This window comes from Glycine max, chromosome 4, assembly GCF_000004515.6.
Source record: "Glycine max cultivar Williams 82 chromosome 4, Glycine_max_v4.0, whole genome shotgun sequence".
Taxonomy (NCBI): Eukaryota; Viridiplantae; Streptophyta; class Magnoliopsida; order Fabales; family Fabaceae; genus Glycine; species Glycine max.
In genome coordinates, this window is record NC_016091.4 from 38538246 (window position 1) to 38610334 (window position 72089).

General features: G+C 34.7%; 2 protein-coding genes across 4 annotated transcripts; one reads left to right on the forward strand and one right to left on the reverse strand.

Annotated features, from left to right (window-relative positions):
* Positions 1-43142: 43142 nt before the first annotated feature.
* LOC100783135 (transcription termination factor MTERF15, mitochondrial) lies at positions 43143-44447 on the reverse strand. Its single transcript, XM_041014658.1, has one exon. The coding sequence runs from the start codon at positions 44445-44447 to the stop codon at positions 43143-43145; it is 1305 nt and encodes a 434-aa protein (XP_040870592.1).
* Positions 44448-50086: 5639 nt separating this feature from the next.
* LOC100786330 (uncharacterized) lies at positions 50087-52307 on the forward strand. Of its 3 annotated transcripts, none has more exons than XR_413980.3 (2): positions 50087-50798; positions 52088-52307. XR_413980.3 is itself a non-coding variant. In XM_003522939.5 (2 exons), the coding sequence occupies exons 1-2, from the start codon at positions 50603-50605 to the stop codon at positions 51520-51522; spliced, it is 516 nt and encodes a 171-aa protein (XP_003522987.2). In that variant the 5' UTR covers positions 50087-50602; the 3' UTR covers positions 51523-51586. The 3 variants fall into 3 exon arrangements, 1 of the variants encoding a protein (XP_003522987.2); XR_413979.4 differs by lacking the exon at positions 52088-52307 and adding an exon at positions 51112-51586; XM_003522939.5 differs by lacking the exon at positions 52088-52307 and adding an exon at positions 51203-51586.
* Positions 52308-72089: the final 19782 nt, after the last annotated feature.

Genomic DNA, 72089 nt, shown 5'->3' on the forward strand with positions numbered 1-72089 from the left:
ACAAAGAATCAACACCGACCAGAAACTTTGATTGTCGAAAGGTATGTTGCTGAAGAGTGTATCGAGTTTTGCTCCCAGTATATTAAAGGTGGTAAAGCGGTGGGCCTTCCTGAAACTCGTCATGGTCAGACACCGGGGGTAAGGGTACACGAGGATTCAATGTTGTCACAATAACTCGGCATGAGGTCTCAGAAGTGCATCTATATGTATTAAACAACACAGCTGAGGTCATTCCATACATAGATGCTCACAAAAAAGAAATTGACCGAAATGAACCCAAAAATGAACATAATGAGGATTTTGCAAGAGCATAATAAAGCTTTCATTACCTGGTTCAGGGAAACAATATTTGCCGATGACGGTGCTTCGAAAACTTTAAGGTTGTTGGTTGTTGGTCCAAATCTTAATGTAGCAACTTGGAAAGGGTATGATATCAACAATTATTCCTTCTACACCAAGTCTGAAGATGACAAAAGCTCAATGCAGAACAGTGGTGTGAGTGTTGATGCCAATTCCGATCACTTTTCTAGTGCATCAGACAACAATCCGATTCGAGCAACCATGCCTTACTTTGGAGTTATTCAAGAAATCTGGGAGCTTGACTATACTGAATTTAGACCAGTTGTTTTTAAGTGTAAGTGGGTCAATGGCAATACCGGTGTCCGTCAAGATGAATTTGGATTTACCTTAGTAGACCTAAATAAGGTGGGTTATGTGAAAGAACCTTTCATTATGGCACAACAAGCAAGACAAGTGTTTTATGTCCAAGATCCTTACGATTCAAGATATTCAGTGGTTCTACAAGGCAGACAAAATGGTTTAAATGACTCACTCGATCATTGCACAATTGACATTTGTGAAACACCACCTTTTTCCACCAAAATGTCTTCTATTAATGACTCAGACTACGTCGATGACGTGCACGCAAATCGTAATGATCATGATGAAGGACTATGGGAAAACAATGTGGCTTAACTAAATTCTATGAAACTAATGTAAAATCCTCTTTCCTTTTATGTTGGCAAATTTATTATTGTTCATGTTTCCAATTTCATTTGAATATGGTCTATTGTATGTTGGTTCATTAACAACCATTAGTTAGTTCTTTTACTCTTTACCAACTTAGTATTTTTCTGTTATTCTGTTATAGCATGTAACAGTTAATTAGTTTTAAGTTGGTTGGGTTAGTTAGGCTTGAAATAGTGCTTCTATTTCTTCTTCTTGCATAGCTTAGATCATAAGAGAGTTTTGTACTTAGAAAAATTCTGCAGAGATTGAATAAAGTGGCTGCTGTGAGCACAATGCAGTTTTTCGTTCATCCTTTTTTTTGCATTTTGCTTATTCTTGTTCATACAAGAAACTCATTCTTTAGTGAAGTAAAATCTGATCTTGGCACAACATGGTCTTTGTTTGTGATTGTTGTTAACATTTTAGTTTTTTTTTTTACAGGGTCATGGGAACTCCACCAACATCCCCTCCGTAGTCAAATGTGCATTCAGAGGCGGCGTCTAGGAATACTAGATGATCAACACGTCTAAGGAGATTGACTTTTAGAAGGTTGGATCAGCCTAGACCAACTGCGAATGTTGAAGCTGCAACTGGATGAGGATCGGGCTCAAATAAAGAGATATTCCACAACTATTTAGGGGTCATAGCTAGAGAAAAAATTCCAATTGTACATAACAGTTGGAAGGATGTACTGGACTTCCTTAAAGGAGCTTGTATGGAATGACATTTTGGTAAGTTTCGTTATGCTGAAGTATATGGTTAAAAAGATTTAAATGTTTTAAATTATGCATATATTACTAAACAAATTGTCCTGTAGGCGAAATTTGATATCCCGGAAGCCCTTAATGCAAAGAAGAAACTTATGTCCCGTGTCGCCACTAGATGGAGGCAGTTTAAATCATCCCTCACCACAAAATTTGTGTATAGTAATTCTGATGGGGAACAAAAAGAAGATCCTTCACTCAAATATGGCCTAGATCCACAAACGTGGGAGGAATTTGCGGCAACCCGCAAAACCCCTAACTAGCAGGTTAGATGTTAATATTTTTTAAATTTAATACTCTCTTGTAATTATAAAGGCAATTAGATTTTATTCATGCGACAGCTATATGGTACTCCACAAGGAATCAGAAAGAAGATGCAAGAAATCCAAAAATTCAATGAGTGTCCGCATATACTTTCCTGTGGTGGATATAATTTGCTAGAAAAGAAGTCATTAGACGAGAAAATAAAGAAAAGAAAAGGCAAAATGACACAATCATGACCGAAGATCCACAACTAATTGAGGACCCCCCATCTCCCATTAAAAGACATGTCAAGTGGAAAATGGCACGCACTTAGTGATATAGGGAGATGACATCTCAGGCGGCATAAGTAATATCTGATAAAATTTTCGGTTGCTAGTTCAAATTTAATTACAATAATTTTAATTTTTGCTTAATTGGTTATTTGTGTTTGACTTAAAAGACTATTAATTTGATGTTGTCAACGATTATATGTAACTTGAACGATGTGAATTTTGTGCTTTGTGTAGGACTCATTGGAAGAACAAATGCCAAAAGGTTCGTTTGTCCCCCAAGTTCGTGACGACATACTTAAGACAACCATAGGGAGACCAGATCATGGAGGTCGTGTTCGTGTAGCTGGGTCTGGGGTGACAATTACTCAATACTATGGGAGGTCATCACGTGCCTCCACTGCATCATCCATATCCATCTCCCAAGAACAGATGGCTGAGATAATAGGAAGCATTAGGGAACAAGTCAGGAATGAGATTGAAGAAGAAAAGAGGCAAAGTATAGAGACATGGAAAAAGGAGTTGAAGGATGCCATTATTATTGAGATGTCGCAAAAGGGATCGCAGGTTGCACAAGCTACTCATGTGGATATAAATGTGTTAGGTGCACGCGTGAGCACTAAGGAGAGCAATGCTGAAATTTGTGTGAACCCATCTGGGGAAGAACAAGTTCCTGATGTATCGCCGACTATGGGGTTGTATGTTCAACATCAAGATTCTACCCAGCTAGCGGCGTTGGGAAAAATATATCATGGAGCCTCTACCATACATTGTGTGGCGTATGCAGATGATGTCGTAAGGGTTAGCATTGACAAAGTAATTGACGGTGAAGCTGAAGTCCTGTTTTCGACATCCGAAATTAAGTATGTCAGGCAGGCCCTTAACACATTCATTGCATGGCCAACACCTCTTGTAAAACTGGTATCACATGAGGTAGTATTCTAACATATTTTGCAACTAAATACGTTTTTACATGTATATACAAATCTTTTTAACATTTATGTAATTCATATTTGTTTGCATCATAAAGGATTCAGCCATTAGTCCAAAGAAAGTCGTTGAAGCTGTTAACGGGGTCAAAGATGTTGTTGTGCATGACCCCTTGCGTGAGTTGATTAAGTGCCTGGTAGACATTTATGACAACCCTGTTCAGTTTGTGTGGGATGGTGGTAAATTTGGGATTCCAAATGTAGACTCAACCTTGTTCTTAACATATGCTGATGTCAACAAAATAACAACAGGGGACAAATGGTTGAACATAGCCATACTTCAGTTGTGGACCATGTAAGTAAAATTCATTTGTGACTATTAAACCCATATTGCTTTGCCATATACCTGATGTTGAGTTATTTGACCAAATCTGCAAATTAGGTATATGGATGAGTGGAGTAATAGCTTGGGTCATGGATCGCTATATGGATTCCTTGAGCCTTAATCACAAATAACACACAGGGAGTGAGTTATCACATTCCTAAAAAGGTAGAGATAAACGAAAGCACACACACACATATATAAATATATAATATAAGTATAACAAGCTTAACTTAGCACAATTTACATCATTTTACTACTCATTGTGTAACATCACTTGTCCCAAGGATTTAATCACAAAATTACATTCTGCACCTTCACATTAATCACGTGTTCAGAACAACATATTTCAAGTACAACATAACATATCACACTCACACAATTCATTACCCACTATCATGTAACAAGTCACAATGATTATTACACATGTGTTAGGCAACAGATACACTAAGACTCAATCCTATATGCAATGTGGTACCACGCTAGTGGAAAACCTCGTCAGGCGCTTAGGAGTACATGACAAGATAAACCACACACTGGTAAGTTAGGTCCCTCTCACTAGGTAAAATCATAAGGACACCAGTCATGATCACGCTGTTTTGTGGGAATGCTCCAACCATGTGGGATTGACACAGGCTTAAAGGAGCACTCAAACCAGGTGTATTTACCCCCAAGGCCTAGACTCTGAAGAGTCCGTTAGGACCTCTCCCTCCTAATTCAGGTCCAACCCAGAAAACATTTTAACAGGCAAACTCTATCTATGAACTATACAAAGCACACAACTTCTCAATTGTTATCAAAATAATTTTAACTCGTCGGGTTCCTACAGTGGATCCCAACACAATACTCGTCATGCATTAACTTATCGCCCTTAAAGGGTCTTACAATTGTGTGATTGTACAATTTATAGCTCACAACTCAATGTGTACAATATCTCAATACACATGTATCTTGTGACATCCTCTACCCCATACATATATGTACTAATAATAAAAGGAATATAAATAAAAGTTTTAAAACATTTAAATAAAAACATTTCAAAAAGGATAAAAGGTTTACACTCGCTTTTCAAACATCATAGGAGAACTTGTCCAAATCAATAACAAAATTTTCTCGGCTCAAAACAAGGTCGTCCATACTAAATGAAATGAAGTCAAACTAATAGCCAAGAACATAAAACAACTATGTTGTTCATGGAACTCTAACATATGAAATAAAACCCCATGCCCCAATGTCACATCTATTAGAGCATTTCCCTGACAAGGGCTAAGCCTTTCCATCTCCAGTATGAAACTCATCATATGCTGGCTCACCTAAAACAAAATGGCATTCAACCCAAACACAAACACTCACCTGGAATGAGTTATCAAATTTGTATATAATAAAGCACTTGAGCATGTGAAACATATAAATATATAGAGCTGAATTTACATAAACAATATCACTTTCCCAAACCACACACAAGTATTCACACTTATTCAAGTTCACACACCCCCGAAAATAACACCAAAACCTTAATCGTTAACTCAATGAAAGTCAAACACAAACGTTATGCAATAGATACACTAGATTCAAGCCTACATGCAATATGGTACCATTTTTAGTGAAAAACCTCATCGGATGCCTAGGAGTACATGACAAGACATGCCTCACAATGGGTAAGTCAGGTCACTTTCACTAAGTGAAACCATAGGGAGACCAGTCAGGGTCACTCTGTTTTGCGAGAATGCTCCAACCATGTGGGATCAGCACAGGCTTAAAGGAACACTCAAGCCGAGTGTATTTACCCCCAAGGCTTAGACTCCAGGGAGTCCGTCAAGGTCTCTCCCTCATGATTCAGGTCCAACCCAGAAAATATTTTAGCACACAGACTCTACCTATGAACTATGTAATACACACAACTACTTAATTATTTTCAAAATATCAATTATTTTCAAAATCGTTGTAAGTCATTACACCTCAAGGGTCTTACAGTTGTGTGATTGCAGAGTTCATAGCTCACAACTCAATACATACAACATCTCAATACACATATATCTCACAATTCATCACATACTCAATTTATCACTTACACACAATCTCAATCACAATTTCATGATTCCATTATAACAAAATATCACACCCCATGAATCATATATACATCACACACTAGTAGCGTTTATATGGCACAAAACACATATATATTAAATCAAACTATATTATTTCCAATTAAAAGGAACCTCTACAACAATTAAATTGAAGTGTAATAGAGAAATCATTATTATTAAGCAATAATTTTATACTTTATTTGATTTATTATTTTTTTTTTATTATTATTTGAAATATATATATATATATATATATACACTTGTTTAGGTGAATGATACAACTTAGTGTGCGGCATTCCTCACAAAGTGACTTTAACATATACAGCCACACAAATTCAGGTTTTATTATATAAATAATGTTTTTGGTAAATTCTAAATTCATGTTTTACATTTGTGGTTCCAGTAGCATGTTTGACTAGTAGACTGATGGTTTCTACATTTAAATATAAAGCACCGCTATCCAATTTCCTTGCATTTGATAATACTTTCCAAAGCAATGACGACATTTTTTTTCTTTTCGGCCAAAATCAAACTTATAAAGCACCGCTACCCAATTTCCTTGCATTTGATAATTTGACTTATCACGTCCCCAATTTATATAGAGAAAACAGACGCGTAAATTTTCAGTTTTGTATACAGAGACAACGAATTTGCTGTTAAGAAATTTTACTCTATCAAGGAAATAAAATTACCTTAATTACTCAACACATTGCGTGAACGATTTCAATCATTTGGAAAAAGGCATAGTTCTTATACATGAAGATTCAACGCACTCAAATCATAATATTAATTTTAACAATTCATGCTAATTGCAAAAAAAAAAAAAAAAAAAACAATTCCTAGGGTTTACACTTAACACAAGAACATGTCAATTTTACAATAATTTCAAATCAAGACATCAATTGGTTCGTCAAACACAATCAATTTAGGATTAAAAGCATAACAACAAAATCGAATTTCATAAAACAGCTCAAAATAATCCAAAATTGATCCTTTAGGGATCCCTACACATGTTCATTCTAATCCCAAGCATGAGTAACTCACTCCTTAATGTAAGCATTCTCCATTAGTAATTGTGCCATTTCTGGTACTCTCTAGAGCTCTTCCTCCAATTGTTCTGTTAGGTTCTTGAGCGTCAAAGTAAAAGAAATAGAAAATATAGAAAATGTTTTGTAAAATTACTCTGGGTTAAAAGTTTCTTTTATAATGAGGAATCGGATGACCTAATTCTTATTCCTATTTTTCTAGTTTATTTTATTAATTATAAAAACACTCTTTTATTAATTAATTAATTATTTTTTTAAAAAAATTTACCAAAGAAAACGGGGTGTTACATATCTTACAATTCAACACATACTCAATTTATCACATACACTCAATCTCAATCAATATGTTATAATCTCAAAGTAACATGTTATCACACCTCAATTATTTTCAAAATTATTTTAACTCGTCTCGCCTCAAAGTGATTAAATTCGTCGGGTTTCCATAGTGGATTCCATCATAATACTCTTTGTGCATTAACTCGTCGCTTTTAAAGGATTCGTTGCTCTTAAAGGATCTTACAGTCATGTGATATTACAATTCATAGCTCACAACTCAATATGTACAAAATCTCAATACACACGTATCTTACAATTCAGCACATACTCAATTTATCACTTACACACAATCTCAATATATTAATTTATCTCACCTCATGAATCATATACGCATCACATAGTAGTAATATTTTCATGATACAATACATACATACATACATATATATATATATATATATATACATATATATATATATATATATATATATATATATATATTGAACTATAATATTTTTAATTAAAAAGAGTTTTTACAACAATTAAATTAAAATTGTATCAAAAGAAATTACTACTAAGCATTAACTTTACAACTTTCTTTAATTTATTATTTTATTACTTTTATTATTACAATGTATATACAACTTGTTGATCATCATCGTGGGAGGATACAAGACAAAGTCAATAATTTGTATGAAATAAGCAACTAAAGAGAAGATTATTTAGAGTACAATTCATATTCTTTAATAAAGTGAAATTAATGTGCATGGTGTCAAATATCAAAAGTGTAGTGGTACAGGACATAAAAATTCCCGTACGATTTTGTTTTGATTTGAAAGTTTATTTTAATATAACATTACAATACCATTTTCAATCTACCGCAATATGCAAAACAAACACAGAGAGATTTTTTTTACCATTTATTCTTTATCACAATATGTTAGATTCAAATATAAACACATAACACAAATTACTAGTAAAGACATCATACTAATCATTCAGTTTCATCGATTCACGCTAATTAGACAGAAAAAAAAAACTCAATTTCTAGGGTTCACACTCAACACAAGAACATATCAATTTCACAGTAATTTTGCATTGGGACATCAATTGGCCCATCAAAAATATATAATTCACAGTTATGATTATAAAGATAGAATCAAAATTGCAGAAATACCATAAAACTCATCTCAATTGATCCTCTAAGGATCCCTACACATGTTCTTACTAGTCCCTAATTATGAATAAGTTATTCCTTCCCTCTGAGCGGGCTCACGTGTGTAGTCCGACAGCGATAGCGGTGTCTCTAGTGGTTCCCTAAGATTCTTCAAGTTTTTCCTCTAGTTGCTCCGTGTGAGAGACATTTCTCTCTCTATAAACATTATTTCCCAAACTCCAACAGTGACAATGTGCGAAAATGAGTTTCGAAGGTGGTGTCAAAATTTCAAGACATTCCAACGGTTAACGAGTCTAGAAGTGTAGTTTTATTGGAACATGTTTGGGGTATGCGAGAAAAAAATAGGATTTTGGGAGTGTATATGAGAAAAAGATAGAATTTTGAGAGAAAAAGAAGAGATAATAAATTTGAAAGAAAGAAATAGCGAGATATCGTAATTATAAAAATTGATATAATATTTTTCTATTTATAACTAGGATACTTTGAGTCTATTATTTATTTTATTTTATTTTATTATTTTACTCTTTCATTAAATAAATAACCAATTAAAATATATATTTATTTTTTAAAATATCATTTTACTTTATTTATTTTCTATTATGAAATCCTTATTTTAATTAACAAGACCTCTTTTTTCTCCTCTATTTAATTTTTAAAAACTCTATTAATTTTAAATAAAACTCTTTATTTATTTTATGAAAAAATGAAATGTTACATATTGGAGCCTAAGTCTAGTAGGAGGAAAGCAGACTATCCGCACAAAGTGCTTGATTTTAGGCGGTATTCTCAGCCTCCAAAGTTGATTCCAGCCACCAGGTACCTTTAGTTGGTGCAGGTTCGCCATATTCCTAGCCCCGTGATAGGCAGATCGAGCAGAGAAAACACCATCTTTACTCCACCTACATATCCTATTATCCTCACTATCATGTAGTAATATAGGGACTTTTAGAATCTCTTCAATAACCGGCCTATCCAACATAGCATCCAAAAGGTCTTCGGGTAAGGTTAGTTAACAACATATTGAAATGAAGTTAAGTTAGGTCCCTGTTCCAACATCTACTCCCAGGGATAAAGAGATCCCTAACTGTGAGGTCCATAAATTCCGGGGAAGGCTCGTTTCAAATGAGGTTTCGGGTAAGGTTAGTTGATAACATTTTGAAATGAAGTTAAGTTACTATGGTATAATTGGGTAGATAAAGATTAGTAACTTAGAATATAATGGATTAACTTAAGTTTATTTAATTTCAAACATAGGATACAAGCTTGATGTACAAGGATTTGATTTGAGTTATAAGAATATAGATGAGTATAATTCCCAAAGGAAATTAACTCAATGCTTGGGATAATAATGACCAAAATTGAATTTGGATAAAAAGATAGCAATTTGAAATATTATGGATAACTATATAATGGATTTTGAAATCAATAAAGCAAACAATAGAGATTGCTATAGCAACAATAGTTGTATTTAGAATTTAACTTGGATAACTCGTGGAGATAAAATGACTTTTAGAATTTCTTGAGATTGTACAAAAATTCCAATATTATTATTTTAAAACTTGAATCACTTTAGGAAATATGAATTTTGCTCTTTGATCACTCTGGCTCTAAGTAAGCTCCAGAGTGTTTTCTCTGTGTCACAGGGTATTAGCGATTATGATATCAGTAACCATACACATCACTAAGACACTGGCTACTATATACTCATGTATCATATTTTAATCCCATAAAAAACCAAGAAAATAAACACTTAATTTTCACAAGCATGCCAATAATTAAACAAAATTCAGGTAATTACTATAACATGTCAACTTATAAGCTAACACCTTAAAACAAGATGTTACAATTCTCCTCTCCCCCGATTATTAAATGCTAATAAATACCTGTTGTTGATAATTTTAGTCAGTTTCTCTTATTGATGAAGGCTAAGTGGATTAAAGCTGAAAAAGTCTAGATCAGAATCTTGAGCTGGGTGTATTTATCAAAAATTTAAGATTTGAAAGGAAAAAACAATGTAATGACTCTTCAAGCACCAGAAATATTTTCCTTGCTTAGTCAGAAATAATTTTTCTGAATTTCTGGACTGGACTCTGGAGACTTCCCGATTATCAAATTGAGTGATGTGAAAGAAAAAAAAAATCAAGTTCTTTTCATGTTGTCATGTATGCATGATTGAGATATTATACAACACTGCAGTAACATGAAAAAATTAAAAATAAAAACACTTCTGGAATGACCAGGCCCCTACTGAATCAGAGGGCAGGAATATTTAGTGTGACATGTCCAAGTAACCCAAGAAATTTCAGGATAGTACAATTTCTGAGGTATGTGATTACCACATTTCTCCTCAGCCTATTCTTCTGTGTTGGCAGCATCCTTCCTTCATTTTGCTGAGATTTCTCCTTTACTTCTTTTCCCTTGCTTTCTTCCTTCATTTTATTCTCTGCAATTTAGATATGAAGGTAGAAGCTCTGCCATTAATTTAATGTTAACTTGGTATATGGAATTAAGGTGAGACCTAGGAATGTTAAGTGCCACCTGCCCACCATGGAATCACAATTGAAATTGATCAAGGAAAGTTAAGACAAGAATTAACTTGGAGTGAGATTCATAAATTTATAAACCAAATAATATTTGAAGACAAATTAAAAATTAAATGGTAGGATAGAAATAATGTTAGGAATGTGTTGGTTTTGTGGAGGAAATTATAAAAAACAGAGGAGAGAAAAGAGACAATACGTATGCAGAGGAAATATAATTATTCTATTATAATTCAAATTGTTCTCAGCAGCGATACAATAAATAGCAAAAGATAAACTAATTAGATAACAAGATATTAGCAAAACAGAATATTAAAACTAACTTGCTCCTTAAAGATAGGAACCACTTATTGACTAGGCTAATCCATTAAAACTGCCTTACTCCTAAAATATAGGAAATCAACTTATTTACTAAATCCTATCTTAAAAACTGAAAAATAAAATATTATGCAGTTACAAAAGTATATCTTCAACACTCCTCCTTACTTTTGGAACTGCAAACTCCAATTCTTTGAGTTCAAGTTTATTGATAGGTAGTGACTTTGTAAACATGTCAGCCAATTGATCTTTAGACTTGCAGTAAATTAAGTTCACTTCTCCACTTTGTTGCATCTTTATCAAATAATAAACCTGGATGTTGAAATGTTTAATCTTCCCATGACACACGGGATTGTTTGCAATAACAATGGCTACTTGATTGTCAACAAAAATTTCAGTTTTGTTCTTTTTAGAAAATAAAATGTTTGACCTTGTTGAAGTGAGATACATTAGACATCCAATCAAGCTCCCATAATATCCTTCATCAATGTTATCAACACCTTCTTCTTTTCTGAACTTCTCCTTTTGATTCATTAGTGTGCTAGCAGATTTGCATTCCTCCATTTGAAACTTCTTCAAATTTTCTTTTGCATATTTCCTTTTTTTCATGTTTAGCATTCTTTCAAGATGACAATGATCAAGTCTCTTGTGCTTGAATTCCGTGGGTGTGACTTGAGTGAAATAGGTTGTATGCTCCCCCTCTGCTGGATCAAATGAAAAGCTTTTACCTTTCATTTTAACCCTTAGAACTTCCCGGCCAAAATTGTCATAGATAAAGCAATGTTGATGTTCAAAGGACACTTTAAATCCCTTTTTAATCAACTGGCCTACACTTAGCAAGTTTTGGTCAATGTTAGGTACATAAAGAACATATGATATTAATTTGGTACCTGAACACGTTGAAATTGCAACAGTTCCTTTTCCTTTTACTGGAATATAGCCACCATTCTCAATTCTGACCTTTGAGACATTAGTTGGCTTCAAATCCTTGAACAGAGTCTTATCATATGTCATGTGGTTCGTACAACCACTATCAATCAACCAACTTTCACTTGATTCACTACTCAAGAAGCATGTGGCCGCAACCAGTTGGTCCTCCTCCTCTTGATTAGCAATCTGAGCTCCCTCATCATGGTGATTTTTGTTGGCGCAGATCACCGCTTCATGCCCTATCTGGTTGCACTTGTTACATTTTGCATCTGGTCTCCTCCAACATCTGAAAGGTGCATGACCTTTTTTGCCACAATGATGACAAGGTGGATAATTTTTCTTTTTATCCTTACCTTTGTTTTGGTTGTTTGCATTATTTTCGTTGCTTGTTGGCTGATTCTTCTTAAAAAAATCCTTTTTGCTTTCATCAAATTCATGATGTTTGGCGGGCAAAGCACCTTCGACAACACGATCTTGCCTCATCAACCTTCGCTGCTCTTGAGCTTGCAGGGCGTGTAGCACTTCTACCAATGTGATTTTCGACAAATCCTTTGTGTTCTCCAATGAAGCTATAGATGCTTCATACCTCTCCGGCACCGTTACCAAAATTTTCTATACAATTCTCGAATCAGCAAAATCACTTCCCAACAACTTTATCTTGTTGGCAATACCCAACAATTTGTTTAAGTATTCTTTGATTGTCTCTGATTCTTTCATCCTTTGAAGCTCAAATTCCCTCCTTAAATTTAGCACTTGCATGCTTCGTATTCTATCATCTCCAGCGTATTCCTCTTTCAGATAATCCCAAATTGCTTTGGGTGATTTAAGAGTCATGATTCTGATGAATATCATTTGTGAAACACCAGTGAACAAACATGACCTCGCCTTTGCCTTCTTCATCTTTCTTTCCTTGTGATTTTTAATTTGGGCCATGGTGGGATTTTTAGGCAACGGATATATTTCATAATCCTCTTCCACAGCATCCCACAAATCCAAAGACTCCATGTAGGATTGCATTTTCGCTTCCCACATATCATAATTCTCTCCATCAAAGATTGGAAGAGTTATGTGGGAAAAACTTGCTTCACCTTCCATGGTAGAGGTCTTGTAAGAATAAGGCTCTCGATACCAATTGTTGGTTTTGTGGAGGAAATTATAAAAAACAGAGGAGAGAAAAGAGACAATACGTATGCAGAGGAAATATAATTATTCTATTCTAATTCAAATTGTTCTCAGCAGCGATACAATAAATAGCAAAAAGATAAACTAATTAGATAACAAGATATTAGCAAAACAGAATATTAAAACTAACTTGCTCCTTAAAGATAGGAACCACTTATTGACTAGGCTAATCCATTAAAACTGCCTTACTCCTAAAATATAGGAAATCAACTTATTTACTAAATCATATCTTAAAAACTGAAAAATAAAATATTATGCAGTTACAAAAGTATATCTTCAACAGAATGAAATAGCTAGTTGACTTTTTTTTCCCTAAAAAATAATAGCAAAGACCGTGAGCATTTCTTCTCGCCTTATTCAAACCAAGTGGAAATTACTTAAACAATATTGTAGCTTGTAAAGAGAGGGTTTGACAACCTATCCCAAAAGTCATGGTGAATTTGAATGCTACTGCTGCTTCTGTTGTGCGTCTTTGTTTGGTTTGATTGATTCATCTTGCTTCCATATTCAAGAATGCCTTCCATTCTTCACTAAAGTGCACGTGTAGCTGAATTATGTTGCTACTTTTTTCCTTCAACTGCCCAAAACTTGTTCTTCTGAGCCGATGAATTTCTGCTATGCATCATTGTTAAGTTTCATAGATCTTCTTCATAGACCCAACGATACCCGTGTTTCTTCACCACAATAGGAAAACCTCGCTTGTTCTTTATAAAAAAATTCAATTTCAGTTTATCATTATAAGGTAACATATGCAAACGACATAATCCAAGGAAACGTGATCGAGTGATATAGCATAGCCACATGTTATCTGACTCGTTCATGATTAGATCTCCCTCCAGAAACCCTGAAATATCGACAGTATAAAGTTCTACTTTTAGAAGATCCATCTCAATTGTGTCCATTTCATCACGTAGCACAAATACTGCACAACAAGCAAAGCCAATGCAGATATTGAAATCCTGCAAAAGGGGAGTTGCCTCTCTGCTTGTTAAACTTCTCCTGCCAACATGTTGATTGTTGAACCATCTTGGTATTTGACTTCCAGCAATAATACTTTGAATGTTTGAACACACGGTAACGCGTTCGAGACACTTGTATCTGTGCTCCGCCTGGTACCACACAACGCTATATGTTAGCTCCTGGTTCCTACACACACAGGAAGAAGAGAGAGAGAGAGAGAGAGATAAAAGGGGGAAGGACGGTTCGTGCACACCTGAACAATTTGTAGAATCCATGAAAAACTCATGATAGTGCAGTGTTCCCTCACAACTAATTCTGGGCAGTTGAAAATGTATAATCCTGCTAAATCTTTCATTATCACGATATTTCATAATTAGCCATGGCAACATGTAAGTTTGTGACTGCAAGTCAATTCGTGAAGGGAGCTCAGGCAAATATTTCAACTGCTTGCAACGATTTAAATAATACAATTCAGAAAACTCCTTGAGGCTAGGTAGTTTAGCAAAATTGTTTCCCCTTAAATTCAGCCTTTCTAGACAACATAAATTTCCAACAGCATCAGGGATTTGAAGTAAATTGCAGAAATTTAGATCAAGTTCATGCATACTCGGGGAAGTAGGCAAGGAAGGCAAAGAACAACTAACTAAATTTTTATGTGCTCTGGAATACAACAAATATAAAGGCCACTTAGACCACCTTTTGACGATGGAGGATGTTGATTTGGAATGAATAGGAGAATACAACAAATGTAAAGGCCAAGTAAACCACCTTTTGATGATGGAGGATGTTGATTGAGAATGAATAGGATTTTCACTTATACAAAGCTTTTTCAAATGCTCTGCATCCCTTGCTATATCCAATAACTGGATGTACACCACAAAAAAATCCAAGTACTGGATTTTATATATTTTTGAACAGCCAGAGAGATTCAGATACTCAAGAGAATTGATGCCCAATATGCTGTTAGGTACGCTTACTAGATTTTTGCAGTCTTTCAAATTCAAAACAGTAAGCTTTCTTAGAAAATCAATGGATGGATCAATTTGCTTGAGTTGTATAAATCCTTCAAGATTTATCCTTTCAAGATTAATGGCCTCTCCAAAATTTTGTATCTTGATTAGTTTTTGGGAGTGAGAGAGATCCACAATTCTCAAATTACGTAGAGGCTGCAATTCAGGGCCAATAGGAGGAGACAAAGTTAATAACGAAATTCGGGCGCTCTTTTGTTTCTTTAGTTAATCAGAAAAAGGAAATAACACAAAAGGGTGTGCTTATAATTGTTCATTCAAGAAAAAACAAAATAGAAAAAAGAATAATCATTTAAAATACCTTTGTGTCTTTCCATGGTCGCTTGATGTTGTTGTGAGGCAAATGCAACTCAACAAGTCTATCTGGTTGAAAACGTTGAAAACTTCGTGGTAAACACTCACAACGATATTCAAGTCAATGAAGAAATCTTAATTCATTGGAAAGATAGCTGAGACTACCTGAAAAATTAACATCACGAAGTATGAGCAACTTAAGGTTACTCATTTTGGATAGAGCATTGGCCTTCATTGTTGTTTGAGGAGGGCCATTGGCTTGACATTCAACAAGGAGGATGGCTTCAAGATTTTCTGTTGCCTACAACATTGCAAGGGGGAAAGAAAAGTTAGATCTTCTTAAGCATTTACAGATTCAACCAAAATGACAACCTAGGAATTTCTTATTGAAAAAAAAAAAAGAAACTTATTTTTTAAAAAAATATTTGGGCTAAATGGTTCATGCTATAATAGTTTTCAAAAATTCTTGAAGGTAATATAATTGGTTGTTAGAAGGTTTCAATTACCAAATTATGAAGTTTAATTCCTTCAAAAAAATATCCCATTGTGTAGTTGCTGGAATTTTTTGTCCTTGTTCTAAGCCTTTGTTAGCCTAACCCTAAGCCTTTTCCTTGTCACAAATTGGTGGTTGAACTTTGTGTAAACTTTATCTTGAATTGCTTTAGAACTCAAGGAGAATTCTAGAGTGGAAAAAGGCAAGAGTGTACAAAATTATTTTTTTTAAAAAAAAGCCATATTTGAGAGATACACTTGAGTGTGGTGAGGTTCTATTTTCTTTATAACTATTATTATTTTTATTTTGAACATGTCAGGTGGTGGTGAATATCAATTGGATGGGGCACAAAGATTCTTGTTGGATGCTTTCAATACTCAAATGCAAAGACTATTGAGAGAGAACAACGAGTAGTTGCATGAAAGAATTGAGCAATTAGAGAATCATGAACATCATGAGGAAGAAAGGAGAGGAGGAAATGGTGGTGGTCCAAGGCCAAACCGAATTGAAGGAGTCAAGCTCAACATTCCTCCCTTTAAAGGCAAAAGTGATCTGGAGGCATAATTGGAGTGGGAGCTCAAGATAGAGCATATCTTCTCATGTAACACCTGTGAAGAGGCCCAAAAATTGAAGCTAGCAGCCGTGGAATTCTCAGATTATGCTCTTGTGTGGTGGAACAAATTGCAAAGGGAGAGAGCTAGAAATTAGGAGCCTTTGGTGGAAACTTGGATTGAGATGAAAAGGATCATGAGGAAGCAGTATGTGCCAACAAGCTATACTAGGGACTTAAAATTCAAACTTCAAAAGTTATCCCAAGGTAGCAAAGGCGTTGAGAAATACTATAAAGAAATGGAGGTGCTCATGATTCAAGCCAAGATAGAAGAGGATGAAGAGGTAACTATGGCTAGATTTCTTAATGGTTTAAATAGAGATATCTGTGATGTTGTTGAGCTGTAGGAATTTGTTGAAATAGAGGATTTGCTTCACAAAACAATCCGAGTAGAGCAACAATTGAAGAGGAAAGGTGTAGCCAAAAAGAGTTCTACCAATTATGGTTCTTCTAGTTGGAAGGACAAGGGTAAAGGGGTTGCCACCTCTAATGCAACACCTATACCATCAAAAAATCCTCCAAAATTCCAAGAACAATCCTTACAAAAGAGTCGGGATGTGAAGTGCTTTCGGTGCCAAGGCTTGGGACATTATGCATATGAGTGCCCTAACAAGAAAGCCATGATTCTTAGAGATAGAGAGTACATTAGTGAGTCCAAAGTTGAAAAGGGAGAAGGGAGTGAGGATGATGAGGAGGAAGTGGAGAAAACTCCGAAGGGAGAATTGTTGATGATTAGGCGATTACTTGGCCATCAATTGAAGTCTATGGAGGAAAGTCAAAGAGAAAACATTTTCCACACTATATGTTTGATCAATGGCAAAGTTTGCATGATGATCATTGATGGAGGGAGTTGTACCAATGTGGCAAGTGCAAGACTTGTGTCTAAATTGAATTTAGTCATAAAACCACATCCTAGGCCATATAAGCTTCAATGGCTTAGTGAGGATGGAGAGGTGCAAGTAAGGAAGCAAGTGGAGTTGGATATTTCCATTGGAAAGTACAATGATAAGGTGCGTTGTGATGTTGTTCCTATGGACGCCAGCCACTTACTATTGGGGAGACCATGGCAATTTGATAAGAGGGCTAATCATGATAGTTTCACCAACAAGATCTCTTTCACGTATCAAGGCAAAAAGATAATGCTCAAACCATTGAGTCCACAAGAAGTGTGTGAGGATCAAAGAAAAATGAGAGAGAAAATTCTTCAAGAAAAGAAAGAAAAAGAAAAAGAGAGCCAAACACTTGAGAGTTCAAAAAGTGAGGATAAAAGGAGGGAAACACAAGAGAGGAAAAAGATGAGTGAAACACTTGAAGTGAGGGAGAATTTTCTAGCTACAAAAGGAGAGGTCAAAGGGTTGTTTCATTCAAAACAGCCCCTATACTTGTCGATTTACAAAAATTATGTTTTGACCACTAACATTTTTGACAACTTTGAATTTCCTTCTAGTATGAAAACTCTTTTGCAGGAATTTGAGGAGGTGTTTCCATCAAGTGTTCCAAGTAGGTTGCCACCATTGAAGGGAATTGAGCATCAAATTGATACCAAAGAGATCCAAAGACAAGTGGAAGAACTCATTGGTAAGGGGTAGGTAAGAGATAGCATGATTCCATGTGTTGTCCCGGTAATTTTGGTTTCAAAAAAAGATGGTTCTTGGAGGATGTGCTCCGATTGTAGAGCTTTAAACAATATTACCATTAAATATAGGTATCTAATACCTAGACTTAATGATTTGCTTGATGAATTGCATGGTGCTTGTTTCTTTTCCAAAATTGATTTGAAAAGTGGTTACAATCAAATAAGGATTAAAGAAGGAGATGAATGGAAAACCGCTTTCAAAACTAAATATGGATTATATGAATGGTTGGTTATGCCTTTCGGTTTGACTAATGCACCAAGCACTTTTATGAGATTAATGAACCATGTTTTGAAAGAATTCATTCGTAAATTTGCGGTGGTGTACTTTGATGATATCCTTGTTTATAGCACAACCCTTGATTTGCATGTTGCACACTTAAAATCAGTGTTGTGTGTGCTTAGGAAGGAACAATTGTATGCTAACCTTGAAAAATGCATTTTTTGCAAAGACCATGTTGTGTTTCTTGTTTTTGTAGTGAGTTCCAATGGGGTTCAAGTTGATGAAGAAAAGGTCAAGGCTATCCAAGAATGGCCTACACCTAAAAGTGTGACCGAGGTGAGAAGTTTTCATGGCCTAGCAAGTTTTTATAGGCGATTTGTGAAGGATTTTAGTACCTTGGCAGCACCTTTGAATGAGGTAATTAAGAAAAATGTTGTTTTCAAATGGGGGGAAAAACAAGAAGAAGCTTTCAATGCTCTTAAGCAAAAGTTAATCAATGCCTCCATACTAGCTTGGCCAAATTTTTCAAAATCTTTTAAAATTGAATGTAATGCTTCAAATGTTGGGATTGGGGCTGTATTTTTACAAGAAGGTCATCCAATTGCTTATTTTAGTGAAAAATTAAGTGGTCCTACCCTTAACTATTCTACTTATGATAAGGAGTTATATGCCTTAGTGAGAGCGTTCAAAACATGGCAACATTATCTTTATCCCAAGGAGTTTGTGATCCATAGTGACCATGAGTCCCAAAAATACTTAAAGGGACAAGGTAAGCTAAACAAAAGGCATGTCAAATGGGTGGAATTTCTTGAGGAATTTCCTTATGTTATTAAACATAAAAAGGGAAAAGGAAATATTGTTGCAGATGCCTTGTCAAGGAGGCACCTTTTGCTTTCTATGCTTGAAACAAAAATGATTGGATTTGATTGCTTGAAAGAAATGTATGAAGGAGATGACACCTTTGGTGAAATCTTCAAAAATTGTGAAAAGTTTTCTAGAGATGGTTTTTATAGATATGAGGGCTACCTTTTCAAAGAAAATAAATTATGTGTGCCCAAGTGTTCTACTAGAAACTTGCTTGTGTGTGAAACCCATGATGGTGGGTTGATGGGGAATTTTGGGGTCCAAAAGACCTTAGATACATTGAAAGAGCATTTTTATTGGCCTAACATGAAGAAAGATAAGCATAAATTTTGTGAGCATTGTATTGTTTGCAAAAAGGCCAAGTCAAAGGTAATGCCTCATGGTTTGTATAGGGATGGCCTTGAGCATGTAGTAGTACAACATGTGTCAACTCTTCATAACCATTCATAATATAATTACCTTTGAACTCATTTTTGCAAAACAGTTAAACAACATCATTAGGATTCAACAATCGGACTTGATAAACATCATCTACTCCTTGTGTCCTCAATATATGTTTATCCTTTGAAATTATGATGATTATGCTCCCTCCACCCAGGCATTCATGTAATAGAGTCTCTCTCCTCCCTGTAAATTCCATTAGCTATCCAACTTGATCAACATTATCAAAAACTATAAGCGCTTTTGCATTGTGTAGCCTAGTCCATACCAAACATGTACCCTCATAATCATTGCAAATCTCGTGATTTTTTTTTCATTTAGAGTCTAAGAAAGTAACTCTTTTTCTACACCTAATGTACTAGAATCTCGATAAATTTTGCTTACATCATCAATAAAACAACAAATATCATATTGATGAGAGATTCTTTCATATAAAGCTCGAGCAAGGGTTGTCTTTCCTATTCCACCCATCCCACTAATTTTGACAAGTCCCCAAATGATGAGGACAAGGCAAGGAATAAGGGCAAGAAACCTTTAGAAGGACTTAGAGGACCAATGGCAAGGGCTAGAACAAAGAAGGCCAAGGAAGCTCTTCAACAAGTGTTAACCATGCTATTTGAATTTAGGCCCACGTTACAAGTGGAGAAGCTTCAGATTGTCAATTGCACCATGTTCCAAGAAGAGTAGAGGGTGTCACTTTTGTTGAGTGGTTTTATTAGCATTTTGTTAGTTGAAATAAAGGCTCAAACTTGTGTTAAAGTGGTTTTCAATTCTCTTTGAATTTGCACCACCTATGGGCTTGTTTTAATTTAAAGAAATTGAGGTTTAATAAGGTGAAAACTCTAGGATTGAGTCTGCCTCTTGGCTGACCAAGGAGTTGCACAATTTTCCATATGTTTTTGTGTCTTAATTCTAGTTTTAATTAGGTATAATGACACCATCAATTGTTTTTGTTAATTCTAGTTTTAATTAGGTTTAATGACACAATCAATTGTTGTTATTGGTGATCATTTCATCTTCTCAGTTGTGTAACCAACTTGATGTCATTCCTATTTATAGGCTGCACATTTTCTAATAAAAAACAGACCTTGAATTGAGTTTTCATCACCTTCTAAAGTGTGAGATGTTGGAACAAATGGCCTCGGAATAATTAAGAAGAGGGGGTTAAATTAATTATGAACGTGTCTTGACTAATTAAAAGTTTATCCTTCTTAATGTTACTAGATTCAATTAGGCTTTACTACTAAGTTATGAGAAAATAAAGAACAGAAACAATAACTTAAACAAAAGTAAAGCAGAAATCAAAAGTGCACAGCGGAAAAATAAAGAGCGTAGGGAAGAAGAAAGCAAACACAAGTTTTATACTGGTTCGGCAACGACCCGTGCCTATATCCAGTCCCCAAGCAACCCACGGTTCTTGAGATTTCCAATAACCTTGTAAAGTCCTTTACAAGCAAAGAGCCACAAAGGATGTACCCTCCCTTGTACTCTTTGAACAACCAAGTAGATGTACCCTCTACTTGAAGCGAACCACAAAGGATGTACCCTCCCTTGTGTTCACTATTAAAACCAAGAAGCTACCCGCTTCTTAAACCGAATTCTCATACGGTTAGTTCTTTGAATTTGGTGTTTGGGCAAAGAATTCTCAGATGGTTAGTTCTTTGAATTCTTTTTCTAGGGAATTCTTTGAATTCTTTTTCTGGGGAATCAAAAGACTTCTCAGACAGTTAGTTCTTTGAATTCTTTTGGCAAGAGGGAGAAGGAAAGAAGAAGAAGAAAATAGAATAAGCACAAGTTTTTGCCCAATGAACTTTTCTTTACAAAGAAAGTATTGAACAAAAACTCTTAGAAAGATGTTGAGAATAATTGAATGAAGTCCTCTCTTAAAATTCGTGCCATGGTCACATATTTATAACCATTTGATGGCTCTTGAAAAACCAAGTTAAAAGTTGTGACTCTTGGCAATTTCTTCAAAACTAGTCACTTTAAAAATTGTGACTCTTTTGAAAACTAGTCACTTTAAAAGTTATGACTCTTTTGAAAACTAGTCACTTTAAAAGTTATGACTCTTTTGAAAAAATCTTCAGAAACTAGTCACTTTAAAAATTGTGAATTTTGGCAATTTATTTTTCAAAATTAGTCTCTGGTAATCGATTACCATTATAGTGTAATCGATTACACATCAACAGATGTGACTCTTCATGTTTAGATTTGAAAACCAATGTTTAGAAACACTGGTAATCGATTACAAATGTTGTGTAATCGATTACACAAGTTTGAAAATGTTTTATCACAAGTTGTGACTCTTGAAATTTGAAATCCAAAGTTTAAAAATGTTGGTAATCGATTACATGCCCATGGTAATCAATTACTATTTTGTAAAATAGTTATAAAACTGTTTGGCCTTCTAGTAATCGATTACTGCCTTCTAGTAATCGATTACCAGAAAGTAAAAACTCTAGTAAAATATTTTTCTTTGAAAAATTCTTTTGGACAAATTGTGCTATTCAATATTTTCTTTTGAAAAAATCTTTTTATACTTATCTTGATGCTTTTCTTGAAGTTCTTGCATATCTTGAGTCTTCTCCTGAATCTTCACTTGAATCTTGATTCTTGATTGAATGACTCTTTGATTCTTGAAACTTGCTTGACTCTTGATTCTTGACTTGAGTCTTTGGCATCATCAAAATAAACTTGGAAAGCTTTGCTTCAAGAAATTGACTCTTGATTCTTGACTTGAGAGTCAATCTTTTGGATCGAGTGGCCTCAGAAAAATTAAGAAGGGGGGTTGAATTAATTATTCCTAAACATTTACTAATTAAAAAATTACTCTTCTAAGGCTTTTACTAAATTGTTAAGAGAATAAGGAGTAGAAGAGAAACTTAACAGAAAGTAAAAATGGAAATTAAATGCACAGCGGAAAGTAAAATAGTAGGGAAGAAGGAGACAAACACACAAGAGTTTTTATACTGGTTCGGCAACAACCCGTGCCTACATCCAGTCCCCAAGCGACCTGCGGTCCTTAAGATTTCTTTCAACCTTGTAAAAATCCTTTTACAAGCAAAGATCCACAAGGGATGTACCCTCCCTTGTTCTCTTTGAAACCCTAGTGGATGTACCCTCCACTAGAACTGATCCACAAGAGATGTACCCTCTCTTGTTCTCAGTCAAAATCCAAGTAGATGTACCCTCTACTTGTACCACAAAGGATGTACCCTCCAATGTGTTAAGACAAAGATCTCAAGCTGTTAAACCTTTGATACTTTGTGAATGGGGATACAAAAGAATTCTCAGGCGGTTAGTCCTTTGAACACTTTTGTATTAGGGAATGGGAAGAATCAAAAGAATTCTCAGACTATGTTGTTTTGAATTCTTTGACAAGGGAGAAAGGAGACACAAAAGAATTCTGGCAGTTAGTCCTTCGTTCTTTTGGAAAAAGGAGAAGAGAGACACAAAAAGAATTCAGGCGGTTAGTCCTTGGTGAATTCTTTTTAGCAAAGGGAGAAGGGAATGAAAAAGATGAATAGCACAAGTTTTTGAACAAAGAACTTTTCTTGGAAGAGAAAGTTTTAAACAAAAACTTTTAGAAAGATGAAGAGAAGATGAAACAGAACAACTATTGAAAGAGATGAAAGAAAATATTGAAAGATGATTGAGATGAATTGATAGAAATATTGCTTAAAAAGATTGATTGAAAATACAAAACAAAGCCTTGCTTTTATAGACTCTTCATGTCTGGTCAAGAGAACCATTTTGAAGAGTTATAACTTTTAGAAAAACTTAAAACCAATTTGAAAAAGTCAAAAACCATTTGAAGAGTTACATCTTTTGATTTTTTCAGAAACAATCACTGGTAATCGATTAGCAAATCAGTGTAATCGATTACACAAAGCTTTTATGTGAAAGGATGTGACTCTTCACATTTGAATTTGAATTTCAACGTTCAAAGGCACTGGTAATCGATTACCAAAACATTATAATCGATTACAGCTTTTTGAAATCAATTGGAACGTTGTAAATTCAATTTGAAAACTTGTTCAAAAACATTTTGCTACTGGTAATCGATTACAGCAATCTGGTAATCGATTACCAGAGAGTAAAAACTCTTTGGTAAACATGTTTTGTGAAAAATCCATGTGCTACTCAGTTTTTTAAAAATCCTTTTTATACTTATCTTGATTAAGTCTTCTCTTGATTCTTGAATTCAACTTTCCTCTTGAATCTTGAAGTGTTCTTCAATCTTGAATCTTGAAGTGTTCTTCAACTTTTCCTCTTGAGTCTTGAATTGTTCTTGATTCCTTCTTGAACATCTTGAACTCATTCTTTGATTGACCTTTGAGCTTTTTGTCATCACCTTTGTCATCATCTTTTGTTATCATCATTGTTATCATCAAAACATCTTTGAATCACTCTTGATTCACCATGAAGTTTTGCTTCTACAGAATCTCCTTAGTTACTTGAGTGATTCAAGAAATTAGTTTATCAAGGAACACCACCTTGTGTGTGACACCAATTCTGGAGGAGTGATTCTTCCAACCACCTTCTTCATTCTCCTTATCCATTCTATTTTCTAAATTTCATACAAGTAAAAAAAAAAATAGAAAGAAAAACCTTTGAAGATCCATCCCCAATCCTTGTGCAAATGGGTTTACATCACCAAACATAGCAACTGCTAATTCTTCAACATGAGATTCCATTCCAGCTAGGTCATCATTTGGAAGACAAGAAAATTTGGGACCCAATATATTTATTATCTTTCGAACAATTCCATCAATCTTTGCATATTGTGGCCTGAAAATTTAAAGAAAATGAAGAATGTCAAATCATTACCCAAGATAACCATGGCAAAATTTACATATATGTATAGGATAAGATAATAACATAATATCTTTTCACTTCTTAAATACTATTTGCATTAAAATTTTACAAATTTAGACCTATTTTTCATGTTATACTTCTTCAACCTATGTCAATTCTAGTTTTAAAAGAGGGATGGTATATTATAGAAAACTTTGTAACTAAGAAATGATGAATATGTGTGTGTGTGTGTGTGTGTGTGTGTGTGTGTGTGTGTGTAATGAAGTAAGGGCCATCGTTATCTGAGAGGGGATTACTTATTTCCTATATCCCAACCAGAGATATTGGCCACTCTTGTTAGAGCTTCTCTCCATCTTTGTATTTTCTCTATCTTCTCTTTATCTTCACAGAATCTTTCTTCGTGTTTAACAAAGGCTTTCTCACAATACCCACTCTGTTTTCGCACCTTTGATGGATCAATGTCATTAAAAACATGCAGAGCATGTCTTCCCTGTGTGTCAATACTATCCAAGATCTTTGGTAGTTCACACAAGCTCTTAGCATAGATTAACTTGTAGGTGGTTAGTTCTTAATCTGATCATGTAACTTGAGTTAGAGTTAGTTAGTTGCAAGTTAGTTATTCTAGAACTAACTATATAACCAGCTGTAGTGACTAATCATTGTAAGCTAATCTCATTCAATGATAATTCAGTCTTCCTTTATCCTTTTTCTCTTGGCTTCTTTAGCAAGTTTTCTCTGCAAGTTTTATCCACCAATGGTAAATGCAAGTTCTTTGATGGTATCAGAGTTCTTCTCTTGAAAAACTTTGTTGCGCGACTCTTCATCATTGTTCCTTTTTCTTTTCGGTTGATTCTTCACCATGAGTAGCAACCAATCACAACAAGATTAGTCCCTAAACATACATAGTCCCTTTTACCTTCATCTAGGAGAGAATTCTACAACTGCACTAGTTTCACCCCTTCTTGATTCATGAAATTACAATTCCTGAAGTCGATCAATGCTTACTACATTGAGTGTGAAAAATAAAGTTGAGTTTTCGATGGCTCAATCAAAAGGTATGCATCAGATCATGTCCTTCACACGGCTTGGAAGAGGTGTAACAAGATGGTTGTTTCTTGGCTTGTTCATCCGATTACACCTTCAATTAGACAGAGCATATTATGGATGAATGATGCTCGAGATATATGGAAGGATTTGAAGTCAAGATACTCACAAGGTGATTTGTTAAGAATTTCTAGGTTGCGGCAAGACATGGCATCAATCAGGTAAGGTGATAGCACTATAACTAATTATTTTACAAAATGAGGATTATTTGGGATGAATTAGAAAGTTACAAACCTGATCCCATGTGTACATGTGATCCAAAATGCATGTGTGATGGTCTCAGTAGTGTTATGGAAAGGAAGAAACAAGATCGAGAGATGTCGTTTCTTAGAGGATTAAATGATCAATTTAACATGGTAAGATCCAATGTATTGATGATGGATCCATTACCTAGCATAGCTAAGGTCTTTTCATGTGTTGTCCAACAAGAAAGACGGATAAGTAGCAATGATTTGATGGGAGGCGATAATCTAATCAATGCAACATCAAGCACAATTCCATTGAATTTGTGTACATACTGTGGTAAGGATAATCATATTGTTGATAGATGTTTTAGAAGAATGGTTTTCCTCCAAATTATGTTTCCAAAGGAGGAAGAAATAATCAAAGTGGCTCGGGCAGAGGGAGTTCTAGTGGAAGAGGAAGCAAGATATTCACACATTTTGGTTTCACCAACCACACTATTGATGAGTGTTACAAAAAGCATGGATATCCTCCTGGACACAAGCTCTATAAGCCTTAAGGCTTAAACATCAACAATATCAATACTGTGAAAGAAGAGAGTGATGGTCTTGTCCTTGAAAGAAATCAAGAGGCACGAAGTGATGAAGTAAAGTTAACCTCTCAGCAGTATAAGGCTTTGATGACATTGCTACAATACAACAACAAAATTCAATTCACAACAATTCACATGTGAACCAAATTAGTGGTTCCAATGGTTCTAGTAACATACACAAAGGTAGTGTCTTATCCATTACTTGCAATGTAAGTAAATCTAGTCCAAATGAATGGATTATTGATTCAGGAGCAACAGATCATGTCTCAACCTTCTCCCATTTATTTTCCTTTTACAAGAAGATAGATCCTATATATGTCAAACTTCCCACTGGTCACATAGTCATTGCAACTCATCCAGGCAGAGTTCAACTCTCTCAGTCCCTATATCTTGAGGATGTCTTATATATACATAGCTTCCAATTCAACTTGATTTTGATATCTAAATTTCTTTCTTGTTTGCCTTGTAAGCTGAGTTTCATGAATGACAAATGCTTCATATAGGATATGAAGAACCTGCAGAGGATTGGTATAGTTGATATGGTGGGAGGTCTTTATAGGCTCAAGATGCTTCCTCTTGGTGATTGCAAGGAGCATAAATCTAGTTCCACAACTGATTTTATCCCCCCCCCCCCCTTCAGTGTACCAACTTTCTCATGTAAAAGAATGTCCATAGATTTGTGGCATTTTAGACTTGGCCACCCATCATTTGAAAGGTTTTTGTTATTAAAACATACATATCCTCTTCTCAATTCAGACAAACAATTTGTATGTGATACTTGTCATCTTTCAAAACAAAAAAAGTTATCATTTCCTTACAGTAATTCCTATGCTTCTTGTGCTTTTTCTCTTATACATATTGATATTTGGGGGCCTTGTAATGTGACATCTTTGAATGGTTACAAGTATTTTTGTTTTTTTACTATAGTTGATGATCATACAAGGTTTGTTTGGGTTTTTCTATTACATTCTAAGGCTGAGACACAATCTCAATTGAAGAATTCTGTTAGCACTCTTGAAAGGCAGTTTGATACAAAGATTAAAACCATAAGGTCTAATAATGGTTAAGAATTCATTATGAAGAAATTCTTGATGAAACTGGAACTATGCATCAAACTTCTTGTGTTGAAACTCCCCAACAAAATGGAATAGTGGAGAGAAAGCATCAACATCTACTTCTATCTTTTGGTAGATCTTTGTTATTTCTAGATCTTTGTTATTTCTATCTAATCTGCTTCTATCTTTTGGTCCTATGCTTTAGTTTACTTTGTTGTTCTTGTTATTGCATGCCTACTCCTTTTCTTCGTAATAAAACTCCATATGAAAAACTATATGGAACTACTTATGGCATTGATTCCTTAAGGGTATTTGGTTGTTTGTGTTTTTCTAGTACCCTAACTGGAAATAGAAAGAAACTTGATCCAAGAGCTGCAACTACTGTTTTTCTGGGCTTTAAACCTAATACAAAGGGTTACATCACTTTAGATCTCAAAACCAAAGTTGTTTCTATTTCTAAGAATGTCATTTTTTTATGAAGATTGTTTCCCTTTCACTGATCAAAATAAACCTGATCCAATTACTATCCTCCCTTTATCCACTTCTTTATTTCATAGCATCAATGATCAGTTTGATGATTTTTCTATGGAATCTTCAACTGATCATACCACAGATGAATCCAGTATCACTAATTCTACTCCTTCTACCTCACAGCAAATCACTCAAACTCCTAGAAGATCTTTGAGACAGGCACACAGACCGTGCAAATTTAAAGACTTCCATATCTCGTATCCACCATCAATTGTTGCTAGTTGCTCTATAGGTAGTTGCCTTTATCCTATTAGTTTGGTTCTCTCCTATAGCAGATAATATTATTCTTATCACAGTGCCATTATGTCTGTCACACAACATATTGAACCTCTATTATATAGTTAAGCCTGTAAAGATCTTCACTGGGTTGAAGCCATGAATGTAGAGATTAAAGCATTATAGCTCAATGATACTTAGGTTCTTACTAATTTTCCTCGGCATAAGACTGCAATTGGTTGCAGGTGGGTGTATAAGGTCAAGCACAAATCCGATGGATCAATTTAGAGATATAAAGCATGATTAGTAGCAAAGGGATACACACATATAGAAGGCCAGGATTATTTGGACACTTTTTCCCCTGTGGCCAAGCTAACCATAGTCTGACTTTTGTTGGCTTTAGCTGCCATCAATCACTGACACCTTAAACAACTAGATGTGAATAATGCTTTCTTACATGGGTATCTGAATGAAGAGGTGTACATGATCCTTCCTGAAGGAATGCAAGCAGATAAACCAAGACGGGTTTGTAAACTTCAGAGGTCCTTATATGGCCTAAAACAAGCAAGCAAATATTGGTATGCTAGATTATCTTCCTTTCTGATTTCACATGGATATAAGCAATGTGCCTCTGATTATTATTTGTTTCTCAAGCATGGATCCAAGACAATTATTGCTTTACTAGTTTATGTAGATGACATTGTCTTGTCTAGTAATGACTTGGCTGAGATTCAGCATATTACACATCTGTTAGATAATGGCTTCAAAATAAAAGATTTAGGTGATTTGAGGTTTTTCTGGGCTTTGAGGTAGCCAAGACACCCTCTGGTTTTAACCTTTCTCAAAGAAAGTATGCTTTGCATATTCTTATTGACAGTGGGATGCTTGGTTCCAAACCAGTGACTACTCCTTTTAATTAGACCACAAGATTACACAAACATTCAGGATCTCTTCTTTCCACTGAGGATGCATCCTCCTACAAAAGGTTATTTGGAAGATTGATCTATTTGACTAATACAAGGCTTGATATTACTTATGTTGTACAACATTTAAGTCAATTTTTTGCTGAACCTACTACAGCTCATCAACAGGCACCATCCATAATTCTCAGATACATTAAAGGATCATGAGGTGTAGAGATTCTTTTATATGCTAACAGTGAAGTTCATTTAAAAGGCTTTAGTGATTCGGATTGGGCTGGTTTCCTAGATACTAGAAGATCCATTACTGATTATGCCATATACATTGGTAGTTCATTGATCTCATGGAAGTCTAAAAAGCAAGCAATTGTTTCAAGGAGCTCATCAGAGATTGGGTACAGAGCTTTGGCAAGTGCCACATGTGAGATACAATGGCTCACTTTCTTGCTGGAGGAATTCAGGGTCCATTTCCAGCATCCTACTACTTTGTAGGGGTCATTCTATAGGCTCCAGTATGCAAATTGATTATGCACCAACTTGATTGTGTTTGACAAGGAGGGTTTTGCAGCATCCTTTCTCCAATTTGCAGAGATTCTTCCTGTACTTCTTTCTTTTCCCTTGCTTTCTTCCTTCATTTTATCTTTTGTAATTTAGATATAAAGGTTTATGTGTTGCGGTTAATTTAATGTTAAGTTGTTAACTTGGAATAGGGCAATTAGGCTAAGACGTAGGATGTTAAGTGCCACAATGGAGTCATAATTAAAATTGGTCAAAGAGAGTTAACACAAGGATTAACTTGGAGTGAGATTCATAAATTTAGAAACCAAATAATATGTGAAGATAAATTAAAAACTAAATGGCAGGTTATAAATAATGTCAGGAATGAAATAGCTAGTTTACTTCTTTTTTTTCTTAAAAAAAAACATATGCCATGAGCATTTCTTCTCACATTTTTAAACAAGAAGAATTTACTTTAACAATATTGTAGCTTGTAAAGAGGATATGACGACTGCTTGTGCCTATCCCAAAAGTCGTGAATTTGAATGTCTCTAATTCTTCACTTTGATGGAAGTATAGTTGAACTGCAGTTGCTACTCACTTTCTTTAATTGCCGATGAATTTCTACTATGCATCATTGTTAAATTTGGTAGATCTTGTTCATATTCCCAACGATACCCATGTTTCTTCACCTCAAACTAAAAACCTTGCATGTCCATGCATGCATGATGATTGTTGAACCTGCTTGGTATTTCACTTCTAGGAATAACACTTTGAATTCTGGAACGCCAGGTAATGTTCTTAAGAAACTTGTGTTGGTGCTTCGTCTTGTACCACAGACATGGCTATATGTTAGTTCCTGATTCATACACACACACACAAAAGAAAAAAAAAACACAGGGAGAAAGAGATACGAGGAGGAAGGAAGAAGCATCCACACCTAAAAAATTTGTAGCATCCATGAAAAAGTCATGCTACTGTAGCGTTCCCTCTGAACTAATTTCGGGCAGTTGAAAACGAATAATCCTGTCACTCTTTCATCATCTGGAGTGTCTATAAATGGCCATGGTCACCCATAAGTTGGTGATGGCAAGTCAGTTCGTGAAGGGAGCTCAGGCAATATTTCAACTTCTTACTGTTCTGTAAATTCAAATAATGCAAATTTGAAAACGTCCTTGAGATTGGGTAGAGTAGAAAAATTGTTTCCCCGTAAATTTAGCCTTTCTAGGCAGACTAAATTTCCAATAGCATCAGGGATTTGAAGTAAATTGCAGAAACTTAGATCAATTTCATGCATACACAAGAAAGTCGGCGAGGAAGGCGACAGACAAGTAGCTGAGTTATTATGTGCTCTGGAATACAACAAATATAAAGGCCCCTTAAACCATCTTTTCACAATGGAGGATGTTGATTGGGAATAAATAGGAGCTTCATCGATAAAAAGCTTCTTCAAATGCTCTGCATCCTTTGGATTATCTAATAATAAGATATTACATAGTTTTGAGCAGCCAGATCGACACAAATATTCAAGAGAATTGATGCCCCATTATAGCATAAGCCTTTATTGCAGCGATCATACATTTCCTATGGTGTGAGACAGCAGGGTTGGATGGGGATGGCAGTTCGGGTAGTGTTTGGATTAGATAGAGGTGGGAGGTGTAGGTCTAGGAAATTTAGGTTGAAAAGGTTTTAAGGCTGTTAATTTGGCTTCTAATTGCTTGGCTAAGCCAATTGTGTGTGAGAAGGAATATGGTTTTAAAATGAAAAGTTCATGTTGTATTTCCTTTTTCAAACCAGAAATAAAACAGTTAAGTAACATTTCTGCGGGCATCCCAATTACCCTATTAGAAAGGGTTTCAAATTGTTTGTTAGATTTCATCTTAAAACCAATTGGCCTCAAGTGAAGTTTCTCAACAAATATATAAGCTGCACTCCAAGGAGTGAGGCAGCCGATGTGGGACTTGAGTATTTCCCAACATTGTTGTTGGTACTCAACAACCGTGCCTTGCAGCTAGAGCTTGAAAAGTGAAGCTTGGTGGTTGTCAAACTCAGGAGGACCAAATCTGAGTTCTAAGGCCTTAGTAAAGGCTTCCCATGTAGAAATTTGGTGATTGTTGGTCATTCACTTGTACCAACTTAGAGTTTCTCTCTTCATGAAAAAAGGAACATAGGTCATACGCTAATTACGAGGAATCTGGGTAAGATAAAAGTATTGATCTGCCTGGAACAACCAATCTAAGGGATTAGACCCTTCAAAAGGTAAGAGAGAAATTTTGGAGGTTACTGGTGGGTGGTGTGTATTTGGAATCAGCGGAGGGTGATGCTTGTGTGGCAATGTGGTCTTTGATAATGTTGGGTAATTGGGTATAGATAAATTTATGGAATGTATCATGTTGTTTTGTAATGACGTCAATGCTGATTTGCATAGCCTTCATTTGTGTCGTGAGTTCTTCATTAGAGTTCTTGTGTTTTTTAGGCTTGGGGGGCATTGTGAAAGGCAACAAAAGCACCAAATAATGCAAGTTTCAGAGCAGAGCTGGTCTCCAATTCGAGCTGGAGAATACTCCTTGAAGAAAAGATAAGGAAGACGAAAAATAAGGATGAAAATTGGGATAGAGATCCTTTTTTTCTGACTACTCATTATTCATTTCATTCTTATTTTTAAAGACTAGCAAATGCTAACAATATTCCAAGTCTCATGGATCGGTTGCCAAGCGACCAAGGATCCTTACAGTGCTAACAATATTAGAATCTACTGGATGTTGTAAATTTTAAATAGCAATGACAGAATTTAGCTGAGTCATTCACGTATCCTTCCTAGAAGATTACACAAAATCCTTAAGCCTTTTTTATCTCTATCTCACACGTTTGGGCCTATCCAACATGCCACCCTTTGGCCCAATGTTTTCATTTGTGACGTTTTGTGCAATATTGGGCTTTAGTTGTGTATCAGTTAATGACTTAACTCGAATGTTTATTAGCAGCTTGGAGGGACAATAAAGTTGGCCACAAAAAGTTAACAGAAAGATCAAATGAATGTAGCTTAGTTGGCAATACGCACAGACTGAGAATTAGTCTCATCAAATACTTAGGATCCTATTGGAGAGACAAAGTGTAACATCCCAATTTTTCGTAAATAAATTTAAAAAGCTTTTTAGTAATAAATAAATAAATAAATAAATATATAGCAAATAATAGGCTGAGTACCCTAGGTATAAATAGTTATGTTAAGTCAGCTGCCTCCTTTTGGCCTCATTTTCGTTTTTCCTCTTCTCCTCTCAAAACCCTTTCTTTTTCCCGCAGCCCACCAAACCAGTCTCCGAAAAACGACGATCTCGAACCCGTTCACCGTTGGATCGTCGTGAAATTTGAGTATCATGTTCGCAACACAATTCCGAGCATTCTCACCGTTGGGAATTTCGATATCATGTCTGAACTGAGAGAAAAACCCTTAGCATTGTAGCCTTTTTCTTTCCCGCAGAAACCCAGAGCTGTCTTGGTAAAACTACGATCCCGGTTTCGTTAACCGTTGGATTATTGTGAAATTTGGATATGTTGTTCGAAATTCAATTCTGCACGCTTCCACCGTTGGGATTTGCGAGATAATATTCGTGGAGGAAGAAAAAGGAATCGTATGAAGACAGTACAAGTGGAGGTTTCAATCTCTTCTCCGTCTCTGACGTTTGAGAATTCTATCGGAGCAGTCGGATGAATAATTGAAAGAATTTCCGGGAACCGCTAGAGATGTTGCTATCGCTGGCTGAAGACACGTGAGCCCGCTTAGAGGTAAGGGATGAGTTATTCACAGTTGGGGATTAGTGAGAACATGTGTAGGGATCCTTAGAGGATTAAATTGGGATTTTATTTTGGGATGTTTGTTAAATTGCAATTTTTCCTTTATGATTATAAATAAAATATTGATGTCCTGATGAAAATTGCTTGATAAATTGTGCTCTTGATATTTGTATATTTGGACCTATGATTTGGATATAATTGTATAATATTATTTGAGGGGTTTTAGTCCTCATGTTGTGATAGTCTTTTATATAAATTGTTATATTAAGGATATGAAATGATAATTCAAATTGTGAGTATGTGATGAATTGTAGAATAACATGTTGCTTTGAGATTATAATATTGTTATTGAGATTGAGTATAAGTGTAAAGTTGAACATGTGTTAATTTGTGAGATACGTGTAAACATGTGATGGTGGATTGTGATACTATGAGATGTGAAATTGTGAATGAGTTCTAGTTGTGGATAAGTGTGTAGTTAACACTTGATGTGAAATTACTTGTGTTGTAAGCTATGAATTGTACAATACCCGACCAGCGTTATCTTGAGAAAAGCGTTGATACGCAGTGTTAAAGAGAAAATGTAGGTTTCCTATTTAGGAACCAGTGTTAAATCGTAGCGCAATTGTGTTGAATGTGTTTAAAACACGAGTGTAAGGTCGTGGGTATTGTATAATTCATGAGCAGTGTCTGCATGTAAAAAAAATTATTTTAGGGGTTGGACCTGAATCAGGAGGGAGAGGCCCTGACGGACTCTTCGGAGTGTAGGCCTTGGGGGTCACCGGGTTTGAGTGCTCCTTTAAGCCTATGCTGATCTCATATGGTTGGAGCATTCTCGCAAAACATCGTGACCCTGACTGGTCTCCCTATGATCTTACTTAGTGAGAGTGACCTGACAAACCTATTATGTGGTGTGTCTTGTTATGTACTCCTAAGCGCCCCAGGGTGGTTTTTCACTGACATGGTACCACATTGCATATAGAATTGAGTCTTAGCATAACTATTGCATATGCTTGCTAATTGATGTGTTATTATATCTTGATCGAAGTGTGGGATTCTTGTGTAATGTGATTGATAATTGAAAAGTGAATTTTGAATGACGAAGTGGTGAAGTTACGTGAGCTATGTTTAAGCAAGTGGTATCTCATTTATATAATATGTATATTTAATTGTCTTGTTTCTCTATTAGCTAGGAATGTGATAACTCACTCCCTATGTGTTGTTGTGTTTGGATCCTGTGATGATCTTGAACTTGTGTTCGGGGGAGCAGATGAATAGGTGGATGACTATGAAGAACCTCATGCTAGAGGACACGGGAACACCACGCTCTGATAGGATGTGACATTAGGATATAGGTTCTATATTAATTGTATGAGACTTATATGACTTTCTTTGAGTCGAGATGACTTTATTATTTATTTGGACAAGTTTGAATATGATGTAAAAGAAAGTGAATGTGAACCTTTTACCCATTTGAAAAGCTTGTATTTAAAAATGTTTTAAAAATACTTTTAATTAATATTTGAATTTTTATTCCTTTATTAATATATATGTGAGGGGTAGAGGGTGTCACACAAAGACCCTAATTATAGTGATTAAAAAAATCAATTAAATGTTATAGATTTTGACTTTAATTTCTATATCCCATAGAATTTCATGTTCTTAAATCTTAATCAATAAGAAACCATCGTCTTTAGGACTTTTTAAGTGACTATTGTAAGAGAGAATAAACTTACCTTATATGATTGTTATGGATTGGATGACAATATTTGTGCATATATTATTTTTCTCAAATTAATTAAGACAACTAGTATTTTTTCTCACATTATTATTATTATTATTATTATTATTATTATTATCATTATTATTATTATTATTATTATTCATGTCTTACACAATAAAATTAAATTAAAAATATAAAATTTTAAATTTTAATGTTAATTGGAAATTAACAAAAAGTGTTATTACAGAAAATGTTTAATGAAATATATGATATAACGATTGGATGATTAAAAATTTATCTTAGAATCAAATTTAAAACAAATTTGATGAGTGGTCCAATTTTGTTTCAATTCAACGTTTGGACAAAGTGTTGAAAAGTCTCCATGAGAGAAGAATAAAATATAAATGTCAATTGTTCACTATTTGTATAAAAAAAATATGAATGTTTTTTTTTAAATAAATGACGTATGTATTGTGTAACATCTTAAGGGGCATTACTCTTAGCTGTAGAAGCAAAGCTTCATGGTGAATCAAAGATGATTCAGAGGTATTTTGATGATAACAATGATGATAACAAAAGATGATGACAAAGGTGATGACAAAAAGTTCAAAGATCAATCAAAAAACAACTCAAGTGAATCAAAGATCAATCAAGAACAATTCAAGAGTTCAAGATAAGAATCAAGAAGAATTCAAGACTCAAGAAGAAAGTCTAGAGACAAGGATCAAGATTCAAGGTTCAAAGATCTCAAGAATCAAGATCAACATTCAAGAATGAAGAGAAGACTCAATCAAGATAAGTATTAAAAAGTTTTTCAAAACTTTGAATAGCACATGAGTTTTTGACAAAACCTTTTACCAAAGAGTTTTTACTCTCTGGTAATCGATTACCAGATTGTTGTAATCGATTACCAGTAGCAAAATGGTTTTGAAAAAGTTTTCAAATTGAATTTACAACGTTCCAATTATTTTCAAAAGGCTGTAATCGATTACAATGTTTTGGTAATCGATTACCAGTGCCTTTGAACGTTGAAATTCAAATTCAAATGTGAAGAGTCACATCCTTTCACACAAAAGCTTTGTGTAATTGATTACACTGATTTGGTAATCGATTACCAGTGTTTGTTTCTAAATAAATCAAAAGATGTAACTATTCAAAAGGTTTTTGACTTTTTCAAATTGGTTTTAAGATTTTCTAAAAGTTATAACTCTTCTAAATGGTCTTCTTGGCCAGACATGAAGAGTCTATAAAAGCAAGGCTTTGATTTGCTTTTCAATATACTTTTCACATTCATTTGACCAATCCTTTACAAGCCTTGAATCTCTTTTAACTTCTTCTTCTTTTTTGTACCAAAAGCTTTCTGAAGTTTTCTAGTTTTCTAAACCTTGAAAACTTGTGCTATTCATCCTTTTCATTCCCTTCTCCCTTTGCCAAAAAGAATTCGCCAAGGACTAACCACCTGAATTCTTTTTGTGTCTCTCTTCTTCCTTTTCCAAAAGAACAAAGGACTAACCGCCTGAATTCTTTTGTGTCTCCCTTCTCCCTTGTCAAAGAATTCAAAACGACATAGTCTGAGAATTCTTTTGATTCTTCCCTTTCCCTAATACAAAAGTGTTCAAAGGACTAACCGCCTGAGAATTCTTTTGATTCAGTTTTTGGAGAAATTAATATCAGAAACTTTCTATAAATTAGCTTATGCATTAGCTAGTTTTATCTTTTGGATAAGCTTATTATATTTTTCCTTCTTATTTTCTTCTCCTATTAGTGTTTGTGGAAATTTTTATCCAAGCATGCCCTTATATACCTTTCGAAGAAGTTGAATGAAAAGAGTTTTTATAGAAGTGCATAAGTTGATTTTAGTTTATGTGGAATATCAACTCATTTTACCTTATCATCTTCTCCTGTAAGTACTTATAGAGAAGTTTATCTAGAGAGGACCTTGTACACTTTCTAATGTGTAATATAATCCTTTCTTTTTGTTCTAAGAAAATAATAACAGGGTCTTGCAGCGGAAAAAGGTGACATCGCAAGAGGCACAGATTTCACTGCGACATTGCCTCTGCCTCACACAACAGCTATTGATTTCAGGCAAACTTCCAAAATGACATTTCTATTTATTATCAAACATAATTTGTTGTATTTAATTTCGAGCAAGACTTTGACGTTCCTTCAAATTTTAACGTATCAATTTAGTTAGTTAGATGTAATCTTAAGTCAGACATAGGTGACAATGTCATATGCTCTCTTGAAAATTGTGTTTTGTTGTGGCAGCTCTGTGCCTGATGTGAAAGGTTCCCAAAGAGCTTCCTGAAGCACGAAACGCGGCACCTTTCGGAACACAAGGTTTGCAATATGCTTTGATAACGTATACATATCCTGCACTAACAATTCAACATACCATGAAAACATTGTTGTTTTGAACTGATTGGCTTAGTTTCTAGAATATTGCCAGATGTGCTAGGTTTAGTGCTGATGGAAGATTTGTTGCCACTGGAAGTGCAGATACATCAATAAAGCTATTTGAGGTGCCAATTTGTTATTTAGAATTTAGACAAATTGCTCTTTATTTGGCACAGCTTCTGAATTTATGCTCTGATTATCTGGCAGGTTTCAAAGATCAAGCAGATGTTGTTGCCAGAGGCAAAGGATGGTCCTGTGCGGCCTATCATACGAACATATTATGATCATATACAAGTATATTTGTGTTTTCCTGACATGCCAGTAACTGAAGTCGTGTGGTTATTTTTATGGGAGTTTTAGGTCCTGTTTAGATAAACTTGTCCATAAACACTTATAGGAGATAAAAATAAGAAGAAAAAATAAAATAAGTTTCTCTCATAAGGTAAAATTAGCTTATGCATAAGTTAAAATAAGATTTTTAGAGACTCTAAATGAGAGAGCTTCTACAAATCAGCCTATGCATAAGCTAATTTTAGCTTATGAAGAAGTTTATTTCATTTTATCTTCTAATTTTCTTCTCTTATAAGTGTCATAAAGAAAATTATCGAAACAAAACTTCTTTTCAGTTGTATTGCACTGGACCTGTGGAAGTTCGTAGTTGTAATTATTGTTGGCTTTACAAATTTACTTAGTACAAAGCATTATATATCAGCATGCTAATTTCTGTCTTTGCTATAATGGATCTTTCTTACTCTAATACTAATCAGTTTTGGCAACTGGTTTTTTTCACATATCTCATTAGGCTTTTACTTTCCAAATTGTTGAGCATATGAAATGATCCTTGGAAACTGCACTTGCAAATTTGATTTTTTTTTTCTTATATAACAAAACTGCAGCCAATAAATGATCTGGATTTTCATCCACTAGGAACTATCCTGATTTCTTGAGTCAAAGATCAAACAATAAAGTATGATTTGTTCCATAATATGCATTTCACCTATATTTCTTTCTGATATTTCTGTCCTTTTTATTCAGAAATGCTCTTACAATCTGACATGCTGGGTTTAATGTTGTTTAGGTTTTTTGATATTTCAAAAACAAATGCAAAGAGAGCATACATGGTTATCCAGGTTGTATTGTCTTACCTTTAAGCATTAGCAAGAGCAAATATAAGATTTAAATATAAACTTCCATTTCTCTTTAACTTCTTTGTGCAGGACACACACAATGTTCGATCTGTATCTTTTCATCCTTCAGGAGACTTTCTGCTGGCAGGTTTTTTTTTTATCACATCTTTCCTGCTGAAGATTTATGATCTACTAATTGTATCATTTTCTTTACTGCTGATCTCTGTTTCTGTGTTCTTGTATTTCTTAAATGCTCTGTTATCCCTTGAATACACATCACATTCACTGTTCAGTTTCAAATTGTTATCTGTATGCTACCAGGCTCAGAAAGTCGCATGTGCTCCACTGGATGACTTGTCTAATGCCTATAGTGTGGCTATTAAAGGGGGAAATCCTATCATTGTTTACAGATTACTTACAATTCAGGATTCTTGCTTCTTTTTTTTACACAAAAAAAGATGATAAATATCAATTTCTGACAGGAACTGATCATGCAATTCCACATTTGTATGATATAAATACCTTTCAGTGTTATCTGTCGGCAAATATCCCAGACACTAGCCCCAGTGGAGCCATAAACCAGGCATGTCAATTATCTCAATCAGTATCACAAACTTTGAATTACCTACGTTTTACTTTAACTGACACTACAGTGATACTAATTGTTTCTTTGTCTGATTCATAGGTCAGATATTCTTGTAGGCTCCATGTATGTTACAGCATCTAAAGATGGTGCTATTCGGTTGTGGGATGGCATCACTGCCAATTGTGTGCGCTCAATAACTGCAGCACATGGAACAGCTGAGGCTACCAGTGCAATTTTTACAAAAGATCATAGGTATAAATACATTTTTGTGCAAATATTGGACAAAATAAAACACATGCGTTGATACACCAACTGACCAGGAGAGAATGAGTATCAGTTGTCACTAGTCACTACCAGCTACATCATGAGTTGTGGTCTAGTGATGACTTTGAAACCTTAGCAATAATATTATCAATGTTGACTTTGAAGTGGGTGTTTCCTTTGTTCCAAATGGTTTCAACTTCAGAATTAACAATCTGCTATGAAACTCCTGTTTCCTACTGTACACATGAAGAGCTTTTGTTTATTTAATCGATGCAATCTTTGCTTTAGCTGTAAGCAAAATCACCAACCAAGAAAAATAAACCATAAGACAAAAGTTATTGCATTCTTTACTTGTTCATTGCTTTTGGTGCAATGGATATAGCTGCTGATGTTCATTGACCTACTACTTGTTACATTTTCCTGAAGTTCTCAATAGGCTTAGATCAGTGTAGACACTTAGTAATTTAGCTGTCAATTTTCTAGGTTTATTCTCTCTTGCGGGAAGGATTCTACCATAAAGCTTTGGGAAGTTGGCTCTGGAAGATTAATCAAACAATATCTGGGAGCTATGCATACGCAGCTAAGGTGCCAGGTACATAGATTATTGATATGTAATGTTTTATTCAGTAAATTAATCTTGGTCAATTCATATGCTGATAAGCAAACCTTCTGGTATTAGTGATGCAGATGCTTGTATTTTTAACTTGCACTCTGAGATGTTTGTGCTCATCTTTTTTTCATTAGTTAATTTGGCCAATCATTGTTAAAATTGCTTCTCTTAATTTAGATTAAATTACACTAACCACCCCTGAAGTTTTATAAAACTACACAAACACCACTGCTTTTTAACATTTACAATAACCTCCCTTTCAGGGATTCTGATGGAATACTTTTCCAAAAATTAAGGGGGGTCAGTGTAGGACAGTAGTAGACAAAAAACAGGGGTGTTGTATAATTTCATAAAACCTCAGTGGTAGTTAGTGTAATTTACTCCTTAATTTATTGTTCACAATCACAATACACAATTAATTATTGATGTATTGTTTGTAAATATCATCAATAAAAAAAATTTAATTGATACTCCTGCATATTTTGTTGGGTACATTGGAAAGCAGTTTATCACAGCAGCACCTCTATCCAAACCTCTAATCACCTAGCCCTAAGTCCAGGTGACATTTTTATCCATATTCTGATATTTTTGTGTGAACTCTCTTTTGCAGGCTATTTTTAATGAGACAGAAGAATTTATTCTATCCATAGATGAACTAAGCAATGAGGTTTGTTCATCCACTTTCTTGTTCTCCATGTTTACTTGATGATGTTAGCTTTATCAAATGGATTGATTTTATTTGAGGAATTTCGTGTATTTCACAGATTGTTATCTGGGATGCAATAACAACAGAAAAAGTAGCAAAGTGGCCTTCTAATCATGTTGGTGCACCCCGCTGGCTTGAACACTCGCCAATAGAGTCTGCTTTTATTTCCTGTGGAACTGATAGGTCAGTTCGGTTCTGGAAGTAAACTGTATAGTATAAGGGGAAGGAAACTGAATGCATACACAGGCGCTAATTGAAGAAATTAACTCAGGGATTTTCACCTTTTTTGTTTTTTTTTTTTTTAATTTCTGGTAGCAGGCTTGCCCTGCAGAATCGTTTAATGCATTCAACGCTTGGAATTGGAAGATTGTCTATCTATGGTGATGTGATGTGCTCAATCTTTCAAGCAATTCTTAATAACTATTTGTGTTTCATATTCCATATTTTCATCAAAGTAGCTTAAAGTTGGATTGGATGAAACTTGGCGGGTCTTTTTTGTATTCCCTTTCCCCATTCCACTTTCATGTTCTCCACGTTTATTGTCACATGCATGAATACGAAGCTTCTTGAACTATCATAAAAATAATAAACGAACAAAAATTAACTCAGTTAAGCCACTAAAATTGGATTATTGATATAAGAGGGTAGTTTGTAGTTGATTATAAATTTGAAGTCTCTATGCTCCCGACATTATACAAAAATACGAAGCTTCTTAAACTATCGTCAAAATAATAGACGAACAAAAATTAAATTACATGGCAATCTCAAATGAAACTTTCGTAAGAATGAATAGGACGACATATTCAACTAGATTAAATCATATTATTAAGAAGAAAATAAGATAATAGTGAAGGAATGAAGTCAATGAACTATAGGTACTTGTTGAGCTTCGATTTTGTGTTTTCTTGATCTTGAGTCACTTATCTATTTAGAAATGATCATAAGAAACTCAGCCTTTCTCACCTTTCGCTAAAGAATTAAACGAGAAATCTCTGAAAATAAGAAAGAGAATAGAACTACTGTTGTGAGGTGGTCAGCTTCTAGAGAAATTTTAACATATGCTTGTATTATGGTCACGATCAGCAATTCCTTGCACTGCAGTGTAACCTTGTTTGCGGAATTTAATTTAATTTAAATTGTGTGAAAATTGAATGTAGTAACTTTTAAGGTTACGTTTTCTCAAGATGGTCCACCACGTTTCTAAACACACTTTATCTTTTGCTCAAAACTGTCATTCAAATGGTGTAGCATGTCACGCATAATATGATGAAAGGGATGACAATTCTAGATATTGTTCATAGGCTATCAACTGTTTAACTGCCATTATTATTTTTTTTTTATCAGCAAATATTAATTTGTTACTTATATCAATTGGGGGGCGCTAACGTGACAGGCAGTTGTTTTTTATGGTCAAATAGTATCATAGTTCAAAATGGGTTAAACTCCCAAAGAAATAAACAAGCCGAGACATAACCACCATCTAGCTGACGTGTATAACCATGTAATGTTGCTGGTAAACTTTGAACAGTCCCTCTCCCATGAATTTGCAGAACCATTGTCAAGTTAAAATGAAATATTGCATTTTAGAGGGGACAAAGTCTAATTAGTTGCGAGTAGAGTTTGGCCACTATCCCCCCGTTTTCTTTTTCAGTTTTACATCTTATCCATCCGTATAAACAAACATAATCAGCTTAATTAGTTCCATATTCCGTTTGACATTTTTAATGAAACTCTTGCTTTTGCCATCTGCCTAGTGCCTACAATTTTACCCTGGTTCTAGAGCAGCATCGCACATATAGGTATCCATCTATCATCAGTGCTCCATCAAATAAATAGCATAATAAAAGGGAAATAACTATTTTTTGTAAGTAACGTCAGCATCTGCTTTTTTCTTTGGCATTCTGAAAATGAGACGTACATATTCCCTATACTGCTCGATTTCAGGAAAAAAAAATCTTAATATTTCAATTCCAGAGTATTAACATCAATAAAAAGGAAGGTGTTCATGTGTCTGGTCATGACTCAAAATTTTGACAGAGTCATTCACTCAAAGTCGATCCTATCAAAATCCAAGTTCCAACTAAAATCATGTACAGAGATCAAAACCCAGCACACCAGCACAACTGAATGCATTATTCAACTACTGTGAAATTGTTTAGGCTTAACTTGAGTCCTAAGTATACAGTTATATTGAATTCAGATTTCAGACAAAAACTTTCGAGTCCACATTGGTTCTACTAGACTCAAGTAAGATTGCATTCAATGAAGGATACATGGTAGTCTATAACAAAGACCCCCACTAAACCAGTGACTCCATGAAGGACCTCATATTCTTCACATCCTCGCCACTCTCAGGAAACTTCTCTGGTTTAAACAGCTTCCACAGCCCCACCGGATGCTTCCTCTTACCTTCACCACCACACCCCTTCAACCTCCCATATATCTTCTCACACTCCGGGTATGGCTTCACATAGAGATTATAAAACCTAAGCCTAGAAGGCATGACCAAATCTTTCAACCCAACCTCAAACCCGATTGCACCCTTCCCTCTCAAGCACTCCACCACACTGTACCTCGGCACAATATGCTTCTCAAAGCTCACACCCAAGTACTTAGGCACATCAACCACACACTCCACACCACACTTCATCCTCTGCACCAAAAACTCAACCTTCTTCTCAATATCCCCAACCTCATAACAAATCACCCTCGGCTCCTTCCATAACACCTTCAAAGCATCGTTTCGCGTCAAACCGTAACCACACAAGCAATCCACCCGTAGTTTCACCTCAAAACACGCCCTCACCATACCCGAACCCATGATCCTATCTTGGATCGCTTCCCTGCATTTTAGACTCTCCAACAGCCTCAGACACCGCGAGAATTCACCAATTTCCATCCCCAGAATCCTCGGATCCCTCGAGATTTCTCTCCTCAGCTCGCGGTTTGTAAACCCTAACTCCTTAATTTCGCGAACCAACGGCCTCAGCCTGTCCTCAACTCCAATTCCCAAAACCCTAGGAAACAATCCAACAACAAGATCAATTTCATCCCCGGGGATTCCGAATTCCACTAGAAAATCAACTACATTAGTAATCTCAGTCTCGCTTGTTATAAGAACGTCGGGAAACCCTTCCAGGACCTTCGCCACGGTGGCGGCGGAGAACGCGAAGCGGGTTTTGAGGAGGTCGAGTTTGCGGGGGAGGTCGAGGGGGTTTAGATCGAACTTACGGGAGCAGAGAAGAAGGTTGACTAGGGTTGACGGGGAGATTTTGGGGAAGCGGGATTGGATTTCAGGGAAGTGTGATTGGAAGGTTTTGAGGAAGGTGGGGTCGAGGAGGAGGGAAGGGGAGGAGGTGAGGAGCGAGACGACGGCGTTTTGGGGGAGGCGGAGGGAGAAGAGGAGGGTGGAGAGGGAGTGTCGGAGGTCGGGGAGGGGGGTGCGGAGGAGGGAGGGGTTGCGGGAGAGGAGGGAGGGGACGAGGGAGGAGGGGAAACCGTGCTTCTGGAAGAGGGTGGCGAGGGCAATTTGTTTTCTGTAGTGGGACTGGGAGTGAGTGTTGAGGAGAAAACGCGCGTTTGAAGAAGCGGCGCGCAACGCCATTTGTTGGTGGGGAGGAGGTAAATGGTGTGTAATCCGAGCATGCTCAGTGTCTAATAGACTCCTTGTGGAGGGGGAAGGTGGGTGTTCCAAAAGGGTTCAAATTGAATGAATGTTTCCAAGGAGTAGATACCATTTTGGTATCGAAAATGTGTGGTCATCTTAAACTGATCCTTCAAAATAAAAAATTTAAATTTACTAAAAAGGTGTGGCAGCTAATCTTATCCTTAAATTTATCATTAAATTATAATATTTAAAAAGAAATTTGATAATAAATTATATTTTTTGGAACTAATTTGATATTAACTTAAAAAGTTCAAAGTTCAATATATCACTAAATTGTCTACAAGACAATCTATTGCATTTTTTGTACATTAATAAATTAAATTTAATTTTTTCATCTTTTAGGGATCAATCTAATCATGTATCATACTTTCAATGACTAAAATATATCTTTATCCGATTAATTTTAAGAGAAAAATAAGTGTAAAATAAGTTTACATTGTCAATTCAGTTACAAATTATTGTTTATGATAAATTTATTAATTTTTACAATAATCACTTAAAAATGATAATGTACTCACAATGTAAAATTAATTTATAATGTCATTTAATCACAAATCACAGCCTACAATATAAAATTAATTTATAATGTCATTCAGTCACAAATCACTATTTTTTATAAGTGAGTGTATCACTATTAAACTCTTAATTTAAAGGGTGAAATATGATTTAAATCCTTCTAAAAAAATTAGGCTTAAATTCATTTTAGGTCTCTATAGTTTTACAATTATATGTTTTTGGTTCCTCAAAATTTTTTATTGCATGTTCGGGCCATCATCTTTATAAAATACAACAATTTTAGTCCATTGTTAGTGTGTCCTTAATTGTTTTTAACTAAAATTGCTTACATGACATGTTATTGATGGTGTGGTATTAATGTGTTGACATTGCGGATGACCTCAAAATTTAACACATGTGGATGTAGAATTGACAATGTAGTGAAATAACAAAAGAAACCAAAATTTAGATTATTAATGTTATGTCAGCATATGTGTCAACCCCTGCCATATCATTTATCAAGTCAACTACTTAGATGTGATGTCAACACATTCGATTAAAAAAGTTGACAACAAACTAACAGGGAACCAAAATGGCTCAATTTAGAAAATGTAGAGGACCAAAATTTGCAATAAATTTTTTTGATGGCCAAAATTATACAATTATAAAACTATAAGGATCAAAAGTGAATTTAAGTCAAATTTTATTTTAGTCCTTCAAAATAATTATCCTATTTTATTTCTTTAATTTAAAAATACTTTAGTCTTTAGTTCTTGAAGTAATTATAATTAATATTTAATAACTATTAAAAATCATCACAAAATATACTTTTAGAACCAAAAGTAGAGTACTTTCAAATTATCAAGACAAAATTTGGACAACAATTCTTTGGAAAACTAAAACTGAATTTAAAAAAATTTAAAGGGACTAAACATTTTTTTTTTCTAAATTAAATGTGTTCATTTAAATTTAGTCAATTATTCTTTTAAATTACCCATGAATTTTTAAATAAGTTTCAAATCACTGTAAATCAGATAGCATAAGATTATCTCAGCTCAATTTGAAGTCTTAAAACTGTAAAGGAACACATTTAAATTTTATAGATGAGTATTTATGACAACTTAAAACAGTAAAAAAGCTGACAATTTATGAAAATTTTAAAATTATTAAGGACTCATATCAAAGATCCAATTAAAAAAATTAATTTAGACTCAATCTCCATTAGTATTAATAGACTCTTTAACACTATTTTAAACATTTATTATTATTAGTTAACGTTTATTGATTATAAATTTGTGAGTCTTATTTTTATTCAATAAGCTTTTACCTAAAATTTTAAATAAATTTTAATCAATAAATAATATGTTAAAAATTACTCATTACATCTCATTATAATTATTATCCTAAGTTGTTTCACACATACTATGAAAAACTAATAAATTGATGAAAGTGAATAACAATTTTATAAAATAAACCTTGTGATCATTAATTTATTTTTAGTTTTTTAAACTCATATCATTAATACTATAAGGAATATAAGTAGAAAAAATAATTAATATTCATTGAAAGACTGAAATAATAATTATTTTGGAAAAAAATTTCTTTTTACATGACAATTATATGGGATGAAAGGAATATGTTAGAAGATACTCCTTTCGTTTCAAAATAAGTGTTGTTTAGATTGTTTTACACATATAAAAAAAATTTAATAAATACATGAAACATAATAATAATTTTACAAACGTTAGTATTATTATTATATTGAAAAACTAAAATAACACGCATTGATAAAAAAAACACACAATTAATAGTATATAAAAAATTAAATACGACACTTATTTGGACACATTTTATTTTTCAAATGCATCCCTTATTTTATAATGGAGGGAGTATGTTGTTATATCCTTCTTATTCAAATATCCTTTACCGACAAGTTTTATTTTTTAACTAGATTTAGTATTTATTAGCATGGAAAATCTATAATATGCTTAGTGTTGGAAATCAAGGATATTGTTCCACAAAGTTGAAATTTGGACTCTAGTCATGGAAAGAGGATACTTATTTGTTGGAGAAAAATCTAATGTAAAAAGAATAAAAAATGAAAATACACAAAAAAAAAATTGTATTATAGAAATTGATCTCTTAAATGAATTTTTGCATTTTGAGAGAATAATTTCTAATTCTTAACTAAGAATACTCTGGGCAGGGCCGATCTTGGGGTTGACAAATGGGTGTGATAGTCCAGGATCCACGACAAGGAGGGACCCAAGTTTTTTTTATACATAATTATTGTATGATAATTTTTTAAATATTGTTTTGTATTTTTATTATATATATATATATATATATATATATATATATATATATATATATATATATATATAAATTTAGAAACATTATTATGTTTATCATATCTCTTTTATATATCTAAATTAAAATATAACATCCCATTATAAAGTACCAATATCTTAGTAGTTAGTTTTTTTTTAATGTGTTACGTTTGTATATTTATAAATTTGTTAAATAAATTTTTTTCTCAGCATAACATATCAGACATAAAGTGTTTGTTTTGTCAATATGATAAAAAAAAAATACAAACTAAAACTCAAATTATAAAGGAGTCTAAGTTAAAATTCCTAAATTGGATTATAAAACTTTCACTCTCGGCACACTCTCAACTAGAGATATTTAATACTTTCTTTCCTCTCTTTGATAGTTGCATTTCACACACATTAAATATCTCTATCTATAATATCCATTTATGTTTTTTATATATACTTAAGTTTCGTAATTGCCAATTGGTTTCAATTTTAAAATAACATTATATCAAATTTTAAATTATTTATTATAATTCTAAAATATAAATCATATATTTTAAAAATTATTTATTATTAATTTTACATAAGTTAAAATTTTTAAATATTTATTTATTATGAATAATAATAATATAAAAATAAACGTTACCTTTGTAACACGCTAACTAAAATACTAGTTAAAACTAAAAATAAGTATATTAATAAACATAAAAAAAATGCTATGAGTTTAATTTGAGATAATGGCATTTTGTCAATGACTGAAGATACCGTAGGAGTAAATTGAATGAAAAATATAATTTATCTTATTTAAATTGGTTAAAACTATGTTATTTGCTTAATTAATAAAACATATAATTTTTAATGAAATTATGTCCTGCTTTTTTATATAATTTGTTTATATTTTTAAATACTTACATCCAGGGTCTTATGTTATCATTTTCCTCTGATCCCGACTCTAGCACTCAAGTAAAAGAGAAACTAATATTAATTACAAATTTAAAATAGTTAGACCCATCTTGTCAACATTCATCAATCATATAGGTGTGTATTTGGGTTGAATTTGATAAAATCTGTAATTCAATCCAATCAAAATTTAGTTTGAGTGAAAGCAAAAATCAGGAAGAATTGTATTATTATTATCATTATCACATAGGCTAAAGTTAAATATGATTTAAAATTTGAAATATAACAAATAAGTTCAAGAATCACACCTACAAAATTTAAAAATCCAAAAATTAAAACTATCATAATATATAGTTTGAAACGGAGAAGGAACTAGAAAAAAATAGTAGGGATAAAAAATATTTTATTTGATAAAATTTATTTTAATAAAAATTAAGGTTAAATGAGAATGTTTTAAATTTTCATAAAGACTTCAATATTAATTTAGTTTTTATAAGTGTAAAATTTTTCAATTTTAGTCTCAAGTTTTTTGTTTATTCCTTGAATTTATAAGCTTGTTGTTTTTTTAATTTTGATTCCTAGAAGACAAACTTAAATGGACTAAAAAATTGAAAAAAGTTTGAGATCTTAAAGAGATTAAAATTGAAAAAATATAATTTTTTAGGGATTAAAAATGAATAAAAAGACATGCTTATACCAAAATTAAAAAATAAAAATTTATAAAGACTAAAAATAAACAAAATTTTTACAGAAATTAGAGTTAAAAAAATACAAATTTTTCGAATCTTAATTCATAGTTATGCCTTTTATAAATTTAAATATATATAACTTTAATTTTAGTAGATTAAATTATTTCAGTCACAAATTAATTTAAAATTCAAAATACCAAAATTTAAAACAAAAGATTCTTTATTAAAAGATAAAATACGTGTCTATCAGAAGAAAATTATTGCCTTTGATTTTTCCTCGTCACAAATATTTGGGTATTGTTAGAATCCCATAAACATAAAAAAAAATGGTTATTGTAAATTCTAGAAGAAGACTCAGAACTGAAGAGAAGCAGTGCACCTTAGGTGTAAAAAAGTGTGAAGAAGTTATATGATGGAATTTTCATGTGTATTGGACTAGTCTAGAACGTATATGTTAGTTTTTTATATATGAAAAAAATAAAACTAGATATAATTGGCTGTTCCATAGTACACGAAAATTGACTTAGTGCTTAGTTACGACTTACGAGTTGTGCCATTAGAGGGAAGGGGGAATCTTTTTTTTGGTAGTTAAACATATTAAGAGAACTTCATATTTTGAGGGGTGACAGCCCCCGTGGGTTTATACGTGGGTCCCACGTTTGAAAATTTCAATATTTTTAAATAATCAAATGAGTTAAATGAATAATACAGTTGAAATTTTAATTTAATTTAAAATAATTTGAAATAAATTAAAAAATAAAATATATTGCATAATCTTGAAACTCTTAATTTTGTGAGAATCACGAGATAAAATTGTGAGAATTAAAAAAAGAAAAGATAGTCTCACTCCTAATTATTAAGTCTAATAATAATAATTATTGATTTTTTTAATTTTAAAATATAATAATAATAATAATAATAATAATAATAATTTAATACAAATTAATGAATAACGAATTTAAATAAGTTAAATTGAATTACTAATCACAAAAAATATCAAATCTAAACCTTTTGAGCTAATTTAAGTTAATTCAAGTCTTATCAATATCCTTACACTATTAAAAAAATAAGTTTTTTTACGACACACTTTTGACAACAACAGTCTCCCAAAACTATCTTAATATATAATTTAACGATTTGTTTTACAAAAACTGTTTTGAAAAATGTCATTTCACCACCGTTCGGTAAAAATGGTTGGTATTTCAAAATGATTTCCCGAAAACTGTCTTAAAACTTAAAAGGTTATTCTAAATGATGGAGGTTGGGATTACGAGAGGTTAGGGCATTTTGATTTTTCATTGTCTACTCTTCTTTGATTCTATCACAATAACCCATACATTTCAAATTTAAAACCCTCTAAATCAATTTATACTATCCGGAAACCTCCTTGGCGCACTATCGTGGCAATTTCAGGCCGCCACATACGGCGGCACCTTATAGTTCCTCACCCTTGGCCGGCCTTTGCAGTTTAGCTTCTTCCGACACGATGGTTGAGGTCGATTTCAGTATAGCCTTCGAGAATAATGACGAAACTAGATCTGCGACTATAGAACCAGATCTGCTACCAGACGGTGGTGGTGGGAGTTATCGTGGGTGCGGGTGAAAGAAAATGCGAAGAGAAACAAAAGTGGTGGTGCGCACGCAGTGGTCGTGGAGTTGGCCGTGTTGGTATAATTTGAACCTTAGGTGAATGCACTTGATTTCTTCCGAGAAGAATTCCATTGAGCAACTTGTGATTGCCTTAAGTGCAGAGTCATGTGCAAGTGTGGCTCTTGTGGTACAAGAAAGCATACACTTAGTGAATGGGAAAAACATACAGGTTACAGAGCGAAAAAAATGGAAACATAGTGTGAAAGTGAAAAGTACAACTACCAATGGAAAAATGGGTATGTAATATTTCTTGCTTTATTAGAGGTTTATGCCAAGTATTTCTGGTGGACTCTATTGGGTGGTTTTGAATTAACAATCATAGTATGAGTTCTATCGCATGGATTTCTTCATTAGTGCCTACATCAAATTTTATTTCCAAATGTCTCTCCATTCTGAGTTTGAATTCATTGTGTTTTTTTAGTGTGTCTATTATTGTGCCCCTTTTTTTTGTGCCTCACTCTTGATGATTCTCCTAGCAATCTTGCAGCTGCAACCCTTTTCTACGTGTTGACCCATGATGTGATACTTCTTTTGTTTGCGAAATTGCAGTTAGTGTATTTATGAATGATGAAAGAAGCTATGGGCAATATGAGCATCACTATTATTGTGTATTTGACTGGATATGCTTTTGTTTTTCAAGGCCAAGATGATCACCTCCTTGAATCACTTGGTTCTATTCAATTTCTGATGAAGTTGTTAAAACCAATTGTCTCCACAACAAAATTTGGCTATAAACTTTTATCATTGCGTCAGAATGATGACATGTTGAAAAATACGACTATGACGGGAAGATTGGATTCCAGTTCTGCAGAAGTTTTTTCTAGAGTTCAAGAAATTCTAGTAAATTGCAAAGAACTGAAAACATGTCAGAATGACAGTAGGGGGAGAGACCAGAGTTATGCGAAAATGGTTAGCATTGCTGACTATGGAAAAGGCTTGTTTGTCTGCCATTTCTCTTGATTGTATCGTAAAGGACATTTATTTCCAGTTTGTATTATTGGCTGAAGATGTTCTTTTCCCTCTATTATATTGTGTTCTTTTAAATGCCAATATTGGTATTTTTGCTCAAAAATAATGCAGACAACCAAATCTATTCATTTATATTTTATACTGGTTTAGTGTTTAAAATCATTGGGGATGAGTTAATGAGGTGCCATCTTGATTTTGAAATACAAACAAAAGTAATGAGTTCTCAGAACAGTGGCGCTTAATTTGATGGAATCTGGTTTGTTTATATACTAGGGGGCTAATATATTCTGAATTGTATATCAGTGGTGTTTGTTTATGTGAATTCCCATCCCAAATTAATTAGGATTATGCCTTTTTCACTTGTAAATTATGATTTATGTGGTATTCTTTCTCCTCAAAAGTTATAGTTGATCAGGAACTAACTTCAATAGGCGTTGCAATGCTCCGTGATCCTGCTGACTGTATATATTCTTTTATGAAACCTCTCTATTGGAACATCTTTTGAGTATTCTTTTATATTTTCTTTGGATGTTTTGTGGGGACTATTTGTTTTCAGAAACCAGTGGTGTTGTACGGAAGGCTGGTGGAAATTTCAAGGAAAAATTAACGGAGCATGGCGGACTCGATGCAGTCTTTGAAGTCACCATAACTTGTCATTCATATTTGGATGTGTTAGCTTGTATGTTAGTTCATATATATGCCTTGTTATATTTGTAGTAGATATAACTTTGGCCAAAAGAAATTGACAGAGACAATTAAAACAAAGTATTTTCTCATGATATTTTTTTATTTGATATGAGATATTGTATTCCGCTGATTTCACTAATTCTTTTATTAGCCTGTTTGGAAAGCTTCCGAATCACATTTTTGAAAAAGATAATGAAACTCAATAAACCAAGAGGAGGTGAATTGGTTTTCAAAACAAAATATACCTTTTAAAAATAGAGTTACAAAAAAACTTTTTGTATGGATCGTATCACAAAATAAATATGAATTGAACGTAATCAATACATAATTAATCATTCCTTAAACATAATCTTTCATTAACATCTTTTCTTTCACAATCATAAAACTTGAATCTTTATGAAAAACTTGATTAAAACTTGAATGAGTTGATTAAACCTTGAATGAGAGAAAAAAATAGAACAAGAGAAGAATGACACAATCTTTTATACTGGTTCATTCTTTATTTTTAGAGAAGCTAATCTAGTTATCTAATCCACAACTTGTAGATTTTCATTATACATCAAGAATCCTTACAGGCAATCACAATCAATCCGAAAAAAAAGACTAAGGCAATCAACACTAGGGTCCTTTGTGAATATAAGCCTAAGAGAACCCTACTTTTAGCCCAAACTAAAAAGCCTTATTTTAGCATGTTGTAAGCAATTCACACATAAAAACAAACACCGTGTAAAAACCATATACAAGAAAAATCAAGTAGGAGAGATACAACCTGACCAATCTTTCCACAAAAACCTTGCCGGATTGAGACGATGATCTTCTTCTACTTAAATGACATAACTCACTTTCAAGAAAAGATCTTTATGATCAAATGATTAAGAAGTTGTGAGTTACTATAAAGAACTTTTCTTCTCTTATTCACTAATGAAAGCACGGAATCTTGCTTATTCTGAGGCTAAAATGTTATTTTCGAGATGTATTGAGTATTCTCTAATGATCTCATGATGTGTAGATATGAACACAGGCTAGCTATTTATAGAGAAAATAATTATAACCGTCTGTAATCGATTAAATCTATAAGGTAATAAATTATTTTAACAAAGTTATTGATTAGATTATCTAAGTAATCAATTAAAATGTTCATCCGACATCTGGAAAACAACTCAAGAACAATGTAATCTATTAGATGTCCTAAGTAATCGATCAAAGTGTTCTTTTCACCTCTGAACACATGAACGAGAGAGAAGTAATCGAGTAATCCACTTGGTAATTGGTTAAAGCAGAGACTCCTAACTAAATTAGTCATTGTCTCAAACAACAGTGTAATCAATTACGAGATATCAGTAATCGATTAAATCGATACCAGACTTAGCTCTACAAGCTTCAGGCAACTTGTTGTAATCAATTACAATGATGTTGTAATCGATTAAAACAGAGAGTTTTTGCCTTTGAAGAAATTTTTCTAACTTAGCAAATTTCCTTTATACTAACCACGATGATGCAAGATGCAAAACAGATATCAAATGTACTAAGATGCAACAACCAAGATAACAACCAATTCAAATGCCACTCAAAAAGGAGTTGGGTTTGTAAAAGCCAAAACTTCTTCAAATTTTTCCTTGAGCTTTAAGCTTTAGCCTTAGGTTGTTCACCATGTTGCTCCCCTTATCTCTAACAATTTTTGTGAGATAAAAGAATAGATTGTAAGGTAACATGAGTGTTTCGGTAACTTTTTAGACTTAATAAATTCTGTTGTGAGTCAAATTGATTTTGACTGAATTTTTTTTAGCTTTTTTGTTAAATAGATTCTTTGTGTGGGACCCAAACAAAAATATTCTATATTTGCACGCCAAGAGTAATTGTATTTTTTTCATCCCAAAAATTCAATTCTTCTAAATTCATTTTTAAAATATCATTCTTAAACACAAATAAATTTTTTAACCTTAATTTTTCCAAAAATCAATTCTTTCAACATTACTTCTAACACAATTGAGATCAAATTCACCCTTTATTTGCTTCCTCAAATAATAAATTATGTTAATAACTACCTGAAACTGTGGATTTGTCTTTCAGAATTGGATGAAGGATAGTTCTCTGTCTATCAAAGTTTCAACAAATGACAGATGAATTAAGAGCCTAACTTTGCTTCTTAAGTGCTTGAAGATAATGGAAAATGATACTTTCCTAAGCAATGAGAATCAGGTTGACATGTGTTCTTTGCCTGCCTGTTTACTTATAAACTATTTGTTTATTTTTATAGATGTCATTTTTGTTGTCTTGAATTTTACATGTGTGGCTTTCTCCATCTGTATTGCATAATGCATGCTACAAGGTTTGTTGCATTGCATTCATAGCTAGGTGAACTTGTGATGCAATCCTACCCCCCCCCCCCCAAGGGTATTGGATAGAAGACTCCAAGAGGATTGGGCTAGAGCTGCTAAAGAAGGCCCTAGGGTTCTCATGAACCTCAGGGTAGATTTCTGAGCTCATGGGCCAATGTTGGGTCCACTCTTTTTTGTAAATATTAGAATAGGTTTTTCCTTCTTTTGGGCCTTGTATTTTGGCCATTCTAGTAGTATAGGGTTTTAGCCTTGTATTTCAGGGCATTTTAAGTAGTCTTTGTAGTAGGGACTTTTTTTTTTTATTTTCATGTATTTTGGAATGGGGGTGAGCTTAGCTATTATAGGGGGTGTGTGTAGCTAAGCTCTAGCTTCTCTAGAAATCTTCTCAAGGAAGCTTCTCAAGGAGGTGGACATAGTTATTAGAGGAGTGTGTGTAGCTAAGCTCTAGCTTCTCAAGGAAGTTTCTCAAAGAAGCTTCTCATGAAAGTTTCTCCAGGAAGCTTCTCACTCAAGGAAGCTACCTAGGCTATAAATAGAAGCATGTGTAACACTTGTTGTAACTTTGATGAATGAGAGCCTTGTGAGACACACTTCAAAGTTCAACTTCTCTCCCTCGTTTCCTCCTTCAATTTCGTGCTCCGCCCCCCCCCCCCCCCTCTCTCTTTCTTTTCCTCCATTGAAACTTCCTCTCTAAGCTTCTTATCCAAGGCATTCTCTTGGTGGTGAAACTCCTTATTCCATGGCTTATTCCCTAATGGATGGCGCCTCCTCTCACCTCTTCTCTTTTATCTTCCGCTACATCTCCATGGTGGAAAATCACCATTGAAGGGCCTCATTGAAGCTCAAAGATCCAACCTCCATAGAAGCTTGACAAGCAAGCTTCCATCAAGTGGTAATCAGAGCACAAGAGCTTCAAGTAGGTGCTCCTTAAACCTCCATTAATTTTTAGCTTTACCTTCTCCTCCATTGTTGTTTCTTCATTTTTATCCATGTATCTCCTCACATGTCTTGTTCTAAATGTTGTTAACATGATTCTTTAGAATTTCAACTGATTAAACTTTCTATAGAAGCTAGATTTGATTTTCTATGGTTCAAATTTCTTGTTCTTTTTCTTGAACCATGAATTGTGTTGAGTTTAGGTTCCTTTGTGTTTTGTCTTGCTATTTTTTGTGGCTGAAACCTAAACCATAAAATTCTTACAGAAACATTAAAGTAGAAGAAAACCTCAAAAATCTAGAGTGACTTGTTCACCTATTGTAGTTTTGTCATAGAAGTCATGTCTAGTCGTGAAACTTGTCACATAAAAGATTTCTTATTTTGTGCTGAATTTTATTTTTCTTGTTTCTTTTTCTAACTCATTTATTCATGAATGTATGAAATTCTTTTAGCCTATTATTTGATTTGAGTCAAATCTTGCATGTTAATTAGTCCTTAACATGTTCATGCAAAATTCTTAGAGAGTCTTTGATTGTGAACCTTTTCTTGAACTTTTAGGTTTCCTTATGATTGTGTCTATTGTGAATTTGAGTTTTGGTGATTGAATTGCTGGCTGAAATTTTGATCCTAAGTGAATATTGAACTCCTAAAAATGTGGTAAACAAGCCTAGTGAGTTCAACATACATAGGAAGGTTGAAAGTAAGCCCAAGGCAATCAATATACCATGCTTAAAAAATTCGAAGTCTGAAATCGCTGGTGCTGGAAGCTTGAACATACGAACTTGTAAAAATTACTAGGAATTAGTCACTGCGAATTTTGAGCTGAAATTTTTATTGAAGTTTCTAGACATCTGGTAAAAAATTATAAAAAAAGAAACAAGTGATTTGGATAAAATTTAAAAATACGAAAAATCACACAATTGGCAGAAAAATCAGTATCTAGGAAAAAAAAGTGAAAGGGAAGTGTGCTTGTTGTTTTGGCTCAAAATTTGTTCTATAATTGGTGCCTATTTTATACCAATCTTAGTTCTAAAATTTCAATTGAAAATTAGTGTGAGAACAAGTTCCAAAACTAGAGGTTTGTTGAGCCTTTTTTTTTTAGTTTTTTTACTCCACTCTAGAGCCATTCTAAGTTTCTCTTTGAGTCCTAGCTTGCTTTTGTCCTTTTCATTGTTGTAATTGTTGAATAATCCTTGAAAATTTGTCTTGTTAAAACTCTATTGGTTTAGCTTTCATTTCATTTTTTTTGGTCTTTGGTTATTGCTTGTCTCTTTGTTTCCTTGTTTGTGAGTTGCCATATATGGAATTGGAAAGGAGGATTGGTGTCATCCATTGAAGAATTTCAGTCAAGAAACAAGGGGCCAACCACCTTAAAAGCTATTGGACTAAGAAGCCCTCCAAATTGAGTGAAACACCAAAGAGAGAATAGCCACCAAAATTGACGACCTTTTTGTAATTGGCAATTTATTTGTAATTGGACACTTGTATGTTTACCTTCATTACTTTCAAATTTTGTAACAAAAAGGTCTTTCATTGGAAGTAAGTTGGGAGCCTCCAATAAGTCAGCCTACTTCCATTTGTGTGTAATAATTTTAGGAAATTTCCCCTTAGGATAGTGAGTGCTTTGTTGGGAACCTTAAATGAGGTCATCCAAACACTCTTAGGATCCACCTAGTTTACATCTCTTGCACTTTAATTTCTTGCTTATTTACATAACTTATTTTCTTTACTAGTCTCGCCTAGATTATCTTGTTATTGCATAATACTTTCTTCTTGCTTATCACGCTTATCTTGAGTTCTTTTAAACCCTAGCTTTTACCTTTTGCAAAGCCCCAACAACAAAGAACCACAACTTAGGAACCAACATGATTCATCATTCATCTAGTGTTAATGGTGAAGGTATTAGTCATAAGGACCCTCTATCTAGAATCTTAGATGAGTTGAGTTCCCTCAAGTTATGAAAAGAAAACTAGAAAGAAAAGAAAAAAGAAAAGAGAGGGTAGAAACAAATCAAGATGAGAGTGAATAGACAGCTTCAAGAAGACAATTACTAGTCCTAGTTCAATGGACAGGACTACTTCCAAAAGATACTTCATGGGAGAAGTGGGAGAACCTTAAGGAAGATTACAACCTTGAGGACAAGGTTGTTTTGGAAGCCCGGAGGGATGTTATGAATGAGGACACATAACAAAATGCAGCAACAGAGCATGAGGCAGAATTAATAGAAGGAGAGCACAGAAGGTCAAAAAGGGAAATTAGCAAGCCACGGTACCTTAAGGATTATGCAATGAAGTGAGGCTGAGCTGGCAGTGACCTTCTAGAAACAGAATTGCAAATCTTTTCATGTCGTTATGCTATTGTCTCCTGGGTAGCGTGTTTTCGAATTTCCTCCAAGGCATACACTACCAAAATCTGTTAGAATCTTCATCTAGAAATTGTATAAGAATATCTATAAATATGAACAAGATGTAATTCTAATAGACAAGCAATAAAACAATTTTCCTTTACCTTCTCTTTTACTCTGGAGGTCCTAGGCCTCAAATCCTAGGTTTGCTCTGTAGTTCACAGCAACTTGGTGCTTTCATTGATTGCCATGGCGGAATTAACCCACTCTAAGTCAAACATGGAGCGATTGGAGGAGGCTATGGCCAAATTGGCCTCAAACTACCTCCATGTCACCAAAAAGCTTGATGACTTGTTGCAACGTGTAGCCACGCTAAAATGCCCATCAATCGCCTACACATTCTTCCTCTTCTACCGTACCTACACCAAACCCACAACCTATTCATCCCCATAGACTAAAACTCGATGTTCCTAGATTTGACGGCTTAGACCCCTCGGGCTGGGCATTCAAAATCACTCAATTCTTTGAATACCATGCAACACCAGAGTTTGAAAGGCTTAACATAGCTTTTTTTTATATGGAGGGGTCGGCCTTAGCGTGGTTCCAATGGATGATGAGAAATCATCAACTCACCACCTGGCCTAGTTTTCTACAAGCTATTGAAGCTCGTTTTGCCCACTCACCATATGAGGATCCTACTGGTCTTTTGTTCAAACTCACACAGAAGGGATCAGTGAAAGATTACCTGAATCATTTTGAAGCCCTCGCCAATAGGATCGTCGGACTACTGCCCTCTTCCCTTCTGAGTTGTTTCGTCTCCGGTCTCGATCCTGATATTCACCGGGAGGTACAAGCTCTTCAACCACTAACCCTGGTGTATGTCGCTGGTCTTGCCCGCCTTCAGGAGGAAAAACTTCATGAATCCCGCAAGGCTCTTCGTGTTTGACCACCTTCGAGCACCAATTTCTCCCTACCTCTACCAACTATTATACCCTCAACCACCCCCAATCTTCCACTATTACCCTCACCAGCCAAGCCCTCACCCTTTCCCTTAAAGCGTCACACCCCTGAAGAACTCGCAAGTCGTAGGGAGCGTGACTTATGCTTTAATTGCGATGAGAAGTTCACAAAGGGCCACCGTTGTGCCTCGCGATTTTTCCTTCTCGACGCAGATGAGGAACAAGGCGAAGACACTGCAAGCCCTAATATAGCCAACCTTTACCCCAATTCAGATGACCCGACCCGCCCCGAAACCCAAATTAAACCGCAACTTACCCAACCTCAAACCGAACCATTCCAAGCCCAAATTAGTCTACATGCCTTGGCAGGCCAAACCGCCCTGGAAACCTTACGCGTGGTGGGTCGGATTTCTCATCGGAACGCCATGATCTTGGTTGACGGTGGTAGTACGCACAATTTCTTGCAAGAGCGCCTGGTGAAATCCTTGGGCCTTCGAGTCGAAACTACCCATACCCTACACGTGCTTGTCGGCAATGGTAATGAACTGGAATGTTTCTTTTTATGTAGGGACGTAGCAGTCCATGTGCAGGGCCAAGCCTTCACGGTGGACCTCTATGTGCTTCCCCTGTGCGGAGCCGATGTCGTTCTGGGGGTCCAGTGGCTCAAATCCCTTGGATCGGTGCTAACCAATTATAATGATTTGACCATGAAATTTGTCTTTAATGGCAGCTTAATTAAACTCAAAGGAAATTCTGACAAAACCTTGCTCACAATTACTCCTCCTCAGCTCTGGCGACTAACTCAAACACGAAGTGCTAGTGAATACTTCCATATCCGCCTATGTTCCCAAGCTTCACCTCCTCCAACTACTCATCCCGATATCCTGGCCTTGACCACCCAATTTTCCTCCCTCTTCCAGACACCCACTGCTCTTCCTCCCTCGTGAACCACCAACCACTCTATACACCTTTCCCCAAATTCCCCTCCGGTTAACGTTCGCCCATACCGGTACCCTCATTTTTAAAAATAGGAAATTGGATCCCAAGCTGCACGCATGCTTCAACATGGCATCAACAGACCAAGCACCAATCCTTTTTCCTCACCAATTTTATTAGTCAAAAAGCGGGATGGATCTTGGCAATTCTGTGTGGACTACAAAGCTTTAAATGGGATCACCATCAAGGATCGCTTTCCGATTCCGACGATCGAAGAACTCCTCGATGAACTTGGCAGTGCACGTTGGTTTTCAAAATTGGATTTACTTCAAGGTTATCATCAGATTCTGAAGGTGCCAGAGGATGTGAGAAAAACCGCGTTTAGGACTTATCATGGCCATTATGAGTTCCTGGTTATGCCCTTTGGCCTCTGTAACGCACCTTCATCCTTCCAGGTTACGATGAACACGACCTTTGGCCCTTATTTGGGTAAATTCGTCATCATCTTTTTTGATGATATTTTAATTTACAGCAAATCATTCTCAAAACACCTTGATCACTTGAAGTTAGCTTTTCAGACTCTCCGAGATCATAGCTTCTTTCTCAAATTATCCAAATGTTCCCTTGCAACCCAATAGGTCAAATATTTGGGTCATATCATCTCAAAATGCGGGGTGAAACTGGTTCCCGCCAAAGTGGAAGTTGTTCTTCAATGGTCGATACCACAGTCGATCAGAGACTTGCGTGGCTTCTTGGGTCTCTCGGGCTTTTACCGCCGCTTCATACAAGACTATGCCACCCTGGCTGCGCCACTCATGGACCTTTTGACCAAAGATTCATTTCAATGGTCGAGCACCGATGACCAGGCTTTTATCAGGTTGAAGGAGGCCCTGTGTAAGGCTCCAATTTTAGGGCTACCAGACTTCTCCTTGCCCTTTGTGGTGGAGACCGACGCCTCTGGAATTAGCATGGGGGTGATCTTATCCCAGCAACACCATCCTATCGCCTATTTTAGCAAGCCTTTTTGTCCAAAATTGCTTCGCACGTCCACCTATGTGCACGAACTAGCGGCGATTACGACGACAGTCAAAAAGTGGCGCTAATACCTCTTGGGTCACCACTTCATGATCCTAACAGATCACCGGAGTCTTAAGGAACTCATGGCGCAAGCTTTCCAAACCCAGGAGCAACATTCATACCTTGCGCGTTTAATGGGTTATGATTATATGATTCAATATCGCGCCGGCAAGACAAATTTGGCAGCAGATGCCCTTTCCCGGTGACCGGAGATTCCTTCCAGAAGTCTTTTGATGCTAACAATCCCCAATTGTATGTTTTTGCAGACTTGAAGGCAAAGCTGTGAACCAATCATGAGTTTCTGAGGTACCGATAGAAGATCCTCGACAAACCCCATAATCATTCTGATTGTCTTCTCTGACAGGATTTAATTTTGTAGAAGGGGCGCATCTGGCTACTAGAAGGAGCACAGTACATTTCGAATATCCTAGCCAAATTTCATTCAACACCCACTGGAGGACACACGGGGGTCATCAAGACATTGGCACGAGTTTTAAAAAACTTCACCTGAGCAAGTATGAAACACGATGTCCACCAATACATTGCCAACTGCATCCTATGTCAATAAACAAAATACAATCACCGATGCTCACCAAGATTACTATGTCCTTTATCTGTTCCAACGCGACCTTGGGAAGATCTTTCCCTAAACTTTATTGTGGGCCTACCCAACTTTCGAGATCATTCGGTCATTTTGGTAGTGGTAGACCGTTTTTTGAAAGGAGTTCATTTAGGCATGTTACCATTACAGTACACAGCTTCCAGCGTGGCAAGAACGTTCATGGACATCACCGGAAAGATCCGTGGCATGCCTCGAAGTTTGGTTTCGGATAGGGATCCCCTCTTCATTAGTCAATTTTGGCAGGAATTGTTTAAGCTAAGCGGCACGAAGCTCCGCATGAGCTTGGCATACCACCCTCATATGACGGACAAACAAAAGTCATGAATCGCGTAGCCTTTGTCCATCATAGAGCATCCACATGGGGGCGATTCTTGATCAGGGCAGAGTGGTCATATAACACCTTGGTGCACTCTACGACTGGGATGTCACCATATGAAATAACCTTCGGCAAGAAACCTCCAAGCTTGCTCTAATATCTAGAGGGAACATCAAATATGGAAGCAGTAGATGAGTGGCTAAAGGAACGGGATCAAATTCTTACTAGCTTAGCAAGGAAATTGACGAAGGCACAACGAATGAAAGAGTTTGCCGATAAACAACGTCGTGATGTGAATTTTGAAGTAAGAGACTGGGTGTTAGTTAATTTACGACCCCACCAGCAGACAACCGCCACCGAAAGAAAATACTCTAAGCTCGCAAAAATACGTACCCTTTTGAGTTATCCAACGAATAGGGGCAATTTCGTACAAGCTGGAATTGCCGCCAACTTCAAAGATTCATCCCGTGTTTCATTGCTCCTTATTAAAACCATTCCAGTCCACCATGATAAACACTTCTCTGGAATTACGAGCTTTATCCGAAGACAACCAACCCCTCATTAAGCCTCTCACAATCCTCGACACAAAATGGGAACAGACAACTTCGGGAAGACATTTACTAGTCCTAGTTCAATGAACAAGACTACTTCCAGCAGACACTTCATGGGAGAAGTGGGAGAACCTTAAAGAAGATTACAATCTTGAGGACAAGGCAGTTTGGGAAGCCCGGAGGGATGTTATGAGTGAGGACACTGAACAAAATGCAGCAATAGAGCATGAGGCAAAATCAATACAAGGAGAGCACAGAAGGTCAAAAAGGGAAATTAGCAAGCCACGGTACCTTAAGGATTATGCAATGAAGTGAGGTTGAGCTGGCAGTGACCTTTTAGAAACAGAATTGCAAATCTTTTCATGCCGTTATGCTATTGTCTCCTGGGTAGTGCATTTTCGAATTTCCTCCAAGGCATACACTGCCAAAATCTGTTAGAATCTTCATCTAGAAATTGTAGAAGAATATCTATAAATATGAAGAAGATGTAATTCTAATAGACAAGCAATAAAACAATTTTCCTTTACCTTCTCTTTGCCTCTGGAGGTCCTAGGCGTCGAATCCTAGGTTTGCTCTGTAGTTCACAACAATTAGTTTGCATTTCTAACGGTTCTGAGTTTTTCTTCCCTGTGTCCCTGCCAAAAATCTTCACAACAATCTAACTTATAGATCTATGTTTGTGTAGAAATAAGTTAGTCTTCAGATTTTCTAAATGCTCCTTCTTTTGAATTCAGAGAATGAAACTTTATCCATCAATTCCACTAGAAAGCACCACGTTGTGGAGAGAGCCACTTCTATTTAGAGTTCTAATGCTTCTCAAATAAGAAGAATATTAACATGTATTTGCTTGGAAAGTTCGCTATCCATTTTTGAAACTCTGAGCACTTCAACTACTGATTCTTATTAACTAAAGATGAGGGTCAATTCTTCCACGTATGGGTCTTGTAGTGGTGCTTCAAAGAGTTCATACTGTAAAACATCCAAGATTCAAAATAGTTCTAGGAAGAATGTTCCCTTTATGGAAGGTACCCTAGTTGTAATCTTGGATGATAGCCAAGATCCCTTTCCATTTGATGAGGATGACTTTGCACCCTCTAAGTGGGATCTATTATCAGGAAAACCAAAACAATCTCATTTTAAAAAGCATGTAACAAAGAGTTTGAAAATGAATGTCAATCTCACACCAATATGCGCCAACAAGAATTAAGCAATAGAGACATCAATTGTTCCAATTCTGATGTTGGTGATCAAAAAGATTCCATCCTTCTAGTTGGCTACCTTCTTACTGCTGCAAAGGTATTTTTATCTGATTTTTTTTCTTCTATGTATCATTTAGATACAATTATTCTCAAATGTTTGGGTAGTTGAGTGAAAGTGAATGACTTGCTTCCTTGTTTAACCATTTGAGAGTTATTTTTTTTAATGTGTAGTTGCAATCAGGATGTTAGTTACAATTTATTCACTAACTCATTTCTTATTTTAGGTTCTGATGAATTTGACCAATGACAACCCCGTTGGCTGTCGGCAAATTGCTAACTATGGAGGACTGAAGACTATGTCTATGTTAATTGTTGGTCATTTTTCTTCTTTCAGCTCGACGTCATCCTTTGCTCAAATAAAGGAAAATGGTGCAAGAACTACAAAAGATCATCAATTTGATAGGCATCTAACTGATCATGTGTTAGATTTCCTTGTTCCTATTTTGGGCTTACTTCTAAACCTGGTCGAGAAGGATGGTCATAACGGGTAATTTGAGCAACTTCTGAATGACTATTGTTAATGAGACTAATAAAGGTACATGAACAAGATAGTTTTATTCCGAATAATTAGATCCCCTTACTTTAGAAAGTCTTGGGCACTTGTTCCTTTTAATAACTTTTTGTAGGATTTTAATTTTAACAAATATAATTGTTGAATCATGTGTTAATATCTTAATGGTCATACATACCTAATTTAATAAATTAAACATTATGTAATAAAATTATAAAATCCATAAAAATAAATTTGACTAATGAAGTATCAACTAATTTTTAAGTCACCTAAAATTGTGTAAACTTGAATAACTTAAATGTGTATTTCCAATCCAATGGTGGGAATAATAAAATTCAACGCCAAGTAAGCAATTTGTGAAAACCCTTTCAAGCATGCTAATGTTTTTAATTATCCATTCTTAGGGTGAGCTTTTTTTTTTGTTTAGTTGAACTAGAGTATCATTTAATTGACTAATTTATGAAGTTAGGTTGCAACTCTTATAATTATATAAGATGAGGTATGCAACTCTTTTTTCTCCTTGGAATGTGTGTGCAAATCTATGTAGACCTAGATAATGGCCTTCCTTTGATTGTTATTGACATTTTTGAAAAAAAATAACACTTTCTAAAATGATTCTCCCAAAAACTGTCTTAGAAAGTAGACTTTCTAAGAAAACCGTCTTAAAAAGTCTATTTTCTAAGACGATTCTTTCATAAAATCATCTTAGAATTTCTAAGACGGTTTTTTAGAGAACTGCCTTAGAAAATAGACTTTTTAAGACAAATTTTGGGAAAATCGCTTTAGAATTGTCAATTTTCTTTTTAAAAAATAGATTCTAAGATGATTTCTTCGCAAACTGATGTAGAAACCAAATTTCTAAAACAGTTTAAAAATCGTTGTGGAAAGTCAACACTTCCATGGCGGGGGTTTCGAAGAAGGTTGAAAACCATCGTGAAAAGTGTCAAATAACTGATGTAGAAAGCTTTTTTGTAGTAGTGTTAACTCCCTTACAATCATACGAATCTGCATGCAAGGATGGAGTACTCAAATTGCATGATCTGGTGCTTGCATCGGTGATAAATGTTTTTTTTATAGCATTTGGCATTGCAAAAACAAATTGAGATTTGACATCAAAGTTGCTTCTTTTACCTTGACAACTAACATGATCAATACTAAAATAACGCTTACCATTCAACCAAGGGTGCCATGTCTTCTTCAATCAAGGAATTCCAAATCTTGAAATCATTTTCTGTTACAGTTCATGCTAGGCGCACCCCAACCATCAAGAAAATTACATGGTATATATCCTCTTCCTTGTAACCGGACCAAGTGCATTACGGATGGTGTAGCACAAGGTTCGTCTGGTAGATTGTGGAGGAATATTTCGTGATAATAGAAGGGTCGTTGATAATTACTTTTCATTTTATTTTTGTAAACAATTATCTTAGAATTTTTAGGATTTTTGTTAATACACCTTTGTTTTTATGAATAAAACAGTATAAAGTTAGTTTAGGAAATAAAGAGAGTTTTTAATGTTTTTGTGTGAATTTTAGATATCACGAAAACATTTTTGAGGAAAAGGAAAAAGGAGTTGTAGAGTTGTGGCGACAATGAGCAAGACCAGATATCAAGTGAAAGAGTGTGAACACTTGCCACAACAATTCCTCAGTCTGAGACTAAGAACACCCTACAAAAATTCGTTACAACAGTTAATCTTTTGTCACAATGAGAATGGGTCCAGAAAGCATGAAGATTCAAGAGAAGAAGACCCTTTGCAAGAGATGAAGACTCATTGTTAGGAAAATTGTCCTCGCTATTACGATATGCTGACATGGCAAAAAAAACTGTAACTCTCATTAAAAGAGCCTTCGTAACAAATTTTTATTTTTAGGACCTTTTGTTATTTTTCTCACTTTCATAGCTTGAATCTCTATTTTTCCTTCTTTTTTCTCTCTTCTTCCACTTGAGGTTTTTGATTCATTTGTTATATCCCATGGATTAAACCATGATCCTTTGTAACTAAGCTTGAAGTTGTTGGATCTTCAATGAAGTAGAATTCAGAGCATGTGATTTCATAATTTCTTATCTATTTCACATTTATGCAATCCTTTTCAACTTTGCTTCAATTCATGCGTAGGCTTGATCAACCTTGCTTAATGGAATTGGATTGTGCTGAGAAGCTAGTTCAATTCTAGATCTTGAGTAGAAATATGTAGGAATCTAGTTTTAGGGATGAAATTAGTATTTTTACATTGCATAGGTCCTCTGTTCTTGATCTAATTGCTAGGTTAGCTTACTTAATGGATTAAGAATCTAATTTAGGGATTAAGGATATCTACCTAGGGAATTAGGATTTGATTATTTGTATTGGATATTGGTTGCATTGTAATTGGGAATATGACTAGGAATTGTGATCAGATACGATGAAATGTATGAAATTCGAATCCAACAACACCTTTTTTTTCATTGATTTTTTCATTTTTCGCTGCATAATCTTATTCTGAAAACTAGAAAACATTTTCCATTCACTATTGTTAGACTTTTGTCAATCATACCAATGTCGTCGCAGGTTACAAATTTATAAAAAGAGATCGTCTCCACAGGGACTTGAGTTACTCAATTGATTGGGATAAATTTTATCAGTTTAATAGTTATGTACAAATTTAATCGGAATATCATGGGTTTGTCTAACTAACGAAAGATAACTAAAGTAACAGAATAGCGGAAATAACGAAATTTAGTGCGTCAAAAATACGTGAAATTATGAAAATAATAATAACGAATTTAATTAATTCAAGAAAAACATAGGATTTGATTCCATCGTTCATACCCTTAGTATTCTAATAAGATTAACACATATGAATCATTTTCTAACATTACTGATGCACACATTAAATTACCCAAAAATGATCCCTCGCACTCGAGAATCCTAAGAATATTTACTGAATATCGATCCCTTGCATATGAAGTAAATATCCCAACATTATGATCATAATCTTGTGCTATTTGCAATCAAAATGTTATGCTCTACTCCTAGCAACGTAACGTAAAGAGTAAATTCATTCAGTTCAAATTCTAAGAGTACTTCATAGTCAAACTTAAAATCCAATTTCATGAAACTAGTGATGTAATAGAATCAAGCATTACGAACAAAATTAAATCACCAATAATGAGTAGAAAAGATTCATACATATATATAATATCAAAAGAGATACATAAGGGTACGAAGATTACATCCAATCCTTTGGAGAAACTAACTGATCATTGCATAGAGCACAAGATCAACAAGAGAAATGATGAAGGATGCGATCCATGGTCATAACTCTGCAACGCCCGGGCTCCACTTTCCATTTCCTTCTTCCTTTTAGTGTTTCTCATGTTTTTTCTCTACTTTCTGATGTTCTTTTCTTCTTCCTTGGCATGGCTATTTATAGAAAAGAGCCAAGAGGTGCAGACAAATTTGCCTAAGCGAGTGTAGCTTGCCCAAGCGAATTTTTTACTTAGTGCTAAAGGTACTCACTCGCCCAGGCGAGTTGATTACTTATGCTTGAAGAAACTTGATTAGCCTAGACGAGCTGGTTGCTAGCCTGGGCGAATGGATGTCTGAACTCTTGGGAAATGACCATTTTGTCCTTTCTTTTGACTTGGTTTTTGGATCCAACAAAAAACCATCAAAACCTACAGAAAGAAGGGAACTTTATAAGAAAAACTATTACAATCAAAAGATAAGTGCTACATGTTAATCCCAAAAATAACTAATTTATGGCACTTATCAGCTATAGCAAGCATTTTTTAGCCACTACGAATCAACCTTTTGAAAATTATAAAAATTACTATTTTGCCATAGTGAATTGACAAATCACTACAATGAAATTGCCTCTTTGCTTCTTAATTTTTCTTACTTTAGATAACAATTGTTGTTCAATTTCCTAGATATTACACAAGTTGTGGATACGATACTCTCAATACTTATCATTTCTTACTACACATAGATTAGGTACACTTGCCTATATTATGAGTCAATATCTGTCATTGCATGTTTCAAAAAGTATCTTGGTATTTTTTTTGCTCTTCATGCAAAATTCACAGGTTTTATTTTGGCTATTGAAATAGCTCATGAAAGGGGTTGGAAAAACTTATGGTTAGAATGTGATTCCCAAATTGTCGTTTCTGTCTTGAATTCAGACAAAGGTGTTTCGAGGTAGCTATGAAATAGATGGATTACTTTCTTAAATATTACAAAACAAATCAATTTTATTGTTTCTCATATACATAAGGAAGGCAACACCTTGTAACGCCTCGATCAAATCACAACCAAATGAGAGAGATCTAAGGCTGTGTAGGCATGAGATTGTATAATTGAAGATGACTTAAATAAATTAATTGGTACTGCTTATCCAATAAGATGCATCTACTTTTTGGTAGATCATTGTTGTGCAACCGAGGGTGGTAAACCGGGGAGATTTATACCAATGAGTCATTAGCAACCACATAAGTGAACCTAACATCATACTTTAACCCAAAACCTTAAGTCTCGGGTTTATGGGTCTTTCCTTCACTTATATAGTGGTGTTCAACCTTTTCATTCCTACATGATGTAACACACGTGTACTCCAACAATCCAACCGGAAGAGGGGGTCACCACCTTTGGTTAGAGAGGAGGGTCATGTTGAGGGAAGGTTTACAAGTTTGTCCTCATTGTTTTGCAAGGAAATTTGGTCTAGTTCAATCCATTCCAAAGATACTAACTTGCCCCATCTATCTTTTGGTCACTTTGTGCACTTCTTGTCAATCAACTGAGATTTTTCTAGCTCTGAAGGACATTGAGGACAAGTTGCACTCTTTTGTATTCAGGCATTTTTCTTTTAGCCCTAATAATGTAGATTTCTTTACAAAATGGTGGGGAGTTATATCGACTACCGTATTCCTTGGATTAGCAACTGATTTTCTCACCAGCTAATTGATGACATGTCTTATGATGAATTGCCATCTCCTACCCCCTTTAAGTGTAGTCATAAGAGAACAATCACATCTAGTTCGATTATCCGAGAAGGTTTCTTTCATTTTCCTTTGATTTCTTAACTTCCTTTCTCTTCTCCTTGTTCACCTTTGTCTTTTTTCTACCGGTCCTTTTTCAAGGAGTGACCTAGTGGATGTAGATGCTTTAACTGAATCTTCTAAGCTTTGACCAATTCCTAGATCGACTAGTGGAACTAGGCAGCAAAGTCATCAGTCGATGACACTCTAGACTTTAATTTCTAAATCAACGCATAAGCGTTAGTGCGACAATTCAAAGGTACCAAACTGACTGAGAAAATGGGTCCCTATGCTTAAGAAGACTTTTATATTATGCGACGTCTTATTTGAGTATTTCTAGTCTACAATGACCATTCCTCTAGTTCCCCAAGTCGACTCTCCACTTCCAAAGCATAAGAAGTATATGCATGATACCCTGCTTCATCTGTTTCTAGTGACTTTGAGGAGCTCCCTTCTAAAGTTGGCAGTGATGAATAATCCTACTATTATCCCTGAGTCTAAGAGGAAAGTCTATGAGAAAATCTCTTTATTGCTAGGAGATTTAGAGGTGAAGTATAAGCCCGATACAAGGTGCAAGGACCAAAGTAGCTAGGAGTTAGAACGACTGAATAAATTGGAAGCTAGTAAGGCTAACATAACTGCTCAATTTGCTTCTATTGAGGAGAAGAGGCTAGCCGACTTAGAATTGCAAGCTATGGCAAGTGCTCTGCTAGTTGAGCTTCAAAATCAGATGATGATTATCCAACAGGAGATTTCCATCCTCTAGTTTGTTTTAGGTGCATCTATCACTCGGGTGAATGATTACAACGAAAAAAAGGTGGAGTTGTATGAAAAAGGAAACCAGTTGGATAAAGACATTGCTTCCCTTCACAAGCAGAAACATTTGTTGCTTCAAACTTTGGAGAAAATAGATAAAGAATTGGCTCAAGATGACATGGAGTGGGGTGGCTTCCAAGACATCTTGATTCAAGCTCAATCTCCTGTAGCAGTTGTCCTTATATCTTCAACCACAATTGTTTCCAATACCCCTAAAGGGAGTTCATCAGTCTCCTAACCTTAGTGGATTGTTATCTTTATATTTTTCTGCCTTTTGAATAATAACTTTTGGGCATGTGCACCCTTGTTAGCTATGGTGGTTGGCTTGTAGCAATCAAGACAATTCCCCTTACTTTAGTTTGCTTCATATATACTAGGGCAATACTTCTTCAAGTATCTTGCATTAATGCTTCTACTATGCTCACTCGTTCTTATCCATTAACCAATAGGCACCCCCTGAAAACTTTTGACTTATAACAAAGGGCCTTTTTTAGAAACAATAGGTCTTTAAATCTTTCATTTGAGAAAATGAAAACCCTTTAAATCTATAAATCTTTCATTTTAGAAACAATAGGTCTTTAAATTTTTCACATTCCTAGCATACTTCACACAATCATTTGATATACTAGGCTAAAAATAGTCATTCCTACTTCATTTTTGGCCTTGATCTATAGGCACCACATATCCCCTCATGCACCTCTCCCATAATTCTCAATGCTTAGTTGTGCTTATGCATTTTAATAGCAATCCATCAATTGTCTTCTTATATAGATCATCATCCAATAAAGTGTATTTCAAATCCTTCCTTTTAATAATGTGCTTGCCTTGGCTGACAGCTCTTCCAAGTAGTTTATCAGCTCACATCGTCAATCTTTATTAGTTGTTGGTATCTCTTGGGCAGCCATATCAGGCCATTTGTAATCTTGTTCTTCGACCTCTAATTCCTTATATTTGGAAGCATGTTGGGCAAACTTGTTGGCCTCCTAGTTTTTCTCTCGTGGTATATACAAAACCTCAACATCCATGAATTGCCTTAACAATTGAATAGTCAATTCATGTAACAAAATTAAATTCGGATGGAAACATCTCTATTGGACAATTAACTGTTTAATTATTAGTTGTGAATCATAAATAATTTTAACTAATATAGCATTTTCGGCTAATAATATTTTTAATCCCAAGATCAAAGATTCATATTGTAAAGACCCACCTTTGTTACATGTTCATTTTACTAATATGTATTTAAAACTATTTTAATAATATGAAAGTTCCTATGATTTTGTTTCTTCTTTCTCTCTTAACACGCATAGGTTTAATCCATCAAATAAGATACATCATCAAAACATAAAAGGTATTAAGCCTTAAGGCTTTACAAAACATAAATATATAAGGCATACATTACCATAAAGGTCCTCTTTTAAAGGACATCCATAACAAACACAAAGGTCCTAAGTTGGTCCTCATACTATATTCAAATATACAAGAATAAATAAAAAGTGGGATCTCAACCCATCTTCAACATCCATGCCCACTTCAATCATAAGGAGTTCGAGAACCTACAACATCACCATTATTCGCTCTTGTGCTAACCACACGATTATCACAGTCATACAACACAAACACAAAGCACAAGGGTTAGCTTATTTATAAAAGAAAAAATAATTTATTTAAAGAGACAAGGATACGAATATATTAACTCAAAAGAGAATTCTAATAAAACAATCTCAATTCAAAAAATTCCAACAACATTCATTAAACACTTAAACCATACTTTAATTTCCTATGCAACTACACTGTGAAATGTCCTACAAACTCGACTCCCAATAGATTTTCAAGTTTGATCCAAGTCAAGAATCAAGAAATTCAAGAAGAACGATGAACTTAGTCCATAGGATGTTAAAAGAATTTCTTAGATGATGTTGCACAGGTTTGGCTGAGGAAAATATCTTACAAAGCATTTTAGTAAAACTCTATTTTACTAAATAAGATGTTTTTCTCTCTGGTAATCGATTACCATAGGATGTAATCGATTACCAATAGCTAAATGTTTTTTAAAACAGTTTACAAATTTTGAATTTGAATTTTAAACTATGTAATAGATTACACAATGGATGTAATCGATTACCAAAAGTTAAAACTATTTTTAACAGCTCTTAGAAATTTGAATTTAAATTCTGTTTTACTAA

Bases quoted from the DNA above. Each gene is read 5' to 3' on its own strand.
- LOC100786330 (XM_003522939.5), top strand. From the start codon at position 50,603: ATGCACTTGATTTCTTCCGAGAAGAATTCCATTGAGCAACTTGTGATT. The intron at 50,799-51,202 runs GTATGTAATATT...TTGTTTTTCAAG, and splicing joins AACTACCAATGGAAAAATGG to GCCAAGATGATCACCTCCTT.
- LOC100783135 (XM_041014658.1), bottom strand. From the start codon at position 44,447: ATGGCGTTGCGCGCCGCTTCTTCAAACGCGCGTTTTCTCCTCAACACT.